Source organism: Chiroxiphia lanceolata, chromosome 15 (assembly GCF_009829145.1).
Source record: "Chiroxiphia lanceolata isolate bChiLan1 chromosome 15, bChiLan1.pri, whole genome shotgun sequence".
Taxonomy (NCBI): Eukaryota; Metazoa; Chordata; class Aves; order Passeriformes; family Pipridae; genus Chiroxiphia; species Chiroxiphia lanceolata.
In genome coordinates this window covers 1125766-1197854 of record NC_045651.1, presented here as the reverse complement: position 1 = coordinate 1197854, position 72089 = coordinate 1125766, and positions in this window count along the sequence as shown.

Here is a 72089-nt window from a genome sequence, read left to right as displayed (position 1 = left end):
AGTACTTTGTAAGTTGAATAGGTAAATGTAAATGGGACCACCTCAGTTAGCACATTCTGATTACTCAGCAAAAGGTATTATTCAATCACAACAAAACCCAATAGAATTTTGTGTCAGATGTGAGAAGAAAACATCCATCAGGACAACTTGCTCCCTGGAGTGTTTATGGCAGAAGTTGTCCTTCTATAGAGGAACTATTCCCAAGATAAATTTAACACAGCAAGTTGAAGCAGCAAACCTGGTTATGCATCAGCTTTTTGCTTGGATCAAATTTGAGGAACAATTTGTAGTTGCTTGATTGATTTTTGACACTGGTGTCATAAGATACGTGGAGCTTTCTCAACAGAGAGACCTGGAGTTCATCCCACGCTACAGAACATCCCTAACTATTTCCTTTTCCCTGCTACTCATAGCTTATTGTCTGAAAAATCATTCTTAAAAGCTTGAAAAATACTCAGTTTTGATTTGAATAAAATATTGACTGTGTTGCAATTTTTTAAAAAAGTTCTTTCTAGGAAGTTCAAGGACAATTAATATCTTTTACAGCTCTAGTTTTAGTTTGACTGCAAAAAGTTATCTTTGATGCATCCAAAACTCTGGGCAGTTCCTGTCAATAGTAGAGGTGAATTTGGAAAATGTAAGGTTCAGTAGTCTTACAGCCAAGTGAATTTGATGAAGTAGGAATTATCCCTGCTTTTCTCCTCTCTGGGAAGCTGAGTTCTCTGCTGAGAGCTTGGAGTTTTCTAGCTATGAAAATTTCCCTAATATAAGGTATTTTCTCATCTTTTTTTCCATTTTTGTTGTGATTCTATCAGGAATAATAAAGGTGTTCTGCTCTTATGCTGAACGACTTTTGACTTCACTCTAGAAACAATCCATTAGGGAGCCACTGAGATATTCTTCTTGTTTTTTAGGAACTGCCTTTGGAGTTGCAAGAGGCCCAGCAGTGGTTTTGTTGACTTCAGTATGAGAACTGGAGCAGCCTGAAGAGTTGACTTGGGAGTTTTCTCTGTCTTTGTGATGGAAAGATGGAAAGAAAGTGTTATGGTTTTATTTCTATTTCATTTTCTGTTGTGGTCTGTGCATGTTCCATGGACCTTGGGTTTGGAATGGAGCATGTATGGATTCTTCAGAAGAAGACTCTGTTATCCAGATAAAAGTGTGCATTTCAGAAGCAAAACACATCTGTGTTGCAGCCCGGCGAGTTCAAAGCCAGTGGGGGAAGTTTATAGGAAGCAGCTGCAGGTTGTCTTTGGTAATTAGGAGCAGAACGTACTTGAGGACTTGACACAACAGGTTTACACAGTGTGATTAGGTAAAGAAAGTTAATGTCTGCTTTTAATAACAAGAGCAAGTAGCAGAGGTGGCAAAGTATTTTTAATGACATCATTTGCCCAGCTGTTTTACACATCTATAATGTGCAATGTCGTTCCAGTTCTGTAACACTTCATCCTTGCTCTTCCACACCTTTAGGATAAGGGATAAAGTTACCTGTCTGGAAGGGAGCAGGCTGGGAAACATTTGTATTTGTGGTTAGTTATCAGCACTGGTCATGCTCAAACATTGGCTGTGGTGTTCTGCATTAGATGTATTTTTTTGCAATGTGCTAATTACTTCACTGTGAATTTGGCACTCAGGCAGAGAGCCCTGTGCTCTGGGCCAAGCTTACATCTAGGAATGAAACATTTGCAGCAGCTGCAAAAATGTTTGTACTTATTTAGAGCATGATAATGTTTTATAGCCATGAATAATGACAAGCCAATAAATCATTCATTAATTTGTAGTGTTAGATGCTTCCCCTTGCGATGTCTGAGCCAATGATGGCACAGAGAGGATGTGTCAGGTGGCTGCTCTGCATTTATCTGCAGGCACAAGAGTTGACTATATATATAAAGTCTGTTCCAACAGCAGTTATATTCAGTGGCATTTCCATCTGAGCTCCTTTTCCCTCCCTTGTAAGGATGGGGAGAGGCTATTTATGAGGGCCTGGAGCAACAAGACAAGGGGAAATGGCTTCAAACTGAAAGAGGGTAGGTTTAGATCAGAGATGAGAAAAAAAATTCTCCCCTATGAGGGTGGGGAGGCCCTGGCACAGGTTGCCCAGAGAAGCTGTGGCTGCTCCATCCCTGGAGGTGTTCAAGGCCAGGCTGGATGGGGCTTGGAGCAACCTGGGCTAGTGGAAGGTGTCCCTGCCCATGGCAGGGGGGTGGAACTGGGTAATCTTTCATGTCCCTTCCAACTCAGGCCATTCTATGATTAGTTTTCTGATTCTATGAATAATTAAGTCTTTCAGGTTGCATATTTCTCTTTTATAAACCTGGGCAGTTTGCTAGTGCAGCGGGAAAATAGGGGAAATTTTGTTTCAAAATAATTTTGGGATCTGTCTTCTCTTGGGATGAATGTATCTTGTGCTCCTCAGCCCAGCAAGGGCTTGAGAATGGCTCTGTCATGTGGGTCCACTCACATATAGCTATAAGGTGTTTGAAAATGGAGATCTGAAGGGATGGAGCAGCTCTGGGAGCAGCAAAGGCTGAGGGAGCTGGGGCTGTTCAGCCTCCAGAGCAGAGCCTGAGAGGGGCCCTCCCCAGGCTGTGTCAGGGGCTGCAGGGAGGGGGCAGAGGCTGGAGCAGGCTCTGCTTGGGGGGCCCAGCAATGGCCCAGGAGGAACGGGCAGGAACTGATGCCCAGGAAGTTGCAGCTGGACAGGAGGAAGAACTTCTTTGCTGGGCAGTGACCCAGTCCTGAAGAGAGAGCAGAGAGGGTGTGGAGTCTCCTGACTGGAGATCTTGCAGAGCTGTGTGGACACAATCCTGTGCCATGTGCTCTGGGATTGAGCAGGGAGGTGGGACCAGGTGAGCCACTGTGGGCCCTTCCAGCCTGAACCACTCTGTGATTCTGGGACACGGCGAGCTTTGTGAACACACCTGAGGTGTACAATTTCACTTCTGTGTGAATTTGCCTTCAGTGTGCAAAAAAATAATGAAAACACCAATTTTGAAACAAAATTGTACCATTCCTGGAAAGAAACAAGATACTGTCTAAGATTTAGATGCAAAATAAAATGGGTGCATGAGAGATGATGATGTGGGTCAGAGAAAGAGGTAAGATGTATTGTATTATAATAGTAACAATCTTCTTGTTGTTTTTCTTTATTACTAGTGCAGGGTTAATGTAGATAATTTAAACCTTGGGGACCAAAAAGATGTCCTCTTGGGAAAGACATCTTCTGTCTTTTAAGGTACTTAAGACAGAATTTTCTAAAATCTTAGGTAATTAGTAAGAGCACTAATAGTGCTCCATTCAGCCAACAGCCCCATTTCATCACAGCTTTGTGTGTTCTGTTATGTCAGTGGGTTTGTATATACACTTATATACATTTTCATTTATTTTTATGAGCAGTCATAGTTGACTTTCCGACAGCTTCATTGTGAAAACACATGGGTATTATTCAGAATCAGAAGGTTTTAACTGTTGAAGTGAACTATAAAATTCCTGCAGGATTGGAAAGTCTGAAAATTTAATTTACTTCCAAAGAATTCGGTTTTACTTTATTTTGCGGAAAAAAAAAAAGGAAAAGGTTCAGGTGGATAGCACAAGTCTTAAGTAAGACAAAATCCAGTTTCAGAGTAGGTAAAGAGTCTCAAAGAGAACAGGAGGACATTTTTTTGTATTGAAAGATGAACTTTGTAGATCTTGAGTTTTGTGTTAACTAAGTCAATGTTCACAATTTTTCCTTTCAAGTTTCTTCAATAACTGATACAATTTTAAAAACACAAAGCAAAGCAAGTAGTGACAATTTGCATTGGTGGGGAGCTGTCACATTAAACTGGCAGAGGATTGCATGTGCTGTACTCATTTTAGAGGTGGAAAATCTGGCCAGTTGAACTGAGAGTCGAGGTTGCACAGTTTGATTCCCAAGTGGTCTTGAATTGTAATGTGAATTTAGAGGAAGCTTCTGGTCTGGAAGTCAAGCATTTGGGCAATCCTTCAAGGATATACTCAGGACAGAAATTCTTGATGTTTAACACCTCTGTGGCATAGGGCTGGTGGGAGGCTGCAGGTAAACCCTGAGATGGGCTCAGCTGGTCAGAGCATGGGGCTAATAATTCCAAGGTTGTGAGTTTGATCCCCATATGGGTCATTCACTTAAGAGTTGGACTTGATGATTCTTGTAGGTCTCATCCAACTCAGAATTGTGTGATTCTGTGTGGTCTGTCTTGCCAGCCCCCAACCTCACCTATGAGCACATTTCCATGAGCTTCACAAATCTATCTCCTTTCCTAAAGGAAATAATTCCCAAGGTAAGTGCTATCCCCGTTCTTGGAAGAGATGAGGATTTCCCACTTAATCTATTTGCGTTTTATTGGAACTACTGATAACTTGATGAAAAATTGCTAAGCCATTTCTCAATAACTTGGATGAATCAGTTAAAGACTGAACATTTTTCTGAAAACATGTCCTATCTGAACTAAAAGATTTGGCCTGGAATGTGAATCATACATGAAATTCCGTAGGCTGTGCTGTGCAGATGGGTAGGTCACAGAATGGTTTGAGTTGGAAGTGACCTTAAAGATCAGTCAGAGGGTGGTTGGGCACTGACCAGGCTCCCCAGGGCAGTGGGCACAGCCCCAAGGCTGCCAGAGCTCCAGGAGGGTTTGGCTGATCCTCTGGGGCACAGGGGGTGACTCTTGGGGATGGGCCTGTGCAGGGCCAGGAGTTGGATTTTGGTGATCCTTGTGGGTCCCTTCCAACTCAGCATATTCTGTGATTCTGTGATTTAGTTCCAGCCCCCTGCCATGGATGACCATAAGTTTTCCTTTTGTACTTTAGAATCTATGAATGCTTCCTGTAGCTCAAAAATAATGCAGTGCTTAACGAATCTGGGTACGAAAAAGCAGGTGAAAAATTCAGCTCTGTGAAGCTCAGATGTGTTTGTGTTGGTGCAGCCCAGCAGAGGAGGGGTTAACACACATGGGAGGGCTTTTCTGCAGCGGGTGAGTGGATCCATCCCGGGATGCAGAGGGATCAGGTCTGCCTGGAATGCAGCACGGTGCAGTTTGCAGAGCAGGGCCGGCTGCCAAGCCATTTAACAGGCGGCTGTTTCTGTTGAAAAGGGAGCTTGAAAAGTTAAAACATTCCGATTTTTAAAAATCAGCTGGAGAACATTATAGTCACGCAGAACTGAAGGCAGACAATTCGTTAAAATTAGCATTGGCTGTAATTAAAAACATGCTGGGGGAAAAAGACCATGAGAAGAAACAGACTCTTGGAAAACTCCTGACATTACTTGATGTCGAAATGGAAACGAAGCTTGCTAATTGATTTAGATAATTGCTGGGTTACCACACTGCTGCAGGAGGTACCAGAGCTGTCCTCCTGTGCCTGGTGGAGCCCCGGGGAGCCCGCTTGGTCCCAGGTTCCCAAGCCCTGGAACAAATGAAGGACCTCTACAAGGACGAGTAAAGACAGCAGCTTCTGCCCTGCCCCGTGCTGGGGAGATCTGCTCCTTCTTTCCAAAATCTGTTCCTAGTCTTTCACTTTTCTGTGTGACAAGTTTACTCCTCATGCCAGTCAGTAATCGACATCACTCAGGAATTTGCTTGGCTCTTTTCACTCCCCTCTAGGACTCTCCTAGAGGTCCTGTGCTGCCTTGGAGGTTTGGCCTGTGCCAGTATGAGGGGTCATACCTGGTCCACATTGAAAACTGCAGGTGTATCGCCAGAGAAGGTGATGTCCAGGGAGAGGAGACTCAGAACTGAGTGCAGCTGTCGCTGTGAGTGCATGTGATGAGCTCTGGTAATGCCGACAGCCTTGAGGCCAACTTTGGGAAGAGCAGAGGGTAAAACTGGGCATTCTAAGTCTGTACCAGTTTATATTGATGGGATGGGTGTAGTAGGACCATCCCAGCCTGTTTTCCATTGCTGCATTGCTCTCTGCAACACTAGGATTAGTATTTGCCAACAAAATGTTATAAGTTTCCACTGAACCTGCTGCTCTCACCCCTTACCATGAGGGTCAATAAAACAAGGTGTAAGGGGGAAGTGGACCCTGTGAATCTTCAGCAATGCCTGTGCTTCAAGGGCTGTGGGGGTTGCAGACAGTCAAGCTGAGGAATCCTGCTTGTGGCTCTTACAGATGGCAGTGCAGATGCATGAGGGCAAGTCAAGGGGCACATCTGGCATCTGTCTGCTCCCTGCTCCAGAATCCTGAGGCTGGTGTAGCTCTAAGTACGGGGATCACAGTTAAATTAGCCTTTTCAGCAGGTGCATATGGAGTGTCATTGCTAAAATAATGGGCTGCCAGCATTTATATCTGCATGAGGAGTTTCTGTGCTGAGTAATGTAGTGTCTCTTTTCCATTTGTTCTGGAAAATATGCTTGGTTTTCACAAAAATTATCTTCAGAAAGACCAATAGTAACTTTTCCTCTAAATAAACATCATTTTGGCTTGAAAACTATCTTGTCTGGCACGTTGCCTTCAGACAAACAAGCAGCTCGAGTGAATCTTCCTCCTTATTGAACTATTGGACCTGATTTGTAGTGCTGCTAATTTTGCCTCCATCCCATCCCATTTCGGAGGATGTTGTATTTCATAGCTATTGCAAATGGTCAGGAAGTGTCTCTTTCCACGCATCATGATTCATTTTTCTGTTGGCTTCTATTGTATAACACAGCACAAATGTGAAAAATCCAGAAGCCCCATTTCATATCGTCCCGCAGAGTCTGGCAGCTTGTGAGTGTTGTTGGGAAGATAACAAATCCCACTTTGTGGCCTTATGTAAGACCTACTGGCTTCAATTACATGTTGCAACTCAATGACTGCCCTATTAAAGTCATAACTCAACTTATATTGGCTTTTACTGCATGTTGTAACATGATGATAGGCCTTCTTCATGTGATGTCTGTTGGCTTTTATAGCAAATCCAAATGTCAGAGCTCACCTTTTTGTGTTCTAATGCAACAAACTCTTTCCACAGCTCTGTCTGATGTTTATTGGCTTCTCTGAGAGATCTTATTCCTAATTAGTGGGCTGAGCTCCTTGTCTCTCTTGGTGCATTTTAAGTGTGTGTAGGGTTTATCCTCCATAATTTTCAATAAAGTATTTATTTGCTTCATTAGCAAACTATAATTTGAGGGCTAAGACTGTTTTTTTCCTTCCAAATCCATTTGGGGCTTTTATACTGTCTAGGGGAAGTTTTTCCACAGTGGAAAACCAGAAAATTCCTTTTCCAGTTAGTATTACTGGCAATTAGAGCAAATCTGAAGGCAAAAGAGAAGGTGACTCCCGTCCCGGTGCTAATATAGGTCTCTGCTGTTCCAGAGGTTGATAGGGGAGTAAATACAAGATTTCACTATCTCCTCTTGAAGCCTTTAAATATTCTTCAGGAGAAAAGGACACACAGATATTTGCTACTTTGATCTGGAACATTAAATAACACTGTTCTCAGCATGTGCAGGTAAGTATCTTGATTTAGGGCCTAATTCTGGTTCCCCTTAAAATGTCTCTCAATTGGGCTCATAGATCTTAAATACTATCAGTATTGTAAAGGAGATGCTACAAATGTGATTTATTATCCTAAATTTCCAATGTCTACATCTTGTCTGGGCCCCTTTGCCTGCATTTGTAGTTGGAAGGGAGAAATGACAATGTCGGTACACAATTATAGCAGTAGAGATTTTGACACAAACCAGATCATTTCTGAATCCTCTTAACAAGCTGGGCTTCCCTCTCTGGCTCTCCGTGGTGCTGTGACACAGTAATCCTTGACCAGGGTGTCTGGCTGGCATGGAATGTGGTCCCTCTAAGGGAGCTATCATTACAACTCTTTATAAATCAATCATCAATTTATACAAATTGATGATTTATAATAACTAGATAGATAACTATTTAAATAACTAGATAGATTTGATAAAAATAATTTAATAACTGATCTCCTTTTGACAATATCATGGGATTTAATTCCCCTAAAAAAGGCAAGTGATGAACTGCTTTGTAAAGGAAAACCTGTTCCAATTGCTCCTCAAGCTTTGGTAGAAGAAAAATTGAAATGCAATGCTTTTTAACAGCATTTCTGCTGCTTTTCTCCAACTTTGGATCTGGGACAGCTCATGTCCCTGTTCTCTTCTGTGGCTTGGGTCCATCAGTTAATTATATTGACACTGACTCACAATGACCTGATCTTCCCATGGGATATATGTTTTCTTTAAGAGCAGGGAAGGTCATGGTCCATGGAGTATGAGATGGGATCCATGGAAGGTGGTGGGGTCAGAAGACTCAAGCTCCTGTGAAGCCAAACTTTGCTATGTCATCACTGCACAGATTCTCAGCGTAGCTGAGGCTGGCACAGGAGTCCCCCTGAGGTGCCCTCGTTCAGCCCCTGTGCCCAGGCTGGGTCACCTGCAGCATGTGGCTCTCAAGTGTGTCAAGTCAGAGCCTGAATTAGCACCAAGGATGGACACTCCACAGAGGCTCCAGCAAGCTTTCCAGTGTTTGACCACCTCAGAGTAAAAATGAGGTTTCTCTTGTCTTTGAGACGATTTCCTGGGTTTCAATTTGTGCCCATTGCTTCTCATCCTGTCACTGGGCACCAGTGAGGAGAGCCTGGCTCTTCTCTACTCCCCCCTCAGATTTTGATACACAACTGATAAGACCTCCTGAGCCTCCTCTGGTCCAAGCCAGACAGTCCCAGTTTGCTCAGACTCTCCAGGTAGGTCAGATGCACCAGTCCTTTCATTGTCTCCGTGGCCCATTGCTGGATTTGGGGTTTACCAACCACTCTTCCTCACCACACGTTCATTTTGGAAAGACCATTGTGTTCCCTTGACCTTGGCTTTGAATTAAATATGATCACACTGGTAGTGTTCATTTCCAGTGGAGTATATAAATATATATAATCTCTGGGATAATGCCTAGCTGGGGTCAGTGCACTTGTATCATGCAAACGTGTCAGTGTAGGACCCTGGTGAAGTGCTGTGTGCACAGAACTATAACATCAAAAAAGACATCACTGCCAAGTGCTGTGGTTCCTGTCAGGTGGGCTGGAACCATGATGATAAATTGGGAAGCGTTAGCATTTTAACATTTAGAGGTTTAAAGAGGGTGATGGCTTCATGGACCTACAGAGGTAGAGCTTGGTGCTCAATGCCATTTTATCTTTATCATCAGTGACAAATTCAATAGTTGTACCATCTCCTTGTCTATGTGAGTTATGGATCACCAGTTACTGTCCACAGATTGACTTGCTAGCTCTGTAGAAGTAAAATCTGTTCACTGTTTGAAAACAAAGGCAAATAATTTCATAGAATCATAGCACTGTTTGGGTTGGAAGGGGTCCAGGCCCCTGCAATGAGCAGGAATGTCTGCAACTCCATCAGGTTGCTTTGAGATTTCCAGGGGGTCCTTCAGTGTTTCCAGGGGGTCCTCCATGACCTCCCTGGGCAACCTGTTCCAGCATTTCACCACTCTCAGAGGGAAGAACTTTTTCCTGATGTCTAGGCTAAATCTACCCTCTTTTAGTTGAAAACCATTAAGCCTTGTCCTATTGCAACAGGCTTATTAAAAAGTTTGTCTCCATCTTTCTCCTAAGCCCCCTTTAGGCACTGGAAAGGCCTCCAAGATCTCCCTGGAGCCTTCTCTTCTCCAGACTGAGCAACCACAACTCTCTCAGCCTTTTCTCATAGGAGAGGTGCTCCAACCCTCTATTGCATTCCAGATTAAGCTGTAAACTGCCCAGAGGGGTTACATTTTTTATTTAAGACTTTTTTTTTTTAAGAGAAATTCTTTTTAATTTAGTGAGAAAAATAAGATATTTTGGAAAAAGCCTTTTACAGGGTTTGGCTGATCCTCTGGGGCACAAGGGGTGACTCTTGGGGATGGGCCTGTGCAGGGCCAGGGGTTGGACTGGATGATCCTTGTGGGTCCCTTCCAATCCAGCATATTCTGTGAATGCCAGTCTGTCTGCCCATGAGAGCACTCACTGCCACTGGAGAGCACACCACCAGTCCCTGCAGCATCAGTGTCACCCTTTCAGAGCAGATGGGAGCCTGTCCTCACAGGGACAGAGCTTGCAGCCATGGTGACAGTGAGAGAGAAGGTCTCACCCACCGAAGCAGTTGTGGTAAGTGGCAAAGAGAATGAGGTATTTTGTTCATCAGCTGGATCTCAGGTCAAACAGGAGCATCAGACTTTGCCCACGCTGGAGGATCTTGCTCTGTGTGTATTTACATGCATTATCCAAGGCAAGGCTGGTACTGGCGTCTCATCTAAACCAGTCCCCCGTTCCTTGCTCCCAGCCTATTTCCCATGGAAGTTGTTATGTCAAGAAGGTGTTTTGCACAAGCTCAATGATCTCTTCTGCTGACATTAGAGTATGTACACCTCTAAGCAGCAAAGGACAACGGAAGCAAGAGCACAGTAAATAACACCATGGTTGTTTTCATCAGTAGCAGAGAATGAAGGGAGCACCTCACTCTCTCTGCTCATCACGCAAAGCAGTTTTTATCTCCCACTCCTGTCCAGAGAAAGTAAAAGTAAAGACATCTTTCAAATTCTCTTTATATTCCTAATTGAGATAAGCTCTTTTTCCTGCTGAAAGAATCAGACTTCAGTATTCCTGGCTGGGTGTGCCAAAACAGCCACCAGCTTAGTGCGCAGCCCAGTAACTCTCTTGAATAACCATCTGCCATCCTCTGCTGAGATGTGCTGAGCTCATGGGGCAGTGGCCTCAGCCTTCTGCTGGTCTGGCCCTGGAGGGAGCTCTACTCCACTGTCCCCTGTCCACTGCTTCCACAGTGAGCAGGGCATGTTATGTGGGCAAAGTGACTGGGAAGTGCCCAGTGGGAAAGGCCCTGGGGGTGCCAGTGCCAGGGGCTGGACATGAGCCCAGGTGAGCCCAGGGGGGCAAGAGGCCAATGGCCCCTGGGCTGTGCCAGCCATGGTGTGGCAGCAGGACCAGGGCAGGGACTGTCCCTGTGCTGGCCCTGCTGAGGCCCCTCCAGGGCTGTGTCCAGTTCTGGGCCCTCACAGCAAGAGAGACATGGAGGGGCTGGAGTGTGTGCAGGGAAGGGAATGGAGCTGGGGAAGGGGCTGGAGCAGCAGGAGCAGCTGAGGGAGCTGGGGGGGCTCAGCCTGGAGAAAAGGAGGCTCAGGGAGGACCTTCTGGCTCTGCAACCCCCTGACAGGAGGGGGGAGCCGGGGGGGGGTCGGGCTCTGCTGCCAGGGAACAAGGGACAGGAGGAGAGGGAACGGCCTCCAGCTGTGCCAGGGGAGGGTCAGGTTGGACAGCAGGAGGAATTTCTTCCTGGAAAGGGTGGTCAGGCACTGGCAGGGGCTGCCCAGGGAGATGTTGGAGTCCCCATCCCTGGAGGTGTCCAAGGAAGGCCTGGCTATGGTACTGAGTGCTCTGGGCTGGGGACAAGGTGGGGATGGGGCACAGGGTGGATCCATGGGCTGGGAGGGCTTTTCCAGCCTCAGTGGTTCTGTGAGCCTGTGACTTCTGCCTGTAGCAGAGGAGGGAGCAGAGGGCATTCCAGGAGCTGTGGTCCAGGACAGGACCGCTGCTCAGCAAATTTTGCCTAAACCTTGTAGAAAATATACTGATGGAAATAAAACAGTAGAATTAAATACTGGGTGCTGCATTCCTGTCTGGGTAATTCATTGTTTAAATGGAGATTTCTGGGGCATTCAAATATTACGTTGCAATGCTGTTTTTTTTTAATGGGACATGATTTGCCTAGAGCTAGATTGTAAGAATACAGAATGGTGACTTAATGAGGTTGCTATCTTTACTTGGTTTGCACTGCATTTACATAGAACTTCTCAGTATTTTATGCTTATTTCCTTTATTTAGTGTGGCAGGTCTGTGATCTTGCAAACAATGGGTAAAGATATGGAAGACAATGTTTAAAGTTCCTGCGTTGGAAAGATGCTGTGTAACCTATTCAAGGTAGAGGGAGGTTGCTGTTTCACCTTTCAGCTATTGTAGGAGGTTTGATGCAAAAACAGGTGAATTAAACTTCAAAAGCTTCCAATCAGATAAAATGAGGAACATATTAAGTGAAGTAGACTTCACCATTTATTAGAAAACGGCCTATGAAGGAAAATTGGCTAAACTTTAAAGAGGTGCTGGAGTTGGCTCGGGGGCAGTGAATACAACTTTACATAAAACCAAACATAAAACTTTAAGCCCAGTGTGGATGAGTGATAAGTTGTTAAAATTAATTGTGAGTGAAAATAGAGCTCTAAAGCGTGCAGGGAGCAGTAGAGTCTGGGGTTGTTGGAAGGGTTTCTAAGGACAAAGCTGCTACACAATGAAGGATCTGAAGAGCAAAATAGAGAGTAGGTAGTTCAGGCCATTAAGCTAAAAAATATTCTTGTAAATATGGACATGAAGTGAAGCAGAGGGACTGCTCCTGTGATACTTTGTTCAAGAAAAAAACCCTCCAATGCTCCCTAGGGATTCAGTTCCATTTAATGGTGTACCACCACATGATGCAGCTCCTACAAGGAATTGTAAAGCTCCTGTATTCCATTACCTATGATACCTATTGCTAGTACTAGTAATTAATAGCAATTATTGTTACATAATATTTATGTAACTTCTACAAGTGTAAGTGTATGATTATATATTTTGTGCTATAACTTTATAGCAATATGTTGTGCTATAGGGTATAGTGCATATAGTTTTATATCTATACGATATGAATATAGGTTATAAAAAGTCCTATGTATAAAATACATCCTGTAGGAGGTTGGTACAGCTGTAATTGTGTACATTATATAACACACTGTTATGACAGGATCTCTGTGCAGTGTAATCCAGCACACACACATACACCACCCCGTGGGACCCAGACGAGTTCGAGAAGGGACCCATGGGAATCTCATGAGGTTTAAGAAGGACAAGTTCTGGTGCTCCACCTGTATCTCTCTCCATCTTTCCTGTCGGCTCCCTCAGGCACTGGAAGGCCACAATTAGGTCACCCCGGAGCCTTCCCTTCTCCAGGCTGAACAATCCCAACTCTCCCAGCCTTTCCCTACAGCAGAGCTGCTCCATCCCTCTGATCATTTTGGTGCCTCCTCTGGACTCTCTCCAGCAGCTCCATGTGGTCCCTGTGCTGTTCCCCAGGGCTGGAGGCAGCTCTGCAGGGGGGTCTCACCTGAGAGGCAGAATCCCCCCTGCCCTGCTGCCCACGCTGGGGGATCAGCCCAGAGCACGGGGGGTTCTGGGCTGGGTCATGTCCAGCTTGTCCCCCACCAGCCCCCCAAGTCCTTCTCCCAAGGCTGCTCCATCTGCTCATCCCCAGCCTGGATTGATCCTCGAGGTTGCCCTGATCCAGGTGCAGCACCAGCCCTTGGTCTTGTTAAACCTCATGAGATTCCCCTGGGCCCTCCCATTCAAATCCCTCTGGATGGTGCCATCCTTCAGGTGTGGCAACAGCATCACTCAGCTTTACAATCCAAGAAAAGACCATTTCATTTTGACAATAATTTGTTCTAATTTTCCTCATAAAATTTGGAACTGGATTGCCAATTTTTGACCTTTGGGTTTTGAGCTGTGTCAGTGGGTTTGGTGGGGCTGAATATGTCTGCCAGCGCTGGCACATGGGAGGTGCTGTAACGAAGCTCCCATCACAGGGCAATGCTGTAGGTCAGGTGTAACTGGAGGTACAGTCAAGAAAAGTAGGTTTATAAGATGCATTTAGTGGTGTGGTAATTTTATGGAACACTTGAAGGACAGAGGTGATAAAATGAACCATCTTCACATCTCAACTCACAGCTTCCTTCTTCTTAACTTAGCAGAGCAGTTAATAACTTTAAGCAGTTGTCGTGGGATGCTACACTTCATCTCAGGCCCATGGTGTGATTCTTGGGGATGGTCCTGTGAAGGGCTAAGAGCTGGACTCGACGATCCTTGTGGGTCCCTTCCAACTCAGCATGTTCTGTGATTCCGTGATTCTATGATTCTGTCTTAACTCTGCAGCTACACAGATCTACAAAACACAGATCTGGCTGGGATTAAAAGGTGCTTTGGCTAAGTTTCTGTGGCATTATAAAGACGAAGAAAATAGAACAGACATCTTAGGTGAGGTTCCAGGAGGAGGAAGTTGTTAAATCAACTGGTAGAAAATATGTCTTTAATAGCATTTTTTTCAATAAACGTAGATAGAAGTTAACTAGAATATCATCATATTAGTTCATTGCACTTTTCCCTACCACTAAATGATACTTTGATAGTCTCTGCTACTTCTGCTATGTATTTTATAATTATTTCAGAACCAAGAATGTGACTTGTTTACGGTAAATACCGTACAAATAAACAGTGGGAGATGCTCAGCAGTGCAGAGTTTCAATGATAGAACTTTTGTACTCTAAAAACAGAGGACGTCTTGAGAAATCTCATTCTTTTGTGAAACAGAAAGGATAAAACAGACCTGCCAATATTTATTCATATTCATCCACAAACTTTGTCTTTTAGCTGGAGCTTTGGCCAAGCCCATGTTCTCAGTAGCACATTAACTACTCAGAGAAGTGCCTGGTTGGTATCCTCAGATGGAAAAGATGTCGATAAATGGCAGAGAAAACACCCTTTAAAACTGAGTTTAAAATAAGGAGTGACGGTCACCATCTGTCTGGGTTATGGTGCACATGCTGGCATTTGGCACTTGGTCCTGTTTCTTGCAGTTAGACAGTAGCGAGAACTGACAACCTTCATTTTACTCAAATTATATTCTTGGGCTTCCAGGCCTTAAACCAGCACCATTAAATACTGTCACTGTGGCTTTTAGTCTAGGAGGAAGCAGAAGAATGGTTCTGATAGCTCAAACCTGCTTTGAATCACAGGAGCAGTTATGTCCAGGCACATTTCATTACAGCCAGCTAAACGATGATGGAAACAGATCCTGGCTGCTTTAGCACCTTTTGGAACAGGGTGGCAAACCCGGAATAAATTCCCCATCCCTTGCTCTGATTCCTTACTCCCTTACTCTGTTCAGCAGAGCAGAATCTGACACGTTCAGCAGATCCTGGGTTTGAAGAGCAGGAGCAGTCCCAGAGGCTAATCCTGTTTCCCACAGAAATGATACCACAGTCTTTTAGATGTTAATGCACCAATCCCAGACAGATACAGTGAAATACTCTGCAATCTCCCTTTGCATTTTACTGTGCAGAGACTACATTGTGGGGTTTTATAATTCACTGTTGAGAAACCCCAGGGCATGTGGTATTTGCAAGCAGGGTCTGGCTCAGCAAACACAACCTGTTCTGATGAAAGAGTCTGTGCTGGACCTTGTGGGAGTGTTTGTTTTAAAGACGGGTGGGCAGAGGCCTTGTGGCTCAGGACAGCAGTGAACCCTCAATAAAGCTCAGGACAGCTTTTAAGCTGTGGGTTTGGCCAGGTCTTTCTGTGTCAGTCAGTTCCTTTGTTTGGACCATAGTTGATTCAAACATAATTTTTGTGAGTGGTTCCATTGATTTTTTGTTTTTTAATCCTTTGGTTAGAAATAATTGGGAGGCAGATGATTTAAATAAGGACTGGTGTGTGTCCTGGCTGGGTTTCCTGTGGCTGAGAAACAGATTCTTCACCACTGAACTACAAGTGTTCTGTCTCCTTGCTCTTTGTGCTGACCAGGATATTGAACATCTTGGAACATGTAAAGTCTTTTCTTCTCTCCTTAGGGACATCTTCAAGATTTTATGACAAAATCTTTATCCCAGCTTTAGCTGTCTGAGTTCTCAGTCCCTTTTTCTTCTAGGTATTTCAGGAATTTGCCTGGGATAAGAAAGAGAACACCAGTGTCTCCTTCAGACCAAGCAAATACATGAATTTAATTGTGAGAATACACAGGCTTGTTCATAATAAGTCCCGTGCAATTTGTTGGTGCACCTTTTCTGACCTTTTTATGAAAGGTGGAGACACCCTGCAACTGGGGGTGGGGAGAAGAAACTTCTGAAAAACGCTGTACTTTGTAAGAAGAGAAAACAACATGTGAAGAAAAGCAAACGCCTCAGTACCGACAGTGCTCCTATGGCTGGAGGCGTGGTCTTGGAGTGGGCATCCCAAATTTGCATTGTTCTTTCCACCACCACTTGCACATGTAGCTTTGGGAGAGCTCCTGAACCTCAGTCACAGAATTTGATGCCCTTCACTACAAACTGCTTCACTCCATGAACAACTCTCATTGCAATTTATTTGTTGAGGATACACTGTTCCACGAGCTTGACCGTGTTTCAAGAACTGTGAGGGCTTCTTAAGTGTTGGAAAACTGTTTAAAATCTTTTGTGCTTAAATTATAAGTCTTCTCACAAAGAAAATTCTGCTAGGTCAGTTTTTTAGGATATGGGCACAGAAAGCTGAGGGCTGATTACACAACCTGGGCAAAGCAGAAGGACGTGATGTGTTCATTGAGCTGTAAGAGCCTGGTTGGTGTGTTTGCTGTGAAAAGCTTGCAGGAGTTTCCTTACAGAGCAGGTCAGCTATAAATGTAAAGAGGAGGATGCAGCAGGAATTCTGTGCCTGGCTGTGCTGGGACTGCAGGGAGACAAGGACCCCAAGCACCGATCCCAGTGACATGGAAAACTTGGTGAGCACAGAATGGAAATGCAAAATGAACCAAGAACACACCCTCTGTTTTAATAACCCTTTAAACAAAAAATAAAAGATATGTTGAAATGGAACAGGCAGTTTTCTTTCTCCCCCTTAAACCATTTTTTAGAAGCCTAAAATGGGAGCAAACCGTCCTCTCAACACATGGGACACTGTGCTGGGGTGGCTGATGTACGAGACAGTTCAGGGAGCAAAGCTACTGGAGGCGATTGAGCTCTTTGTTAACAAGTCACTCGTGCTGAACAAATGTAATTGCTGTCGTCAGTATAATTAATGACTCATTTAGCACATCAAGGGAATTGAATAGATATTATGTTCTTGGCTCTTGGCAAACAGTTGATTTTCTGCCATAGAAAAACCTATTAAAAAAGCTGGATGAAGAGCAGGCAGATACACATTCCATGGCATGGATTCCCTCTTGGCCCACATTCAGGGAAGAGAGGAATTGCTGATGCAGAGACCTCCAAGTGTGAAATCCTGTAAAGCAGTTTTGGGGCAGATGTTAGTGCTGAAGTCCAATTTGTTGCATCTTTTACATATGAACATTTTTTCAGTTCAATTTTTGCCACTAAACCAGGTTTTGCAGCCTGGGGGGTGGAAGTGTTGCCCTGGTCAAAAATCTCAGGGAAAGACAGTGAACAGCCACATCACAGATGTCTCCTATGGCATTTTCAGACCAACTGCTCCAGCACTGGGCTTGTGTATGAAACTATTAAAGTGACTTTCAGTTGGAAAAATCATGAATAGGACAAAAGTGTCACTGATGTAGAGGAGTCCAAAAGAGTGACCCGGTGTTAGCAGAAATAAGGAAGAATAATTTTTGTTTCTTTCCATTAGGAGCCTCAAGAACTGCTGATAAACATATATAAATATAATAAATATAATAAATAAATAAATAAATAAGGAAGGTAATAGATCTACTCAGAGTAACAGCTGGAAAAAATAATTTGAGGTATGCAAATTTTTCTCTAGATAAAAAAGCATCAAACCAGTAAGTTAGGAACAGTTGCTCCAGTTTCCATTTCACTGGGCAGTTCAGGGCATGGAGAGGACCCATTGTCAGTGTGTGGAGCAGAGGGAGGGTGTTGTAAGGGAAGAGTAAACAAAGTCATTAGAACCTGTAGAGTTACTGGATCACAGAATATTCTGAGTTGGAAGGGACCCAGAAAGGTCCAACTCGGAAGTGAATGGCCCCTACAGGGGATTGAACCTGTGAGCTACTCTAAAGGTCTGTAAAAGAGAGACAAAGGAGTGAATTATCATTAAAGTTGGTTAAGTGCCGTCTCATTCCCATTCTCATCTAACTGGAGCCCAGCTACCTCTGGGACAGTTGCCCTTTGCTGCATCCTGGTTATCATATCAAAAAGCTTGTGGCATAAAAATTGGTGGGAATTTAGTGGAATTAGTACTTTCCATGAATGTCCAAATACACATGAAGAGTATCACTGGCATGGAATTTCTACTTCAGAGACTCTTTCAAAATCATAGAACTGTGTGATTGTGTGATTTGCTCTGAGCTGCCTGAACGTGACCTCTCTGTTCCTTCTTTGCCCACCTGGGACATGCTGCATCCCAGACACAGGGTGCTGCTGGCTGGAGGGTTCCAGATTTCCTTGGCTTTGTGGCTGGTTTTCCTTTGGCTGTTCTGTGGTGCTGCCATGCCTGGTTACAGCTGGTTTGGTTTGGGTGGTGGGGCAGCACTGAGACCATTTATCCATGGAACACCAACCAGGCCATCAGCAGGTACAGTCAGACAGGGGAGAGGAGAACGGGTGGTTGCTCTTGGTGATGTTACTCCAGAGGGTACAAGATAACAATATTTTTTATAATTAAGCTTTAAACTGCTGCAGGAATAATTTAATTCTCACATTCCACCCCACAGAAATTAACCATTACCACTGAAAGCCTGTAGTGAGGGTAGAGGTTTGCCCAGAATTCACTTTATTATTGCTATCCAAAGGAACCATAGGACAGCTTCAAAAACAGTAAAATAAAAAATACATTAAACCACTACATCGAAACAGGGAAGGGTTACTGTACCAAAACCAGCACCCCAGACTCCTGATACCCTGATATTATAGCCAGTGCAACCAGACTTTCTCATCTGCTAAAGAGGTGAGCTTGGAAAAACAGCAAACAAATCCCACATGCAGTAAATCATGTGTAGCTTGAGGGAAACTGGCCCTGGGGACTTAGAGATGCAGCCTCAGCCCAGCTGCTGCTGTTTAACTCAGAGGACACCTTGTTAAACACAGAAGGAAAGAATCTCAAGGTAAAGAATTGACCAAGGTGTAGGTGAGATGTTCCAACCTTTGTGCAGCTTGTGAGGATGGGCAACGATGTAAATACTATTTAATCAGGAACCAGAACAGATAAGGGAAACTCAACTACAGTAGACTTATTTGAAAAAGAGGCTGGAAAAGAGGCTGAAAATACTATGGAATTAAGGATTATAATAAAATAAAGTTATATATATATAATTATAATAAAAATAAAATGATTTAACATAACGTGTATTTATGACATATAAGTGTCAGATTCTTGTAAATGAAATTGGAATAATTTCAGCTGATTTTTTTTTTAATTGCATTTTTACCTCTTTTTCTATGACTTGGGAGAGCAGAGAGAATCTTGACTTCTTTCATTCCTGCCAGGTAATTTCAGGGAGACATTCTTGATAAGTAGGCAGCTGGGTGGCAGATCCCATTTTGGGAGCCGTGTGAATGCAGACAGTAGCATTTTGGTAAATAAAAAATGACTTAGAAATTTTGAATGTAATTATTCGTTCCAAGGGATTTTTCTTGTGGTTTTTAGGTTTTTTTTTTTTCTTTTTACTTCAAACAAGAGCAACTAGTGACTTGTTTTGAAATGCCAGGCACCCTGTTTGATATTAACAATTAACACAGTAAACAGGGATTTGATTGTATTCAGGTGGCTGATGACACTTTGATTGGTAAGGGCTTTCAGTGGTGTCTGAATTAGACTGGAACTACACTGGATTTGTCTCGATGCTCTTAATACATCGCTATTTTATTTCCAGGTCTTTGAATCAACCCCTCTGCTGCTGTTCAATCCTTCTGGTTGCTGGAGATGAGGGTGTGATCCTGACTTGTAAGATCAGGCCCAGTGATTTTCAGTCATTCAGGATCTTCTTGCTTTTAAGTCAAATAAGAAGAGATAACCTGTTATTCTGTGGTATTTATCTTCCTCTTTCTTTGTCTAAAGCCAAGGGAGAAGGAGTGAGGTGTCTGCTGATTGGGGTGGCATCCCAGAGCTTCCCACACAGCTTCAGTTTCTTGTTATGTAACAGGAAATTCTAAAATATGGTAAAAATTCACTTTCTAACATTTTGGAATATAAATAAAATTCCCAGGCATTATGGTCTCACATGTGGTTATTGTCTCATACTGAAAGGATCTGTACTAATTTGGCTTCATATTTACTCTGCCCATAGTTTGCATATTGTCTTCATCTTTACGGTGGGGTTTTCCTAGGAAGCAGAAAGACAAACTGAAGTTGCAGAAGCAATGGCAGCTCAGAGGCTCCATACAGTGCAGGTGCACTCGAGGTTTTCGTTGGGGTATGATGGAATTCTGGGTCTCATGTGGGGAGCAAGACATGGGTGGGGGCATTACAGACAAGGTTTTTTTTCTGGCATTGTTGTTTACCTGCTGCCAGGCAGGTCTGCTTTTCTCTTACTCTCTTTTTACTGTTTATGCAAACTGGTATCACAGAATCTCTAGACTGATTTATTTATTGTACAGCTGGAATAGAGGGATCTGTCTGTGGTCTGTGCATAGATGTACCAGGGAAAGGGAGGCTTTGAGGACATTGACCAAGGTTTGGGGTATTTTTGGGGTTATTTTTCTTTTATTTAGGTGTTGGGTTTTTGAGGGGGGGACTGGGATACTGTAGGTTTTTTTCTAACTGCAGTAAATTTTCTCTTTTTGTGTAACTTTCTCTGCTATGTTTCTGCTGATGTCTAACAAATTTCTCATGTCCAGTCCCTTGCTGGTGGAGGCAAGCGCACAACAGCAAATTTATCAGACTTTGCCTTAAAATAAATCAGGTTTTGCGTTTTTTTCATACCTTCTGTTTCTATTAGAGCACATTCAGCTCAATAGCTTTGTAAAAATGGAGCAATAGGTAGCAATTAAGCCCAATTTTATCTTTGTGTTTGTTTTAGCCAGTTATGTGTAATTCAAGGCCGCTTTGCCACAATATTCATGCTGGTTGGTGCAAGAGCTTTCATATCCACAGTGTCTGCTGTGGACGTTCCATTTTAGTTGGTTTTTATCATGAAATGAGAAACCGTCTCCACAGGTTTTTTCCCCACATCTTACTGATCTCTCTCAGTGTCCCTGTTCAAGCTCTGGCTGTTGTCACAGGAAGACTTGATAAGTTGCTAGTCTGCCAAGCAGGGATATCTCCAGGAGATGTTTCTGAAGGGTAAGTTCTGCTATCAGAGAGAAGTAGTGCTTTGGCCCGTGCCCTCTTCTGACCCTCCCTCCTGTGGCAGGAGGAGGATGCTCCGGCTCAGGATGTACCTGTGTGCTGTGGGAGCCCCGCTGTCCCCCTGCCCTTTGGCAGGGCTGTGCAGGGCCCAGGCCCCGCTGTTGTCCCGGGATCCCCAGCGCAGAGCCCAGGCCCCGCTGTTGTCCCGGGATCCTCAGTGCAGAGCCCAGGCCCCGCTGTTGTCCCGGGATCCCCAGTGCAGAGCCCAGGCCCCGCTGTTGTCCCGGGATCCCCAGCGCAGAGCCCAGGCCCCGCTGTTGTCCCAGGATCCCCAGCAGCCGAGCGAAGGGAGCCGCGGGCTGGCGTGGCCGGGATTTGTGATGTGCCGGGTCCAGCTGCACGGGCTGAGCTCACGCCTGGACCGCGGCCAGGGCACAGCCCGCGGCAATCGAAGCAGGTGTCGGGGAAAGGTTTGAAGTGCCAGGGGCCTGAGTGAGAGATTTGTGTCTGCACAGGGTTTGTGTGTGGGTGACAGGCTTTGGGGTGAGTGCTTGGGCTCAGAGCAGTGGGAGGGTTTTACCCGTGGCACGGGCAGCCCGTGGTACTTCGGTGAGAGTGGGGAGAGGAAAGATCTCCGGCCAAGGAACCACATTGTCAGCCGGGCCAGGGAGGGGATTGTCCTGCCCTGGGGCAGCCTCACCTGCTACACTGGGGCAGTTTGGGGGGGGACACAATGGAAGGAAGAGATTGAGCCATTAGAGAGCGTCCAAAGGAGGGACAGGGAGATGGGGAAGGGCCTTGATTTGAAGCCGTGGGAGGACACTGAGGGCACTTGGTGTGTTCAGCTGGAGGAGACTGAGGGGAGACCTCAGTGCAGTTCCAACTGCCTGGGCAGGGGCAGAGGAGGGGCAGGGACTGAGCTCTCTTCCTCCACTGGCATTATTTTGTTTCCTCAGAAAGATTTTGTGTCAAACCATGATTTTAGCTTGCAAATGCAATTCTTACCTTGTGTGTTGAAACTGTCTGACATTTGAAAGGCCTCCACACCTCCCCTTGGGTGAAATGAGCTTATTTGCTTCCTGAATTAGACATAGCCTCCAAATACTCTGTCACTGGGCTGCCCAGAGACCCGGTGAGGCTCTCCTGAAACTGAATTTATCCATACCATATGTGAGACTTTTTACTTCTTAGAAGCATGATTGATTGAAAAACCCCAATAATTAAAAGTTAAAAAAAAGGAAATAATATGCAGATTTCCATTTAACCTGGTTTTGCTCAGTGCAGAGTGTACATGTATGGCAGAACTGGTGCTTGGCATTGCAAAGCATACACAGAAGTGTGAGTAGCGGAGGAAAGTGACTTTCACTTTTAATACTTTGTCATTCCTGTCTTATAGAGCTTTGTGGGAAGAAGGTTTAGGTGGGAGTTTAAGTTGTGAAATAAGATTTCTTCCTTATGACTTAAAAAAAATATCAAAGATTATGTATGTATACATCTCTATATGTATTTGTCTATATATAGGGTGGGGGCGTTTTGCAGATGTGGGTGAGACAACTGATGTGCAAAGCTCCTTTTGAGAAATACGTTTTGGTGTGTGGAGGAAGAGCTGGGAACGTAGGGTTAGTACTGAACTACTCTGAATATCTTCCCTTGTGAGTACTAAAAAGGAAGTCTTGCTCTTCCAGAGAGGAAGGAGCTCCTTGTTATGTCGTGGGCCGTTGAGCCCAGGCTGGTTTTCCACCAGGGCCCCCAGGTCCTTCTCTACAGAGCAGTTCCAGTGTGTCACCCCCAGCCTGCACTGGCCAGGGGGTGATGCAGTCACTAATCCCAGTTGGTATCTTGCTGCAACTGATGGTGCTCCCTGTGAGGTTTGGGTTTCAGCCCCAGCTCAATGAAGGTGTATACTTTATAAAGTACTCTTTTTTCCTATTCAAGAGGTTATGAAGCTACTTCCTCTAAACTCAGTCCACTGTAAGCCTTGTTGTTAACTGAAACTGTTCTAGCTGTACTAGCTACACAAGAGCCTGAGCCTCCCTCATCCCTGGCACAAGTCCTTATCTTGGCTGAAGTCTACAGAAATCCTTTATGTACAGAAAGAATCCATTCTGTTGGCACAGACTGAGCTTTCTGGAGTGCAGGAAGGGTGCAGACCCCATGGCATGATGGTACTGCCTCTGTCAAAAGAGACCACCCTTTCCCTCTTCTGTGTTCTGAAATGGTGGGACCTTTTAGATTGTATTGCACATTTCCTCAGACAGCCTGGCTTGAATTGTTAGTGGCAGATTAAATAGGAACTAACAGCCAGGATGAAACTCAGGAAAGAACTTTTTAGTCCAGAGATGAACAAGGTCTCAAAGGAATCATTTCCTTATGAGCAGTCGGAGGGATTTTGCCAGTCACTCCAAGAACTCTGTTTTAAAAAAAAGTCCAAACATTTACTTTTGCGTTTTCTTTACACAGTTGCATTTACCTGTTTCTCAGTGTGTAGAAATGTTCTCTTACTCAGCTAAGAAGCTGCTTTTCATGGGAAAGCTTTTCAGTCTCAATAGAGGCAGGAACCTGACAAGGGTGTCATGAGCCATACTGCTGCAGATGCCTGCCACTGATATTTTCTGTCCAAGGAGGCTGTAACCTACAGCTTCACCTTGCATTGGGTTAGATTTTCATCCTGTGCTTGTTGACATAAAGCTTTGGGCTGTGTTTTGTGCAACTGGGTTTCCAGTTCTCTCCAAGCTCACTCCAGTGGTTGTGCAGCACAGACACACCTCGGGGACCCCAGGGACTGAGGTCTTGTTTCATATTCAGCTTAGGTGCCTTGGAACTGCTCCTTCTTCCCCGTGGCTGCACAGCTCTGTAAGCTCAAGAAGAGCTTAGCAGTAATGAATCTATCTTTGACATATCTGGATCCAACCCAGGCCCAGTTGGCTGCGTGGTTTTCTGGCAAAGTCTTCTTTCCCATCCTTATCCGTTCTTACAAAGTGAGCTTTCCCCATTCAAATGTTTTGATCTCACTGAAATGTTTCAGTTAAATATTTCTTTTGCAATGCCGTTTTCTGAAAATCAGTATGTTCCCGTGGAAATATTGGATCACGTCTAACATACGTTCTCAACTGGCAAATAAAGTCAGAGAAATATCATCCAGCTCCTCTTCAGAGAGGTCCCATTCAGTGTCCAAGATCTGCAAAGCCTTCTTCCTTCCCAGATAAATCTACTTCTTTTTCAGTGGCCTGACACTTCCTGGGAAGCTCCAGGAGAATGAGGATGGTGCTGTACTGTGCCACATGCTCTTAATCCTATCTGGGGAGCTGCACGGACACAAGCCTGACCTGTTCTCCAGCCAAAGTTGCCCTCTCCTGGGAACGAGAGGGGAGCACCATGAATCCAGGACTCCATCTCCGTTGTTACCTGAGCACCCCGAAAGTTTTGGAGGTTCCTCTGTCCCTCTGACTATGTTCAAGTGAAAGCTAAGCAATTTGTTAAAATACATAAAGGCCTTAAAACATACTTATGCAGATTATCCATGAGGTATTTGCCATTTGAAAGCTGAACCTCTGTGCAATCAGTAGGTTTCCATATAAACTGGGAACTCTGGGATACTGCTGAAAGTCTTCTCATGTGGAAAAGTCGTAATCTCTCTGTGAAGGGGTGTGTGTGAGGACAGAAGCAGCATGGAGAAAAGAAAGGGAAAAGGCATTTGCAGCTGGCTCTATAGAAAAGGTATAAAGCTGAGAAAAGAAGAAAAAAATGGGTCCAGGACAGAAAGGTGGGGAGGAGAGAGGGAGGAGGAGGATCACTGTAGGTTTGTTGCACTTAGCATTAGGAATTGCTACAGAGCACGCAGGTTGTAGTGATTTTCTAATACTGACTAATATGTCAGAAAGGCTATTCTGGATTTAGACCAATATATACAGTTTCTTGTCTAAGCAGAACCATATGCTCAAATGAGAGATCATTTTATTTTACTAGGATGGACAGTAAGTAGAAACATATTCCAGATTTCATGAGGTTTCTTCCCCCCTTGGCAGCCACGGTGCCGCTTGTGCTTAGTCTATGGTTTTTCAACTGCTTGATAACTGTCCGTGGCTTTACAGGACTCCAAATCCTCCTGCATCATGAAGTCCACTGAACTGTGACTAATGACTATGTCAGAAAGCTCGTTCAGCTGGTCACCCCAGCTGGAGCTGGTAATTTTTAGTAATAAAACACATCAAACTGATCTGCACAATATGGCAACATGCTGTACAGTAGAAGATGTAGCTTTTGTGTCTTTCTTTGAGCTAAAACTTAATGTTCTGTGTTCAGAGACTGACCTCATCCAAATCCTTTCTGACAGCCTAGAAAGAAGGAAAAAAAGTCCAAACCCCTTTGTGGAATGTGTAAGCTGGTGTTTAATACATGAGCCCATGCACAGCAGGTTGAGCAATCAAATGTACATAGATATTTATACGGTTTGACATTGGTAAATAGTCCAACCCCCTTCTCTCACAGTCACTGATCGTTCTGGTTTCAGTTCTGTGTATTGCTGTGTCACTGTAGTTTAGTGTCCACCACTAACTCCTGCCTTGGGGCTGAACCATCACTGGGTGTAACAAGACATTTTTGGCCTTATCCAGGCTTGTACTGAACTCTGGTTGTTCACTTGGGGTCTCCCCAAGTAGACCAAGAACTTGGTGCTTGTTGAACTTGCTCAGCTTCCAGGAAATGCTGAAGGAAATCCTGTGCCTCAGGGCTGTTTGCTGCCTTCCTGCTGCCTCCTGTTGACCCTCCAGCAGGAACTGCTGTAACTGGGTGCTTGTACCCAGGGACTCTGTTTAACTTTTTAGCTTTTTTCAGTGTCTGCTGATGTTTTATGAAGGGATGGTCTTTTAGGGTGGACTGGTATAGCTGAAAAAATCTGCACTTTATTGTAGGGCCTTGAAAGCAAATCAGAGGGCTGGGAATCACCAACCACAGGAAGTTCAGCAAGGGGAAATGTTGGATTCTGCCCTCGGGATGGGGCAACCCTGGATGGACGGACAGACTGGGAATGAGAGGCTGGAAAGCAGTGCTAGAAAAGGGCCCTGGGGGTCCCAGTCAGTGGCCAGTTGTCCCTGAGTCAGCAGTGCCCTGGCAGCCAGGAGGGCCAACCCTGTCCTGGGGCATCAGGGAGGGGATTGTCCTGCTCTACTCTGCCCTGGGGTGGCCTCGCCTCAATATTGGGGCAGTTTTGGGCAACAACTTGGCATATTCTATGTTTCTGTGATTATGTGATCTATTACATCTGTTTTAAAGCCCTGAATTCCCCACATATCTTTGATAGTCTCCCACAAGCAAGAATGACAGTATTAAACTGGCTTTTAAAAGGATTTTGTAATTCAAAAAAGAAAAACAAGCTAAATCATGGATATATTTGCTTCAGTCAGGAGGACAAGCAGAACCATCTAGAAGAACAGTCACTGCAACCTTGCACTGAGTAAAGACCAGAGGTTGGCTGCTGGGTACCAACTGCTTTAGCTGTCCCCAGGAGCCTTCTCATCTCTGAATTTATTGGGATTATGTTCTGTGCAGATGTCTGTCTTCCACTGACGTGCACCGGGGATGATTCCCTCTCACCTGGGTGGTGCTGCAAAGGAAATGAAGCAGCCTGGTACTTGCTGACATCTCTTTGCACACCAGCAGGGAGAGCCTGGTATTTTTTTTCTTACCTTAAGGATGGTTGACTGCTGGTATCTGACAGCTGGAATACTCCAGAGGCAATTGCAGTCAATATTTTCCTTTGTCCCATCCTTTAACAGCCTTTCCAATCGTAGCTTTAAATATTGAACTCCTGAATTTGAGGGGAGGAGAATGGTGTTGAGGAGATGAGTTCATGCTGTAACGTTACCACCCACCTGGATTTGGGAAGGAGATGGCAACAGATATAGTTTAGAAAGCTGTAAACTCATTTCAGTATTTAATTTGGCTTGCCTTGCTGCCAGGTTACCTCCACCAGGGTCTCAGTGCATTACCCTTGGTGCCTACAACATTTGTACATACACATATAGCTGTGCACTAATGCAGATATACAACAAACTAACAATCAGTTTCAGCACAGGAAAAACTCACTGATGATGTGTAGACTTCTCAGAGACAAATATTACTGAAGACTTCTTGAGGCTGAAGGGTTAACACACGGAACTGCCAGTGCTGTTGGAGGGGTGTTTGTGGGAGATTCATTACGAGTACCGAACACCCACTTGACAAAAGAAGTTAAGTGGTTTTGGAAAATGTGAGTGTGTTCTGTGGTGTGGATGAGTAATTGTGGCAAACAGTTGTAGTACCCACTCAGGGGTTTACAGCTTTTCATTTGTGAAGTTTATACCTCAGTTCTGTAACTAAGTCAGTAATTTTTAGCTCTATTCACGTAGTGATCCCATACATGAGACCAGTTGCCATTACTGATCTTCAACAGCAACCCACTCCAAGAGAGATCTGAATCTGTGGAAAAAAACCCATCCAAGTGACACATGTTCTGTGGGGCCAAAGAATTCTGTGTATTCAAACTCAGTACTTTGCCTTGTGTTGTGGTGAGGACCTGCCTTTCATTGTGCTGTTGAAACATCATCAAAGCCTGGGAGTCCGAGGGACATTCCAGTGGAAACCTTTGTAAGCTACAGCAAGAAACCAAAATTCAAAGCAGGTCTGTGGACTTGGTATCCTTGGTAATAACAATCCAAGATGTGCCGAAAGCCTGTCCTGAGACAGACGGGAACTGGGGCTGTGCGGCTGTGGGGGGAGCGAGGGCGGCTCCCAGGGTTCATTCAGAGCTAAACACAGGCAAACTGTACTGGAAGTTGTAGGATACTTCAGGAAGTGACTGTTAAATGTTTCGGCAAAACTCCAATTGGTAGTAATACTCTGTTTAAAATGGTTTCAGGGAAGATAAATATTTGTGTGTGTTATCTTGACGTACAGTGATAAACACAGTTGTTCTATACAAATATTGGTTTGACCTCAGATTATTTCACTAGCAGCAGCATGTGAGGCCCATTACATGTCTCTGAAAGCAGCTGCCAGCTGCTGTGAGCATCCAAGGTTTGTTGTATGGGCTGCTGTCAAGAACGTCTGTCTTGCCTTTCGGTTTGGGAGGAGTGAATGCAAACCTTGCTCTCACATCTCCATGGCAGGGAATAAGGATTCCACCTGCTTGAGAGGAAATCTCACTGTGAGCCAGTATAGTCAAGGAGATCAACAGCACTATGAAAATGTAAATGCTGGTAGTTTATATGCCTGTTCCTGCAGGTGCTTAAATGTGTGCACACAGTGATAATGGATGTCCTCTGCCTCTCAGCTCCTCACTCTGCATGGGCAGGACAGAATCACATAATGTGCTGAGCTGGAAGGGACGCACAAGGATCACCCAGTCCAACCCCTGGCCCTGCACAGGCCCAGCCCCAAGAGTCACCCCCTGTGCCCCAGAGGAGCAGCCAAACCCTCCTGGAGCTCTGGCAGCCTTGGGGCTGTGCCCACTGCCCTGGGGAGCCTGGGCAGTGCCCAACCAGCCTCTGGGGGAAGAACCTTTTGCTGAGATCCAACCTGAGCCTGCCCTGACACAGCTCCAGCCATTCCCTGGCTGCTGTCCCTGGTCCCCCCAGAGCAGAGCTCAGTTCCTACCCCTCCTCTGCCCCTGCTCAGGCAGTTGGAACTGCACTGAGGTCTCTCCCCAGTCTCCTCTTCCAAAGGCTGAACCAACTTTGCCATCCCAGTTTCTTCCCTAGTCATGAGGTCCCCTGAGATGCTTTTCCCTGCCCAGCCTGGATTGCCGCCTTGCTCTGTAACCTCATCCTCTGCAATACTCCTGCAGTGACACCTTTATACTTTCTCCCAAGCTATGCTATTCCTTTTTCTTCTTAGCTGGCTTTTTTTGTGCTCTCATTTGCCCTCCTTTGGATGCTTTCTAATGGCTTAATATCCTTCTTATATATTGCAGTGATCAAAACTCCCACAATATTCAGTATGTATCTGTTTTTTTGGGGGCAGTGTCTGCAGCTGTAAGGTCTGACACAGCATTACACAAAGGCAATGTGTTTTTCATGCTGTATAATCTGTGTATTAGTGGTCTCTTGATCATGTAGCCTTTGAGAGCTGTCTGTTGGCACCATGTCTCTGACCACAGCTGCTGTACACCAAAACAGAGCATCTGCCTACTACAGGAAGGTACTGTTACTTCCATCGTGGTGAGCCAGGTTTTTGCATCAGCTCCAGCAGTTTGTACTTCTGTGAAAGCTGGTGAAAATGCTGTTTGAAAAGAAGCCATGTCAAAGCTGATGTGGTGAGGGAAAAATGGTATTGACTTTCATCCTCTCTTTGGGTTTCCACCAGGGTAACTGCTGTGATTTTAGTGGCTGGTGTTTGATTTTAGTGGAGGGTATTTCTGACTGAGTATAGCTGCATAACCCAGTGGGAGCAGTGCCCAGGGCAGTCACTGGGACTTGTCCTCTGCTGATCTTGCTGTCTGGCTATATAACACAATTCTGTTTCTGTTAAAAGAGTCTTAAATGTACAAAATATAGTCACAGGCGTGTCCACATGAAGAATAAACTTACATCATGCATATCAACATACATTTCATGTGCTGCATGTAGTGTGGAGGGTCAGGGTGGGGAGGAGGCAGCGATGGCAACAGCCCATCTGAGATGGCAAATGGGAGCTGCTGCTCCCCAGTGTTATTCCAAAGGGCACTTCCTGGGCAGCTAGGGGACTCTACAGTGTTAGTCCAAAGGCTCTGCATCAGAAACAGTAGGCCATGAGACGGGAGGAATTACCTCTTGTATGATCAATGGCTGCATCTTCCCAGATTTGATGGCAATTTAGAGCAAAACAAATTGTGTTTTGGTGTCTTGCAAGCAGATCTCTGTTTCAACAGATCTGTTAGTGAACTCTGACCAAGAAGAGCGTCTTTGTAATTCTGTATAACAATTTTTGAGACTGGGAATATGAGAAAGCACGTTTATGGAGATCACTGACTTACAGTCTTACTACATATAAAGACTATCCTCCTTTGCTGAGCATCCCTCAGAAAAAAAGTTCTTATTCACACATGGAGCCATTTCAATTATTAATGTTTTGCCCACCCATAAGCTTTGTTACTGGTTTTCAAAGCAAAAAATACAGATCAGTTTTAAATGGAGCAAAGCCTAGTGTTTGACACCAAATGAATGGCAGTGCTGGTAAGAATTCTCAGCTTTCCCCCTTTGAAATATTCATCCCTCCTGCCAAAGCCTTCATGTATTATCAGGTCCTACCATAGCTGTTGTATCACAGTGAGATGTTTACTTAAAAAAAGTAAGTTTAATCAGAAAAACAGTCAAAAAGAACAATCAAAAAGCCCCTTATCAGATACAAAACTACTCACACAAATGTTGACTGAATGCTAACAGGCTTTCTGGTTCCCTTCATGTGCTGCATAGGACAGTACAGCGTGTTGTCATTGGAGAACTATCTCTGAGGGCAAATGATGGATTGATGGGAATTTTTCCACTCCCAAGCTTGTTTATTCCCAGTTTTATATATGGCACCTTGGAACAACAGAAAGCTGGCATGAAGTGAAAGTAGTAGTGAGTATAGATTTCAATCTGGGACTTCTGTACCAGAGTGCCTTTTTAATAAAGGTGTAATAATCGGGAGAGAATATAGTTTTTTCTTACCTGTTTCCTCTTACCCTTTTATGGTTCCTCCTGTTTTTTTCTCATGTCCTGGGTCATCTGCACTGATGATTAAAAAAGCTGGGAGGAGTGGCCAATCCCCAGAGAACTGTGAACCCCTTCAGAAGGACCTCAAGATGTTGGAGAAATGGGCAGAGAGAAATTGGCTGAAATTCAACAAAGGCAAATGCAGGGTCCTGCACCTGGGGAGGAACAAACCCAGCACCAGCACAGGCTGGGGGGGGACCTGCTGGAGAGCAGCTCTGGGAGATGACCCTGGGGGTCCTGGGGGACAACAACTGTCCCTGCCCAGTGTGTCCTGGGGGCCAGGGAGGCCAATGGGATCCTGGGGGCATCAGGAAGAGCCTTGGAGCAGGGCAGGGAGGGGATCCTGCCCCTCTGCCCAGCCCTGGGCAGGCACATCTGCAGGGCTGGGCCCAGCTCGGGCTCCTCAGCACAGCAGGGCCAGGGAGCTCCTGCAGCGGGGCCAGCGCAGGCTGCGGAGATGCCCAAGGGATGGAGCAGCTCTGGGAGCAGCAAAGGCTGAGGGAGCTGGGGCTGTTCAGCCTCCAGAGCAGAGCCTGAGAGGGGCCCTCCCCAGGGGGTGTCAGGGGCTGCAGGGAGGGGGCAGAGGCTGGAGCAGGCTCTGCTCGGGGGGCCCAGCAATGGCCCAGGAGGAACGGGCAGGAACTGATGCCCAGGAAGTTGCAGCTGGACAGGAGGAAGAACTTCTTTGCTGGGCAGTGACCCAGCCCTGGAGAGAGAGCAGAGAGGGTGTGGAGTCTCCTGACTGGAGATCTTGCAGAGCTGTGTGGACACAATCCTGTGCCATGTGCTCTGGGATGGCCCTGCTGGAGCAGGGAGGTGGGACCAAATGAGCCACTGTGGGCCCTTCCAGTCTGACCCTGTCTGGGATTCTCATTGTCTGCTGTTCATACAGTGGGGAAGAGTGTTCAGCCCTCTGCCATTTCTGAGGCAGCTGCTGGAATATCCATGTAGTTGGAACTGTGTTTCACCCCTTTCTTTGTACCTGTATCAATCAGTTTGGTCATAACTGTTTTCTCTTGTTATATCATAAATACTCCAGTGCAGGTACCTGTGTGTAAAACCCCATTCCTTCCTCTTGAGGGTGGAACAACACATTGTGTCTTAATTCATGCTTTTACAGGTAGTTGGGCTGCTTAGATGCTTGAAACCTACTTCCAAATAGAAGATAACCTTTTAAAATTCAGGGGACTGAGGTATGCCAGGAATTTAAATCAGTGAGATTTTATGCAGGAAGTTAGAAAAACGTTGAACTACCTCAGCATTTACCTGGTACAAAATCAAGGCTTCTTTAGGACTTCAGTCACCTTTTCTTTTCTCTCGCCAAACTACAAGTCCTTTGTATGCAAAACATGTTTTATATACATTGAGACTTTTAGCTTCATAGCTTGAAACAAAATCCATGGGCCTATGAATGTATATTTTTGCTCTTAATCCTGATCTGTTTCAAGTGGAGCCTTGAGTCATTTGTTGTAGTGTGCTGTGCACTGTGTGACAGGTAAATAACTGTAGGCTCTCACTTACTGGTGTCTTCCCTCAACTATCTGGAGCAGCTTGGTGACACTGGGTGGCAGCGCCTGTAAGGGACAGCTGAGGACAGAGGGAGTAGAAGCAATAAAACTGTGCAGTGAGAGCACACCAGTTCTTCCCCCAGAGGGTGGCTGGGCACTGAACAGGCTCCCCAGGGCAGTGGTCATGGCCCCAAACCTGACAGAGCTCAAGGAGTGTTTGGACAATCCTATCAGGGACAGGGTGAGTTGTTGGAGTGTCCTGTGCAGGGCCAGGAGTTGGACTTGATCCTTGTGGGTCCTTCCAGCTCAGCGTATTCTGTGAGTCTGTGATGCAGGGCATGAGGGTTACACAAGGCACTCTGCAGAAATAAAAAGAAACGTTCTATTGTGAATTGAATTATAAGGTTCATGGTCTTAGAGATGTGTCAGTGGCTGTGAGAGTGAGAGCAGAGGAGAGACTGCCAGAGCCCAAAGCATCTGGGGAGGGATCCCAGTTCCTCTCCTGCACAGGTCTTATCTCCAGACTGGTTTTACTTCATTTCCATTCAGCTTCAGTGTCTAGGTTGGCATGCTAAGGGAGGTAGGTCATGGCATTATTGTTTGTGGATATGAAATACACTGCAAAGTGCTGTGGGATTTACCAAACTTTAATTTCCAACGAGCCCCAGTCACTGTGGGGTCCCAGCTGACCATGGATGGCAGGATTGGTTCAACTGGCATGAGCATGAGGTACTTCCAGTGTTTTAAAACCGGAGAGCTTCAAAAGCAGAGTGAGATGTGGTGCCCCCCAGGCAAAATACCTCCTCATATAATACCTGAGAGATCAGCCCCCAGGACTTGAAACTGGGGCTGTAACCCACTGTCTGCAGGCAGAGGGGGCCAAATTTGATTGAGTCAGCACTAAGAATTGAGTTGACCCATGGAGAATCACAATCTGCACGGAATTAATTCAGCTTAAGCTTTTTTCCCTTGGATTTTTACACTAATACCAGTAGAACATTGCAGCATTTGAACAGTCATAAAACAGAAACGCTCCAGCTTGAAAAATACTTTAGGCTGCTACTGAGATTAAAGCAAGCCCTGGGTGGCTGTATAACTGTCAGGCAAATCAAAGTGTGGCACGGGGTGCTGCAAGGGAAGATGTACTGGGGCTGTTTAACAAACTCCAAGTGCTGCTCACAAGTTTCCAGCGGGATTGCACAGGACCCTTCAGGAGGGAAGATGGATCACAACCAGATGTCCAGGGGTGATGAAGATGCACCGTCCAGTGAGCTCCTCACCCACATGGATTAGGGCTCTTTGCAGGAATCCACAGGCTTGGCTCTTCAGTTCTGTGATAAAGACAGGAAAAGCACTGAGGTGCAAATGAGAAATATAAACTGAGAGCACTATTGATGGGGAAAAGGCAGTCCCCACGCTGCATGAGTCATGTAATCCACAATGCTTTGCAAGCTTCATTTGAGAGAAGCAGAGGTGCATGGAGGATGGTTTCAATTTCCAAGCAGTGCTTTCTGACCACTCATGCTTTTGAAAAGCAAAATAATATCTTGGCTCAGAAATGACTGCAAAGCAGAGGTATTCTGCTTTTGGCCCATTGCCTGCTCACCCTCTTGAAGTGGAGCTTATGTATTGTGATGGAAACATAACAGCTTCCCCTGCCAAGGAACAGGTCATTCCTACTGGAGCCTGTGAATGAGGAGTTATTGCTGCAAGTAGAAAAGCCGAACCAAATGGAATCAAAGAGAATGAATTCTGGATAAATTTGCACTTTGGAGTTACATCTAAATTTCTTTTAATAGGAAAATTCTTTGGACTTGCTTTGGGTCCCTGTCCTGGTGAAAGCATCCCAAAAGTACTCATTACAAAAGAGATTCAGCCTGATTTTGAGGCCAAATGCACTTCTTCAGAGGTGCTTTGCTGGTGTTTTAACCATGAACCTTTATACTCAGAGCATGTTCTCCCACAACAGTAGATGCTTGATATTCTTTAGTATGTGAGAGATACTGAAAATGAGGATTTCAGGCTTCCTTGCTGGGAGACAGCCAAAATATCAAAACTCTGATACATGTAATAGAAAATTAAATAAATCAATTGATACTGAATATCTCTCAGCCTGTATCTAAAAATACAAGAAGACCAAGTCTGAGATGGCAGAGTGAGGAAGGTGAAGTGTGTAAATATATGGAAACACAGAAAACAGGTAAAGGCAATATATCATCTGGTAAAGCAATTCATCTGTTAAAAAACATCATTGCAGAATCATCACAGAATGGTTTGGGTTGGAAGGGACCTTAAAGATGATCTTTTCCCAATCCCTTGCCATGGGCAGGGATACCTTCCACTAGCCCAGGTTGCTCCAAGCCCTGTCCAACCTGGCCTTGGACACTTCCAGGGATCAAAGGGCAGCCACAGCTTCTCTGGGCAATTCTTTTCTGTGAGGGCCTCACCACCCTCACAGGGAGGAATTTCTTCCCAACATCCCATCTATCCCTGCCCTCTGGCAGTGGGAAGCCATTCACCCTTTTCTTGTCACTACGAGCTCTTGTAAATAATCTCTCTCCATCTTTCCTGTCACCTCCCAAACATAAAGCTTAGCAAAAAAATAGGGATAAGACATGAGTGAAATGTCTTAGAATTTGGAAGTATAAGAAATGCTAAGAATAACTGCAGAAAAATTCAGTGAGGGGAATTTTATTGGTGAAAATGAGAATTTTATCTAACGGGATGATTTTTTCTCTTAAGGAAACAAAGGTCAAGCAATTAAAACTAGCACACTGATTAATACTCTGTCCTGTGCACTGAGGTTTGAGGAGGTCATACTCAGAGCCCCTGCATATTCTGTGTTGTCACAGTGACAGAAGAGCTGTACATTCCCTAGGGAGCTGTGGCATCTTGTATCCATGGAAGAGGAGGCAAGGCTGGAAAGCAAAGACAGGATTTTGTTTTCCCTTTGACAAAGGCTGGCTAGAGCAAGGCAAGCTCGGTTGTAGCTCTGATTTAAGATAACTTTGCCCATGTCCAAAAAATCCATAATGGTCCTCCAGTGACTTTTCTGGGGCTGGGATTTACCATGAAGAGCACAGTGCACAACAACTCCGAGGACATGTTCAGAGACAGGGACAGGCTGCGCACTGCCCAAGGGCTCTCTGCTCAGTCCCTGTGTGCCTGTACTGGAAACACTTCAGCTCTGGAGTTCAGGCATCAGGACAGGAGGATTTCTGTGGTGCTTCAGATATACTGGAATCCAAGGGCCAGTAGTGTGAAAGATGCCTAAGATACCTCAGTGGGCAGGGCTACTGAGGTATAAAACATCCTATAAAACAGGGAGCACTGATACTACCAGGAAAAGTTCATTAGCAAAATGGACTATTGATTTTGTGTTGCACAACTATTTGTATGATTTTGAATGGATTTTCATCTGTGTAAAGAAATTATGTTCTGTGTTAAAGCTGAATTATCAGTGTGAGCTTTGAGGAACTGCTGAGCCTCCATGGTAGCACCCAAGAATTCTCATGGTTGGTTTTATGTACACAATGCTCTGCTTATACATCAAATATACAAGAGATAAATACATAAAAAATACAAGAGATATAAGCAGATTACTGTGTACATAATCCTTTTTCCTGAGGTAAGATTTAGATTGGCTGTTAGGATGAAATTCTTCCTAATTTGAGGGTGATGAGGCCCTGGCACAGGTTGCCCAGAAAAGCTGTGGATGCCCCTGGATCCCTGGAAGTGTCCAAGGCCAGGTTGGACAGGGCTTGGAGCAACCTGGGCTAGTGGAAGGTGTCCCTGCCCATGGAAGGGGGTGGAATGAGATGATCTTTAAGGTCCCTTCCAACCCAAACCATTCTGTGCTTCTGTGATGATTCTCTGACTCTGGCCATGACTGTAGGAGGAACCTTTCTATAAATACTCAGTAACAGCCCTGAATGATGATTTCTGGATGTTTTTTTCAGTAACACTGAGGTGATAAAGCTGGACAATGTCTGAATTACCTCTGCTGAAACCCAAGGAATTATTCTGTAGCTGATGGTGAGACTGAAACCATTAAAGCCGGTTGGTTGGTCAGTTGTATTTTGTGAGAACCACAGAAGTCTGGCCTGTGGGTTTGGATTCTTTGCCAGAGTACTTTGAAGCATTAAGGGGAGGAGAAGGTACTGGAAAATGTGATCCTGGTGAATACATACAGGGCAAGGTTTGCTTTTGTATCCTCAAGAAATGAGGAGCCGTGTGAATGTAACTTTGAGCGGTCCTGTCTAGGTATAAAACAGCTGAAGGAATGCCATGGACTCCACAGAAGGACAATAATCTGGGAAATCTACTTTAAAAAAAAAGCATAAAGTGCCATAAAACTTGCCTTGATTCAAGAGAGAGCTATGGAAATAGAACAAGATTCACAAGTAATTCATCTCAAGCTGTAGACTGGTGTGTATGACTCCACAGCAAGAACATTAATATCTGTTAAATTCTCCACATTAGCTTAAACATTCCGGAGAAAGGATGTAATTCTCAGTTGTATAGGGAAGGAATTCACCCTTCCCCCAGTCCTTCTGCTTCCCGGGGACTCTAGAGAAATGCTAATATCAAGTCAACCTATTTTTGTTCCCCCTTTAGTAATTGGGTCAATATTGGTAGTGACTGAAATACAGTCCCATCAGAGGAGTTTGATGTGAGGGATCAGGAAGGGCTGGTTGCCATTAGGGTGGTGGATGCTGAGTGTCCAACCCAAGCTGGCAGCTCACTCACAGGCTTCACAGACATTTGAATTTCAATTCACATGATGGTTTGTGGAGCATTGTTCACCTCCCACTGAGGCAAAGTTTGTAAGCTTGTAAGCTGCTTGTACTTAAAAATAAGTAGAGATGCAGTACTAAGCTGAGTAATTCTTTAATCTATCCTGACTCCTTTTTTTCACTTTTATTAGCCAGGGTACTGCCAGGATTAATTAGGTTTGGGGAAGATCTTAGCTTGTTTTGACCAAGTGTCCATTGGAACATGAAGCAAGGAAACAGATTGTGTCTGTGGCAAAGAACAGTGAGGAATGGGGAGGAGAAGCACTGAGAGGAGGTTTTGTAGGAGTTACTAAATGAGTAGAATATCAGGTTTCAAACCTGTCCAGTGTACCTGGCCTTGTGTTCAGCCCCTTAGATGGTCAGCGGTGCCATCTTGTGTTAAGTGGGTGGTATTTTTGGGAAAAGATGGATACAGACTCCTGCCAGCCCTTGGGAAAGGGTTCTAGAAGAGCTCTTGAAAACTCCTGGTGTGAAATGAGAAGAACAGTGAAGCCCAGAAGTCAATGAGACAGAAAGGCAGAGGATGACTATATATATAAATATATATATATGTCAACATATATATAAATATTATATACGAAATATTTTATATATATATACATAAAAATATTTGTAGTTGAGACACTGGTGTTCAAGGCAGTTTAACAGATTCTTCATTTAAACTGTGACGTTTTCCATACTGGTACAAATAACAGCAATGCATGTTGTGGATGCATAGGGCTTTCTCTGAAAACAATCATTGTTGTCAAGCACTGGAAGGAGCTGCCCAGGGAGATGGTGGAGTCCCCATCCCTGGAGGTGTTCAAGGAGTGACTGGACATGGCACTCAGTGCCCTGGGCTGGGGGACAGGGTGAGGATCGGGCACAGGGTGGATTTGAAGATCTTGAAGGCTTTTTCCAACCTTAATGAGTCCATATGGTGATGATTTTGCTGATGCATCTTCTTCCAGTGCTTGACAGAGAAGCAGGAAAACACCGATGCCTGCACTTTCCCAGCCCCTTCCCTGGGGATCTGTGTGAGGTTGTGGCTGCCCCAACTCTCCTTGTTGCCAGGACGTTTAACCATCACCACACTGGAGCCTTTCCAGGGCAGCCTGGGCAGTGGAGAGGATCCTGCTTCTTCTGGTTTGTTTTTTTTTCTTTAGATTCCTGAGGACCTTTTCCCGAGCTGGAACTCGCAGGTTTCATTGTAGATGAATTTGCATGTCCTCAGTAATGGGATTTTCTATACCGAGTCCTTCTAGATCACTAACTGGCATTCCTACAGTACTCACACCAGCCTATGGCAAGGGAAATCCTGTGTTTTCTTGCAGAGTTATAAATTCCCTATGACAGTGTAACATTTCTCTGCTTTACGACCTTAATGTTGTTGTCCTTTAAGATTATTTTTTGCATGCTTTCTTTATTGAAAGCTTTATTTCGGGCTGAGAAAGTTGGGACTATTCAGCCTGGAGAAAAGAAGACTGTGTAGAGACTTCATTAGACTGTGTGGAGAGCCTTTCCAGTATTGAAGGGGCTACAAGGAAGATAGTGAGGGGCTCTTCATTAGGAACTGTAGTGACAGGACAAGTGGGAATGGCTTCAAACTTCCAGAAGGCAGGGTTAGATGGGATATTTGGAAGAAATTCTTGACTGTGAGCGTGGTGAGGCCCTGGCACAGGTTGCCCAGAAAAGCCGTGGCTGCCCCTGGATCCCTGGAAGTGTCCAAGGCCAGGTTGGATGGGGTTTAGAGCAACCTGGGCTGGTGGAAGGTGTCCCTGTCCATGGCAGGGGGTGAATGAGATGATCTTTAAGGTCCCTTCCAACCCAAAACATTCCATGATTCTATGATTTGTACACCAGCTCCACAGTTATTTTGCATTCTTGCATATCTGCAGAGCAGTGGCCCTTTGCCCAGCAGGTGCCCTCTCTGAACTCACCCCTCCTGTCCTGTTCTGTGCAGGTTCTGTGAGTATGGATGATTCCCCACCCCACTCCCACGGACTTGGCAGGTCAGTTGGTGTTCTGTGATGGCCTCATCCAGAAGCTGGGGAGGTGGAAAGGGGAATTTTGGGGGTCCAGGAGGAGGCTGGTAAGAGGTGGTGCTCATGTACACCCTACCACATGCTTGCTGCTCAACCCCTATAAAGGGAGACAGAAATGAAGTGATCAACTTACAGGGTCACAGAATCATTAAGGTTGGAAAAGACCCCCAAGACCTCCAAGGTGCCCAATGCCCACCTTGTCCCCCAGCCCAGAGCACTCAGTGCCATGGCCAGGCCTTCCTTGGACACCTCCCAGGGTGGGGACTCCAGCATCTCCCTGGGCAGCCCCTGCCAGTGCCTGACCACCCTTTCCAGGCAGAAATTCCTCCTGAGGTCCAACCTGACCCTCCCCTGGCACAGCTGGAGGCCGTTCCCTCTCCTCCTGTCCCTTGTTCCCTGGCAGCAGAGCCCGACCCCCCCGGCTCCCCTCTCCTGTCAGGGGGTTGCAGAGCCAGAAGGTCCCCCCTGAGCCTCCTTTTCTCCAGGCTGAGCCCCCCCAGCTCCCTCAGCTGCTCCTGCTGCTCCAGCCCCTTCCCCAGCTCCGTTCCCTTCCCTGCACACGCTCCAGCCCCTCCATGTCTCTCTTGCTGTGAGGGCCCAGAACTGGACACAGCCCTGGAGGGGCCTCAGCAGGGCCAGCACAGGGACAGTCCCTGCCCTGGTCCTGCTGCCACACCATGGCTGGCACAGCCCAGGGGCCATTGGCCTCTTGCCCCCTGGGCTCACCTGGGCTCATGTCCAGCCCCTGGCACCGGCACCGCCAGGGCCTTTCCCATTGGGCACTTCCCAGTCCCTCTGTCCCAGCCTGGAACTGCAGGGTTGTTGTGACCCAAATGTAGGGGCTGGCACTTGGCCTTGTTGAACCTCACAACATGGCCTTGGCCCATGGATCCAGCCTGTCCTGAGCCTTTCTGCTTTCCAGAAGATCAATGCTCCTGCCCAAAGCCCATGGGTTTTGTTTTTATTTGTTTGTTTTTTGGTTTTTTTTTGTTTGTTTGGTTTTGGTTTTTTGTTGTTGTTGTTTTTGTTTTTTGGGGGTTTTTTTGTTGTTCTTTTCATTTTCTGCCCTGTGGAAAAGATAATTTTCTACCCAAAAGCTGCCAGAATATCTTTTTGTCCTCCTCTACAACTCCCTACCAGGAGGTTGTAGCCAGGTGGAGGTCGGGCTCTTCTCCCAGGAACCAGCAGTAGGACAAGAGGGCTGAGTCTTCAGCTGTGCCAGAGGAGGTTTAGGTTGGATATTAGGAAGAAATTCTTTACAGAGAGGGTAATCAGACGTTGGAATGGGCTGTCCAGGGAGGGGGTAGATTCTCCACCCCTGAAGGTGTTTAAAGTGAGACTGGATGTGGCATCAGTGCCATGGGCTGGGAAGCACGGCAGGGTTGGATCAAGGATTGGACTTGATGATCTTGGAGGTCTTTTCCAACCCCACTGATTCTATGATTCCATGATTCCAAAGAGTCATTTTCCATGGCTAGTGGAGTAGGTTATTGCTAAACTCGTAGCTGGGCTGTACTCACAGCAGAGAACAAGGACATAGAAAAGAAATGGAGAGCTGTGGTCACAATGAGATTCTCAGTTGCATGTTCAGCACTGTGTTCTCATGGTGTACTTTTAACGATCTTTTTGGTGAGAAAAATAGTAGGTACTGTAGTGCTGTAGATTTTTGGTTTCCTAGCACAAAGGAAGCTAATACACAGGTAAAAATACAGCTGAAGAGGAAATTGCTTTTTCTATTGTGGGAAAATTTTTAGTGAAGTGATTTGAGCATTTTAAGGCATTTTGGGGTTTTAATAACCAAGATCATTTTCAGTGGAACCAGAGAGGGTTTTTTTGCTGTAGCTGTTGAACAAATTAGAAATACTTCTCTAGGCTGACCTGCCGTTAGTGTCAGGAGTCTTTTGACCTCAAAAGGAGATTTCAAAGCTGATGTCAAGTTCCTGTAGTAATGTTCAGCCTGGCAGCTTCCCTAAGGCAAAGCAACTCAGCCAGGCTTCAGCACAAGGGGTTTCTGCACTGAGGTCTGACCTCAGTCGGATCAATTAATGCATAAATGTCTGTGCGGTGAAGCCTGACTTTAGCACATGAAGAACTCTGTGGAATAAACCTTGGGGAACACATCTGACCTTCACACAGCCAACTCTGTCCCTGGGAAATCTGGGAAACACAGGGCCCTGCAGATGACTTGGGGTTTTTTGTTAAGTGGTGTTCTGGCAATGAAAATTTATAACTGCACAGGGAGGGCAGCTTAGGCCATGGAAGAAGTGGAAAAATCACTAAAAGATGCTTGAGGATCTATGGGATTAACATTTCTGAGTGGGGAGGGTTATTCCATATGCAGAAGTTTCTCTAGATACAAATACCAAGTCAGAAAATAAATGTATTGGTAGGACTCGCCTATTTGGAAGAGCAGCAGAACAGAATGCAGACAGTTTGTAAAAGGAAGTAAAGTAATTAACCCAAATAATGTTGTAATAATGGCTGAGTGCTGCTGCTGCCATAGGAATGATGGTCTTCTGAGGATGACTGGGTTTGGAAAAGAAGAAGGGTTTACTGCTAGCCAAGTAACTGTGTCTATTTGTTCTCCCCAAATCACAGACATGAGAAGTTTGATTTCCTATGGCGCATTTAAGAAAATTCAAAGCAAAATTTAAATTTTGGTGTGCATGAAAGTATGTATTTACAGTGTAAGGGATTCCCAAAGAGGGGCTGTTTTGAAGACACACAGAGCTTTTCTTTGTACAAAATCACAGAGCACCTTCCTCCAGCCTCCTTGGCAGGAGCTGCTGGAGGCACAGTTGACCTCTGCTCGTGTACCTGGAGGCACTCAGCAAAATACAAGTAGAGCTAAAGCACAAGGCTTCCAAGTTATGCATAGTTCAGTTCCTACCTCACGCACCCGATGAGCTCTTGGAGAAAGAGTAATTCCAGTTCAGTGCTATTTATCCCTCCCCTCTGGAGCAGCGTGGCAAAGCTCCAGCTCAGCCCTGCTGGTCCCGGAGGGCTCAGCTCTTCCTGGGCCGAGTGCCAGGTCCTGGCTGGGGGCCTGGCTGTGATTAGGGTGTCGCTGCAGCAGCATCTCTTCCCAAACACAAACATACCTCTGGGGAATGCCCCATTCAGCTACAATAGCCACACTGGAGATGGTATTTGAGTAACGTTGGCTGCTGGCCATTCCAGCACATGATTTATTGTTTTCTGTAGAAATCTGCTTTTAAAGCTTCTCCTACAGTGTTACAGGTGATATCATTCAATGCTAAGGACTTGTAAGATCCATTTCAACCCCCGAATCTGTGCAGAGATACAGTCTTGGTCGTGCCAGGACCCCAGGGAATGGCCTGGAGCTGTGTCAGGGCAGGCTCAGGTTGGATTTCAGCAAAAAGGTTCTTCCTGCAGAGGCTGGTTGGGCACTGCCCAGGCTCCCCAGGGCAGTGGGCACAGCCCCAAGGCTGCCAGAGCTCCAGGAGGGTTGGGATGATCCTCTGGGACACAGGATGGTCCTGTGCAGGGCCAGGGATCGGACTGGATGATCCTTGTGGGTCCCTTCCAACTCAATATACTCTGTGATTCTATGAAAATACGTAGCTCGTATCTGTCCATTGTTGGGTTGCAAGCATAGAATTTTAAGTTATTAATGTGTGTTCTTTCATTTTCTTGAGTGTGTCTGGGAAGGGTGATCCAATCCTTTTAATGTTTTATATTCACTGTAGATGATTGCAAGCACTGTGGAAATATAAATGGAAATAAAATAAAATGAAATGAATAAATGAGTAAATGAAATAAAGTAAAAGAAATAAAATAAATTGGAGACCCATGTGTGAACAGTACCCAGGGAAACCACCCTTCCATCAAGTGGGTGGGCAGCAGTAGGACAAGGATGGCATGGCCAAAGAAGCTTTGTCAGTGAGATGAGAAGGGAAGAGAGATGACTTTCCACTCCCAAAGGTCAGAAGTGAATCTCTAACCTGGAAAGAAAGGATGAGAAATTATCTGTCCAAAAAGATGCCTTGGAGCCTTTTGGGATTACTCCTAGGTGATGTAGTTTGGGTGTCCTGCCCTCCTTAGGGTTGGGCTGGGCTGTGCTGGGTTATGCATTAAGACGTCCTGTAGCTCTTGCTGATTATTAATACAGGAAAGATCAAATATACCTGAGAGTGTGAGTTATTGCCACATCAGTGTCTCTCTCGCTTGGGATCTGAGCACAAGTTCTGTTTTCACTGCAGCGTTTGCAGAAGGTGGACGTCTTGGAGCTGCAGAGGTTTGTGTGTGTGGTCACCTCTCCCTCCCTGCAAGGCCCATGGGGGTGGAGATCACCTTGTCACCTGCTGATAGGTGTGCCCAGGGGTGTGCCATGGTTGAGGAGAAACCGAAAGACTTTCGAAGAGAAAGAGGGGAAATTTATGTTGGATATGTGGAAGAAATTGTTCCCTGTGAGGGTGGTGAGGCCCTGGCACAGGTTGCCCAGGGAAGCTGTGGCTGCCCCAACCCTGGAAGTGTCCAAGGCCAGGTTGGACAGGGCTTGGAGCAACCTGGGCTAGTGGAAGGTGTCCCTGCCCATGGCAGGGGGTGGGATGAGATGGTCTTCAAGTTCTCTTTGGTCCCCAGTCATGCAATGATTCCATGGTAACAGTTGAAAAAAATCCATCTCCATCCTAGAAACATGTACACATCTGCATGAGTAGTTATGAAGATTAATGTAATGCACAGGGTCAGAATTCCCACTGACATTTACTCAGTTTGTCCAAACAAGTTAGTGGAAACCTCCTGTGAGTATGAACTGCACTCTGCAGCACTGCACAGGCATTTCACATCTTGATGCCAATTCCCTTGCAGACACATCTGTAAGACTTAGTCCTTAAGTGCTGTAAAATAGAATACTGGGAGCAAAAAATCATAGGCACAGTGTGTAAGTTTTAAGACCTTAATAAAAGAAATATAAGCAAAACTGCAGTTATCCCTATTTCATGTCTGTGCTTGGACCTAAAATCAGTCCTAAGACAGACAGTTTTTCAAGGAAAATGAGAAAGGCATGTAAGCCAGAGCTGAGCAATTTTCTTGCCTTAATGATTAACGTCTAAAGTAATAGTGAGGTGCAGATACTATGTCAGATTTGTAGAAAGGCTATCACCTCTTAAAGCACAGACAGCGACTGCTCACCTGGCATGAAGAACCGTGTCTGGCCATCCCTCAGTTCAAACACTCGTATCTGAACACAGTAGTGCTCTCCAATCCTTTGGATGACGAATGTTATATAAAAACAAGCCATTTTTTGGTCCTATGATCAATGTATACTGATCTCAGTGAGCAGGTTTGGACTCAGCTGCTGTAAGGATATTATTTGAATTTGGAAGCAGCATTATATTTGTTATACTATAAAATAAAGAAAATCACTTTATTTAGTGTTTAACTCCCTTCCAGGCCTTCCCAGCTATGAGAATATTATCATCGCAACAGCATGAGCTGTGTAACACAGACTTTAAATCAGTGTAAAGGTGCTATGGTCTAATGTGCTTATTTCCATATGGGAAAAAATTATATCATCAGAGAAAATCTTCCTACTGGTGTAATTCCAGGCACATTGCTGTTTTCAATAATGTAATGATGATAATTGATGGCTTAGAATTGACAAGGTCAATTCACTTGGCAGCCGTTTATTTGGCAGCCAGCTTGGCAATATGAAGGATTGACACAATATAAGGCAAAGGTATCCTGCCCACAGGTCTGATAACAGCACAGTATTTCAGTGATGTACCCGGGCTGTTTAGTCAACTCCTTTGGCACAACATCTCTTAATTATGTTGTCTAACCAACTGTGTCACATGACAGGGTCAAACCTGAATTGCAATGCCAAATTGTAAAATTTTCTTGCCATGATGAGTTAATCAGGCAATATGCTACTGGTGTTATTCCAGCCTATTTTCTTAGGACATGTGCAGGTTCACAGCGTGAAGGCGAGACGGTCGTTCAGTGTATTAATGTCTGTAAGAAATATAGGTCCCAGTTTAGCAGTTGTTCTTCTAGGGTTGGATGCTGAGCCTCGGACAGGAATGTTCAGGGACCTTTGTCTTGGCATGGGACTGATAACCCAACTTTTTCCATGTTCAGCATTTCCCATGCTCTGCAAACCTTAACCATGCTGATGTAACCACTAACTCTGCAGTGTTAACAAGAAGATAAGGGGGTAACAGCACATTTGTATCCCAATCCTCTACAAACCAGGAGCAGGTCCCACTATTCAAGGGTGGCTCCTGACAGAAGGGAACCTGAGGTGGGAATATCTGTGCAATCAGCAGTGATTAATAACAGTACATCCTGCACACCACGGAAGGATGGCAATGAGTGTGGCCCTAGGTGAGCACTGCCCATTTAATTTACAGAGTTTCTAATACATCTCTGAAATGAAATTATTTTCTGTTCTCTGCCCAAGGAATCAACACACATTTATATCCTTTTTACAATTCTGTGTTCAGGAGGGGAAGTGAAGCCCCTGCTCTTGTAAGCAGAGATTACTTCATCCACAGCATTTTGGCTAGTAAAAATAGATTAATTCTATTTTTGCATGTTAATTTGATTCAGTGCTGAAATCATTGAAGCAGATGCAGCAGCCCCAGTTGCATTCAGTTTAGGATCATGTTCTAATGATGATGAAAGAGAAGAAATGTGTTACCCCATGCTGAATAAAAGGAGGGGCAGTGGAAGGATACTGAACACTGAGTTTGCTCCTTTGATTTGTAGACATATGAAACAGCCTGCCAGTTTCTTCAACTAAGTACACAAATCATTTATATCTTGATTATGTGTTCTCTGAGTTTGCTGTTGTCACTGGAAATGGCTTTATCAGACTCCAGTCCCTATGGTACTTCAGGAAGTTGTAGGAGTGCAAAGCTATCTGAAGGTCATTTGCAATCTCAGCTGCAGAAATGACCAGCTGCTGTCAGCTATTATCACAGTGTTGATGTGTGTCCTACTAGTTGTGCAGTGAAATGTGAGCTGTATTGGAGGGACTCTGAAGCAGAAGAAGAAAAGTGTGGTTTCCGTGCGTAGGCAGAAGGACACTCCCCTGTCAGCTCCAAACCTGACCCTCCGTCACAATGGGATGCAGTGACTCTGCACGGATGGAGACTGCTGACAGTAAGACAGGCACTTGGAAATCTGCCTTCCCCACTGGCAGCTGGCAGATGTCCAGAGGTGTTCTATGAGGGCCACAGAGTAGGCACAGTGAAACAGCCTTGGTTTTATGCCAAGTTCACCACATGGCAGTGAACAAGGGTCCCCAGAGAGGCTGTTGAGACTCCGCTCTTGGGAGACGTTTCAAGACCAGACTGGTTGAAGCCCTGAGCAACCTGGTCTGGTCTCACAGCTGACTGGCTTTGGGTAGGAGGTATGGGTAGAAGACCTCCTGAGATCCCTTTCAACCTGGATTGTCCTGTGATGATCACCTGAGTAGGCTCTGCTTGAAAATGGAGGGCTTGGTTGGAGAGTACTCAGAAGAGGAGGTCATCAGAAGCTCCCCAGACCTTTGAGTCAACACAGTTCCTTGTACTGACCCAGGTGTTCATCCTGGGAACACATCCACGTTGTGGATGAATTCTGCACAAAGGAATGCATCCAGCTTACTCCAGACTTGGTCTTTTGAAGTACCTTATTGGGAAGGTTCTTGCTTCCAGTCATATCCTGGACAGTAATCAGATGGTTTCAGATCCATTCTTAATTGTTCATGATTAATTCACTTCCTGAATATAGTAATTAAAAGCATTGTCTTGCACCGCTTCTTTGCTGGCGTTAAGAATAAGGTGGAATGGCCAGGGATTCTCCTTGAGCAATTCTAATTGAACTTCTGATGGGTCAGGCTGTAGCCAAACTGGTGACACACCCTTTGATCCAAAGTCTGAATTGCGTTGATGAGGAAGTTTTGGTAGGCTTTGAATCAGTTTTGTATTGTTTATTTTTTCAGACCGTAAACAACATCTTAGCAACACCCTAGTGCCAGGAACCCAGAAAGAAGATGGATACTTGGCTTTGTTAAGGTTATGTCATTTCTGAGGCCCTGAATTACACACATCACTGTGTACAAGTGCCCCACCTCATCTGCAAGTGGTGGTGAAAGTGGGGAATCAAAGCTACAATTACTGCCTTAGGAACAGCTGGACCTCATAAGATCTGCAAAAGAAGATTCCTCTTAAATATAACCTTGGGGAGCCATATGTACATAGCTGTGAGGATTTTGGAAGTGATGTGGTGCAATGACAGGGAGATGACTGGTAAATATTAATTGGGACAGTGGCCCATGCCAAGAAATTCCTTGCGCTCATGTTACCTTCTCTCCATGCAAAATATTTACTGAATTAGAGCAAAACACCACCATTAATTTATGTGGTCATTGCACAATGACTTCAAGAGAAGACAAGGCCTGGCAGCCCTCGGGTGTGTTTTTGTGTTGCCTCAGTGAGGTGGTCAAGACATGTCGCCCGCAGCTGAGGAGCTGCTCCAATTCACATCTCCACCTTTTGTTCCCCAATACACTCAAAAACCTCCCCATAAAAACATCCCTATTTTTCATTTTTAAATGTCAAAAATCTGAATTCAGTTGAAAATAACAGTTTTTGAAAAATTGCTAAGCACATCAAATTGAAACATTCACCATCATCTATCACTCATGTAGACTCTGATATTGATCAGTATCAGCATTTTTAGCAACTGTTCTGAATTTGTAGGTTTATTTAAACTTCAAAATTTAAAATATAAGCCTCATGTTAGTAGAAATAGGTGCACATCATAGTCACTAGACGTTTTAAATTTAAGATGCTTGATGCACCGAAGAAAATACTTGATATTGTACCTTCAGGTAAACCCAGAAGATTCCTCCATAAACACAAAAGCCTCAGCTGTGCAATTTATAAAGTCCAGCTCTTTTCCAAGATAGGGCAGCGAGCACGTGTTTGAGGCCCAAAAAATACTGGAATATGTGCTGGGTGCATAGAGAATGGTGATCATGCCTGGGGCCTGGTGGTAGGACCCACCTGGGAGGAATGTCACTCGCAGGGGCTGGTCTAGAGACTGTTCGAGTTCAACCTTAAGGATGGTAGTGGGATCCCTAGATCATGGTTTGTCTGTCGGTCCCTGGCAGTGTAATAATACTGCTGTTTAAAATAAATCAGAACAAATTATTTTGTCAGCTGAAGATGAAATTTAGGATTAGAAGAAATACTCAAAAAACGAAAGACCCTGGAAAAATACCACCATCTCCTCCTTTGTTAATGCTTCATGTCCAGAGGTTTACAGGGAAAACCTGAAGAACAGAAGTGTGTGTGTTACAAATCACAGTCAATCCCAGAATATAATGAAGTGGAAGGGACCCACAAGGATCATCCAGTCCAACCCCTGGCCCTGCACAGGCCCATCCTCAGGAGTCACCCCCTGTGCCCCAGAGGATCAGCCAAACCCTCCTGGAGCTCTGGCAGCCTTGGGGCTGTGCCCACTGCCCTGGGGAGCCTGGGCAGTGCCCAACCAGCCTCTGGGGGAAGAACCTTTTCCCAATATCCAACTGCAAACCTGCACATCAGCATTACTTCACCTCCAGGCAACGTGGTCTTTTTTTACTTTTCTCTCTTAAAATTGTTTCCATTTAAAGCCCTTAAGCAGCTGTATGAATTACAGAGTGATAGAAAATGACCCCCAAATTGTGCCACTCAATGGCTCTTGGCTCAGCAGGGCACTGGGCTCTCCGTGTGGCTGCCCATGTGCCCCACACATACCTGTGCACGGGCTCCCAGCAGGGAATGTTGTGATCCCCTGGCCTGTGCCAACTCACATATCTGAAGGTTTTCATAAGGGGAACCCCTTTGTGTTAGTCATCTGGTTGTCAAACAAGCCCTGGCTGCTATCCTGGACCTGGCACTAGATGAAATATGTGCACTTTAAACATTTCATACTTAGACTGATGGGAATGGGCAGTTCCTCAGTACGTTTTCTCAATGTTTTTAAACAATAAATGTCAACCTAAGGGCAAAGCGAGGCAGATTTCAGATTAAAGGGATGGAGTTTGCTTAACATTTATAAATTCCTTAGTCCCAACCTCCTTCATGTTTCTCAAAACAACGAGCAAGGAAAGGCTACGTCGAACACAGTGGGTACTTTTGTCAACACAACTTTTTCCTTTAATAGTGTGATAGAGAGATTTCAAAAATAGATTTTTTATGATGGATTCGTGACTTGGCATGCCATAGAGAATCTAGTATTCTCCCAAGCAAAGCTAAAGGTTTGTGTGAGAAGACTAACAATGCCAGGGAAAAGAACCTTTCATCCCCAAGATAGCTAAAATATTCCTTTGTTTATTTTTCACCCTTAATTACTTTTCCTGTCTTGGTTTAATCTGTAGTGCTGAAGCTTGTCAGCACCTATAGCCTTTAGTTTAGAATTGATGTCTGGGGAACATGAATAAAAGCAATTTTCACATGGTGTCTCCCTGTCATGACTGCTGCCTGAAGCTCGCTGACTTGGCTTTCAAAAGACCCAATTCTATGCCCAAATAAATGCAATAAAACTTAATGGGAGTCAGTAGTTTTATATTCCTTAACATCAAGGCAGAGGCTTCCTTCTTTGAGCCCGATGTTCTGTCGCTTTCAATAAAATCTTCCAATTTCTGTTGGGTCCCTCACTTTCTGAAGAAAAAATATCTCAGAAAGAATGATTGCCTCGGAACACTTGTCTTGATTTTGACTTAGTAGAATTTTAAGACTACTTGAAATGTAAATTGTTGAGTATACAGCTGAAGGGAGGAATTGTTCTGAGTAATAAAATGAACTTTCTATTTGGAAAAGTAGTTCTCAGAAAAAAACATTGCTCATACTTTTTTTTCCAAGTGAAGTGATTTCTTGAAACATCCCATGTATGCTTTCCATTGTGTAAGCTGGCACTGCCACACTCCAGAGAAGTTTCTCAGAAGGCTTCCAAGAAGCCTTGCTGTACCATCTCTTGGACAGGGCTGTAAATCTGGATTTACTCAGCCGAAGTAGGGCTTTTAAGCTTTCATTTTTTCATGGTTTGGTGGCTTCTTTTGTCCATAGCAGAAGTTTCTTGGTAATTTGCATTGTGGTCTTCTCACCTTCCTGCCACATTCACTGGCTCAGCTGGTTAGAGCATGGTGCTCCCTACACCAAGGTCATGGTTTGATCCCTGCAGTGGCCATTCCTTTAGGAGTCACACTGATGATCCTTGTGGGTCCCTTCCAACTCAGAATATCCTGTGATTTTCTAAAATGACTGCTGTAGGCTTTGGTTATGGAGAGCTCAGCTCGATATCACCAAATAATGCTCAAGGTAGTCACCACTTTTTAGGATTGATGTCCACATCTTTTCCTTGCCTTTTTTCTGTTGTGTCACTGAGAGTGAATCATTCCAGTTTATTGATGCTGATCACAAGCACAAGGAGATTTTTGTCTCATTGCAGACGGCAAACAAGTCAGTCACAAAAACCAGAAAGTGCAACAGGAGATCTCAGGAAATACAGCTCTGCTCTATATGTAGCCTCTAAAAGTTAAATGCATTTTTCAAAAGCCCAAATGAATCAAAAATCATATTCATTATTCATCAGTATATAAACCTATCTGGGCTTAGAAGGTGCAACAGTGGCTCAGCAATGGTTTTATCCTTTCTCCAGTTAATGACATCTTTCAGAGAATCACAGAATCATTTGGGTTGAAGAGGCCTTAAAGCTCATCTCATTCCACACCCCTGCCATGGGCAGGGACACCTTCCACTAGCCCAGGTTGCTCCAAGCCCTGTCCAACCTGGCCTTGGACACTTCCAGGGATCCAGGGGCAGCCACAGCATTGCTGAGGCCAGACCTCGAGTGCTGTGTCCAGTTCTGGGCCCTCACAGCAAGAGAGACATGGAGGGGCTGGAGCGTGTGCAGGGAAGGGAACGGAGCTGGGGAAGGGGCTGGAGCAGCAGGAGCAGCTGAGGGAGCTGGGGGGGCTCAGCCTGGAGAAAAGGAGGCTCAGGGGGGACCTTCTGGCTCTGCAACCCCCTGACAGGAGGGGGGAGCCGGGGGGGGGTCGGGCTCTGCTGCCAGGGAACAAGGGACAGGAGGAGAGGGAATGGCCTCCAGCTGTGCCAGGGGAGGGCCAGGTTGGACAGCAGGAGGAATTTCTTCCTGGAAAGGGTGGTCAGGCACTGGCAGGGGCTGCCCAGGGAGGTGTTGGAGTCCCCACCCTGGGAGGTGTCCAAGGAAGGCCTGGCTGTGGCACTGAGTGCTCTGGGCTGGGGACAAGGTGGAGGTGGTCACAGGTTGGACCTGATGATTTTGGAGGTCTTTTTCAACCTTATAGATTCTACGATTCTGTGAATAAGAGAAGAGTTCAAGATAATCTCTTTTCATGAGAGGGTGTCTTCCCCCTACACCACAGTCTCTTTTCTTCTTTGCCTATTGCAATGTCTGCTAATGGGGAAACCTTAAAACTATGAGAGCAAAGATAGCAGGAGGTACAACAGGGTAAAACTGAATTAAAGGCAAGAGAGTGCAGCAGGGATGTGGATAGTAAAACAGGCTCCGTGCTGAGCACATTGAAAGGAACACAGCTGAAACAACGTCTGAGAGTAACAATATATCTTCCCACGTACGTTTGCCCATTCCTCTGTTATTTTTCCCCAGTATTGTTTGCTGCATGGTCTCCCCACCAGGGTTAGAGATCACAATAATGTTTTGTGCAGGTAGCAGAGTACTCCATGTGTGGGAAGTCGTACATAATTTTACTTACAGAGCGAAGACATGACACTTGTTCTAACACATCAAAGACAATTTGTTTACTAACATCTGTTTTGGAAATGAAATAGTGGTTCTTAAGACTGCAGACTTTACTCTGACCAGAAAGATGAAAGATCTGTGTTTGTGAGGACTGTGCTCACAAAACATGCTAGTGGACTGTCAGGTTGAAAATACTTTACCTGTAATTCTGGTCTAGTTCTCATGTCCAAAGAGCTGGAGAATATATTCCCAGGATGATGGCTGCTGCATGCCTTGCTGACCAGCAGTTCTTTATATCAACAGGATGAGAGAAAAACCAAGTCTATGTGTATTTATTTTCTATGGAGACAGACTGGGAGACCTGGGGTTGTTCGATCTGGAGAAGTGAAGGCTCCAAGGAGAACTTAGAGCCCTTTCCAGGGCCTAAAGGGGCTGCAAGAGAGCTGGAGAGGGACTTTGGGCAAGGGTCTGGAGGGACAGGACAAGGGGCAATGGCTTCACAGTGATGGAGGGCAGGGGTAGATTGGATACAAATAAGAAATGCATCCCTGTGAGGGTGGGGAGGTCCTGGCACAGATTGCCCAGAGAAGCTGTGGCTGCCCCTGGATCCCTGGATGTGTCCAAGGTTGGATGGGGCTTGGAGCAACCTGGGCTAGTGGAAGGTGTCCCTGCCCATGGCAGGGGATTGGGGAAAGATCATCTTTAAGGTCCCTTCCAACACAACCCATTCTGTGATTCTTTGATTTAAATCAAGACTTGAAAAAAAACCTCTATAAAACTCCTAAATTCTTTGGGCTGGAGGATCAGGGGAACATGTCTGTATGCAGCACTTCAGAAATTGCTGTAACTGGGATTGCCTGGCTGATTACCAGTTTCCCTGGAATATTTTCCCATATTTCCCTCCAAATATGAGGACACTGACTCTTATTCTGTGCAAATCTGCTGGGGACTGTTGTCTTTGTGGCTGTAACCCATCTACCTCTAGAAAATATTATACAGATGTCCTTGTTCTGTTAGTTTTTTTGTATTTCCCACTTCTCTCCACTTAAATACCCCTTTAATTCACCCTGGCATCAACTGATGCAAGCAGAGAGAGAGAACATAAGTCCTGGAAATGCTATAATATGCTTGTGCCAGACAATGCATTTTCATAATGTTCATGTAATGTATAACTAGACCTTTTATTTTTTTTAAGACCATTTCTGAATGGTGAGGTGAGGACATTTTGCATTTGAGCAGTCAGAAGCTTTAGAAGCCTGCAGCAAGGGAAGATAACAAAAGCTGTTGCAAAGCTCTTCTTTCACTTCCCAGGCTTTGAGGAGATGCATTCTTGGGTCTGGTTCATGTGGGCTCATTTTTCTGACTTTCACTTTGAATTGGGAATCAAAGGGATTTTAAAATTCTAGGTCAAACTCATTAAAAAACACAGAATCTCACCTGGTTTCAGCTCCCTAAATCACAAGAAACAGTAAATTTCCTGCTCTGGTTTTGATGCAAATCCATAAATCATGGGGTAAGTGTATTGGAAGCTTGGCCCAGAACCTCTCTGTCCAAGAGTCAGTTGTTGCTCCAAAAGTTCATGACTTTTTTGTGAACAAGCTTATGGATGGGGGGAGGTTTGGTGGTACATGGAAAATGTCAGATTTTTGGGGAGATTGCAAAGATAGCACCCAGCTTTTGGATTTGGGATTTTCCTGACAGAAAGCTACATCTCTGAGACTGATACCTGATCAAAGATACACCATTCTAGGGAAAAAAAAAAGCCCAAATCCCTTCCCTGTTTCCTGGTGTACCAGGGCAGCAGAGGGACCCCTCTCCCTGCTCCCCACTGGCTCCTCCCTGGAGGAATGGGGGCTTTCCCGGAATTCCTGCCTGCTTGTGGTTCCTCAGCCAGTTCTGCAAAAATGTATTTTTTATTGAATGTTATTCTAGCCATAAAACTTTTAAGCTGTTCAAATACTTTCCTTTGTACCGTAGACATCTGAGACTATTAGACATTAACAAGTAAATGTACTTTTTTTTGTCTGCTTCAATCTGCTGAGGAGTTTTCTTTGGACTGATCTGCCCTTGCCTCGTACCAGAGGAAACAAGTCTGGGATGTGATATCGTATCTCCTCGGTTGCTGTCTCCCCAGACTGTAGATGTAGGTGTGTTTTACTTTGAATTAAAAAAGAGACTTTGTTTCTTGGCAACTCATTTCCTCCCTCAAGATCCAGAGATGTTTAAAGCCAAGAGGTACCAGACTGATTCTCTTTGATTCCTGTATTAAGCCTCTAAGTCTTGCAGGAATGGAACACATACTTTAGTAAGACTCAACTGAAAGATTTTAGTAGATGGAAATTCACTCTTTTCTATAGTTATTTTAATAATTAATATAATGAGCTCTTTGACTTCTGTCTTGTGCCACTGGAGTTGACTGTGTATGCACTCTCATGTGATTATTTTTGTAATGGCCTCCTCTGTAGTTGGGTCCCTGTCGAATTCTGTCCTAAACTGCAAATAGAGAGTGTTCTTGCCCCAGGTTGTTTATGAGAGACAGAAAAAAACCCATTATTGCAGTTTGAGGAGGTCAGACCCCAGATTTGCTTAATTTGTTCTGGATCTCATAGAAAGACTGACCTGGTAAATTATACACCTGAATTGGTTATTAGGAATATGTGCCTAAATAAGTATATTTACTTATAAATATAAATTTATATGTAAATTTATATTATAAATTTATAAAGCAAATATAATTATGATTTTAGATTAGAAATATATATTATATAATATATTAATACAATATACAATAATATTAATTATATTGTTATATAATATATTATATACTATATAATGTATATATATGATACAATTGTTATTCTTATATAAAAATACAATTCTGATAAGTTATATTGGAATTGTACACCTAAATAAGTGACCTGATTTTCTGATGTGCTGAGCTTCTTTAAAATGGGCTCTTTGCTTGGGATTTCTGTACAACCATCCTTTTCTGGGCTCCTGATGGGATCAGTTTTCCTCCACCACCCTCAGCCATGTGTTCCCATGGAATTCCTCCCCTCAGAGTTGCAGGAGCTCATTCGACACTCAGCGCATTTTCAGGTTGTGGAAGAAAGGTGTGAAGCACCTCTTGATCTGTGCTGAGTAATATTCAAAATTGGTCAATAAAGCAAAATATCTCCCATCATTTCTCTGAGGAGCATGAGTGAATGTTGTGGACCATTCCCCATCATGCAAGAAATCAGATCGGGAGATAAGGGATGGCCCCACAGGGCACTTACCCTGCAGCAAGGCAGCTGAAGTAGTTGTCCTTTCTTCTGCTGGACAGGATGGCTACAGGTGACATTTTGGACCTGTGTTCATTATTTATACAGTTTTTGTGTCTCCAGATATGTGGTACTGTTGCCTCACTATCAAAGGCAGCCCATAACCCAGGGCATGCAGTGTGGATTCTTTGTGTACATTTAGGCTTTATTGTAAGAGGGTTCTAGTCTCCACTGTATAGAGACGACAAAATCTTTCATTCTTATCCCAACAAAAATAGGATATGTGTGCATTTAATGCCTGAGCATTTGAATCTTGTTACACAAATGAGATATGGGAGCAGATAAAATCTAAATATGTTTTTATGTTACACTGAAAGCACCAAACTTCAGAGCCAGTTCTTCTTGAAAACAACATTGTAAACTGCTGACACCCATCATAGAATCCCAGAACAGTCTGTGCTGGATGGGGCCTCAAAGATCATCTTGTTCCGTGCCCCTGCCATGGGTAGGGATACCTCCCACTAGACCAGGTTGCTCCAAGCCCCCTCCAACTTGGCACTGAACACCCTCACAGGGAGGAATTTCCTCCTAATACCTAATCTGAACCTGCCCTCTGTCAGTTTGAATCCATTCCTGTCACTCCATGCCCCTTGTCCAAATTCCCTCTCCAGCTCTCTTGCAGGCCACTCATTGGCATATTGTCCTTCTCCAACAGAGATTCACAACCGCTTTTGTTCAGGAATGAAGCTGGAACTGAGGATGAGGTTTTCTGCTCCCTGCTCTGTCATTGAGCACATCTTTGCTGAGAAGGGATACCTGTGACAAAGTGATGCTCGTGAGACATCCAAACCAGGCATTTTTACAACACTTGCAGTGGCAGCAGGTGTTTTCAGAAGTCACCTTCATGAATTACAGGTACACAGGCAGGAACTGGGGAATTTTGTCTTAATAACCTATCTTGTTTATAACAGTGACACAACAGACATTAAAGATTGAGTGTAAAGAAAATCAGAAGTGAACATTTTAAAAAGGAGTACTGCTCATGGCTATCACAGAGCTGGCTCAAAGTATTTGAACAGGAGGCCTTAAGCTGAGTGTGGGAGTTTGGGTTTACCTCAGAAATTCTGGGAGATCATGAAGGTGGGAGAATTTCAGCAGCTGCTGCACACAGTGCTGAATGGTGACCGTTGCTCTTTTCTCAAATGGGGGGCAGGTTTAACCATGAAGACCAGGTTTTTTTCCAAGAGAGCTGGAAGTAGAGCTCAAAACTTACACCTCAGAGGTCTTTGCAGTGTTAGATTTTCATTCCTAACTTCTTATTCAACTAAAGTTTTTATATGTTGAGCAGGAAATTCAGTATGTTTAACACCCGATTCACTATGTATAATACCTGATAATTTGCATATGACTTTTTTGCCACCTCCCCAGTGGGAAATGTTTGAATTTTTTACCAGCCATTTACTTACTCAACTGGTACCAGAACAGGTAGGAACTATTGCTTGCCCTTCAGACAAGGGTGGGGTTTTGTAAAGTCTGATCACAGCAAGGTCTTTAATTCCAAGCCCAACTATTAACAGTCGATAGCCTGTTACCACATAACTCTGACACAGATCTTGCCACATAACCCTCCCAATTATTTTTCATCCCACAAATGTTAATATTTACTAGGCAGAGTCAACCTCCAAACCGCAGAGAGTAATTTGCATTGTTGGTGGTATGAATTATACATTAGCTAAAGAAAAATGTTAACCTTCCACTAATATGATTATATAAACAGAACTCACACTTGAGCACAGGTCAAATACCTCTGGTTAGTGCCAAGCTGTTTTCCCTGCTCACTCTCCCAGGAGCACAGCTCTGGGTGTCCGAGGCAGGCGCTGGGAGCACACGGGGTGCGGGACCTGCTCCCGCAGCACAAATAACACACAAGTAGGTCTTGATGAGCTGGAGTTGTGTGAAGTCTCTGGGGTTGGAGAGTCACCAACAGTAATCTTCTGTGCACAAGCTCCCCCTTATGGAAATGAAAAATACTAAACAATGCTTTTTTTAAATTCTCCTGGACAGGATGAAGAGTTGGTGAAGATGAAGCCACCTCTCACGCTACAGTTGTGTTTTGACATCCAGCATTTGAAATGCAGGAGATTTAAGGAACTGGCTTATGCTCCTCATGACACACAGGAATGATCGATGACATGTGGATGGGTACTCAACATGATTTGAGCTGCTTTCAAATTTGGAATTTCTTGTGGGATCCTGTCAATGAGGAAGGAAGAGAGGCTCTTCGTGTAGCAAGAGGGACTATGGTGTCACAGTGAGAGTTGTAGCTCTAACCTCCTCTGCCTTATGAAGAGCAAAAACAAGTCATGGGGAACAAATAGTTTAATTTTCAAGTTGTTTTTATACCTGTTTCTGAGGACAGCCTACAATGTGTACTTTGAGTTGGATTCTGATGGAATTTCACCCTTAGTGAATGGCAGTGAGTGGTAGTAAGAATGGCAGTAAGAAGTTTCAAGTTGTTTGGATGAGAGACGCAGCCCAGAGGCTCATATGTTCCATACATGGGGCCAGTAATTTGCTTTCCTCTGTGGTCAGCATGGTCATGTGGTCCTGATGGAATCTATCTGAGGGCAATTTCAGCTCTGTTCACTCAGTGCTTGCACTCTCCATTTGCATCTCTGAATCCCAATAGGAGCCTACCTTTACACTGACTTGCTTGGACTGTTCTTGTGATCAAGACCTTTCCTGGTGCTGAAGGGCCACAGTTTGAGCTAATGCTGATCAGAATCATTATGGTTCAGCCAGGTGCCCTCCTGGCTCATGTGAATTGTTCTGGTGCAAGAACCTGAACCGGAATGTTCTTGCTCTTGTCAAACCAATTTCCAGTTGATTTAAACTATTTAAATGGGGGTTGTTTAAACAGTGACATGGAATCATGGAATGTTTTAGGTTAGGAGGGACCTTAAAGATCATCTTGTTCCACACCCCTACCATGGGCAGGGACATCTTCCACTAGCCCAGGTTACTCCAAGCCCTGTCCAACCTGGCCTTGGACGCTTCCAGGGATCCAGGGGCAGCCACAACTTCTCTGGGCAACCTGTGCCAGGGCCTCACCACCCTCACAGGGAAGAGTTTCTTCCAAATATCCCATCTAACTCTGCCCTCTGGCAGTTTGAAGCCATTCCCCTTGTCCTGGCTCTCTCTATCTTTCAGGTACTGGAAGGCCACAATCAGATCACCCCAAAGCTTCTCTTCTCCAGGCTGAACAATCCCAGCTCTCCCAACCTTTCCTCCCAGCAGAGCTGCTCCATCCCTCTGATCATCTTGATGCCTCCTCTGGACTCTCTCCAACAGCTCCATGTCCCTCTTGTGCTGTTCCCCAGGGCTGGAGGCAGCTCTGCAGGGAGGTCTCATGAGAGTGGAGTAGAGGGACAGAATCACCTCTCACGGCTTGCTGACCAAATTAACCCATGTACACCATAGAAAGTGCTTTGGATGAGGGAATGAAAATAGTATCATCAGTTACTGTTGAAGCTCAGCCTACTGGAAGTCCACAGAAGGAAGAACTGCCCTAGTCCATGGTGCTCAGCTGGGTCATTTGAAGCCAGTTAAACCTTTTTGACTTGCACTAGTAACAAAATTAGGTAAGTACATTTCTGATCCCTTTAGAAATGCTAAGGCCAAGGGCAGCAGCTGGTTGAGCTGCCTGGAGGTGATACACAGACCAATGTAGAACCTGGTTCTCCAAAGGTCCAGATCTGTAGTCAAAGGCAGGGAGAGACCTGGAAGAGACAAAGCCACTGTATGTGCCTTCTAATCCATCTCACTTTGAATTACTTCTTTGAATTAAATGCTTTTATGACAATGGAACATTTATGAACTTGCTTAATGTTTGTCACCTGTTTCCTGTGCTGTGGAGGTGGGAAAACCTCTGGTATTCAGAGCACTTTGCCTGCACAGTTTTGAAGATCAGTTTTCCTGTATTTATTAATTTAGTTGCATTAATTGAAATAGATGTACAAAACATCTTCCAGTTTTGAGATTTTTCTTTTGCTGTCAGTGTAATACATTTTTTACATTTTGTTTCTTGATATTTTAAAATATATTTCTTTAGTTTGGGTCAATTCAAATAAAACTTGTTTTGTAGACCTTATTCTCACTAATACAAAAAAACCTCTTGGATTCCTACAGCTGCAGCAGATGAAATGTCGTAGAATCACAGAATCTGCGTTGGAAGGGACCCATCAGAACCATGGAGTCCAACTCCTGGCCCTGCACAGGACACCCCAATGATGTTCTGGGCAGGTTCTTCTGGGGGAAGAACCTTTTCCTGAGATCCAACCTGAGCCTGCCCTGACACAGCTCCAGCCATTCCCTGGCTGCTGTCCCTGCTCACACAGAGCAGAGATGGAGCTGCCCCTTGGGAGGAGCTGCAGACCCCGGTGAGGTCTGACCTCAGTCTCCTCCTCTCCAGCTGAACACACCAAGTGCCCTCAGCTGCTCCTCATGTGGCCCCTCCAGGCCCTTCACCATCCTTGTGTCCCTCCTTTGGACACTCTCCAACAGCTTTAGACCTTTCTTCCATTGTGTCCCCCCAAACTGCCCCAATGTTGAGGTGAGGCCGCCCCAGGGCAGAGCAGAGCAGGACAATCCCCTCCCTGATGCCCCAGGACAGGGATGTCCCTCCTGGCTGCCAGGGCACTGCTGACTCAGGGCCAACTGGTCACTGATCAGGACTCCCAGGGCCCGTCCCACAGCGTAGGGAAAGATGGTGTAACCCAACTAGAGCCAGAATACAGCTAATACATATCTGGTTTCAGTTCAGGTTTTGGTGGATAATTACTCTTCCCTAGTTCTGCAGAAGTTTAAATGATTGTCAGTGTTACAGCCCAGTGTGTGATGGAAAGACAGAGGCTCCTGCCTTGGTGTAATTGTTCCCTTCTCCAAGTAGAGTCTGAAAAACACCTTAGTGGTGTAACTATGGCCAGCAATGGTTGCCTGGGTAGGACATGGGAGCTCTGTGCCAGGAGAGGTTCTGTAGAGCAGGATGTGTGATGCTGAGGTGCCCAGCCGTGCCCGGTGCTCAGCTCCAGCAGCATTCAAGTCAGGCTCATTATGCCTGACATCCTTCCCTCAGCACTAATCATTTTTCCATTTCAACAACGGCTGTTTACAGCAGCTGCTGCCTTATGTTTGGTTTGATCCTGGTCCAGATTTTGCAAGTGATTAAAATGCCGCAAATAAAGATATTTTAACTAGGATTTACATGTTGACTTGCCTTTTACAGCTACAAAAGTTCTTCCCACTGCTGTTTTTCCTTGTCTGCCCCAGCGTGGCTGGCTGGCTCACCATTTCAGGGGTGACCTGGTAGCCCTCCAACCCCACCAGTGCAGCTTCAGCCAGCCTTTGTTCTCCTCCTCCAGGAGCACCAGGGAGGTGTGGGGAATGGCTGGATTCTGGAAGAAATCCTGGTGCCCTTGTACATGCATGATAGGGAGATTGTCTTACACACATTCACTTGTATGTTCCCTTGGTTTACCACATACTCGACTGATTTCTATTGGAATATTATAATTGCATTCATATGATCTAATAGCAATGGCACTTACAACAATTTCCAGATAGAGCCCGTGCCATCACCAAGAGCTTTGGGGCAGCTTCTATTCCCAGTTGCACCCAGACACTGGAGTTAGAGAACAAGAAGAGTTTCCTGCTGTTTTTTTTATAATCCCTTGGCTTAGTAACTACCAGGTTTGCAGAAACAGTGACGGAGGTGTGTATGATTCTCATCCTGTGCCCCCTCACGATGCAAAAAGCTCAGGTCATGTGCTTGCAGACCCTGGTTTGCAGGGTGGAAGCTGGGAGGGTACCAGGAGTATCCCATCGCACACGTTTGGAAGGGTTTGACAGATGCCAGGGGCTTGTTGGCAGGAGGGAGGAGAGCAGCAGAGGGTGCTCTGACTGCACCAGCAGCGCCGGGAGCTTGGGGAGAGGGTGTTGGGCAAAGCGAGGAGGAGCGGGAGCTCCCCCGCATCACCGCGAGCCACCTTCCCTCCCTCACCGCTCCCTCCTCAGCCCCTCCCTCCGCACGTGGAAACTCTCCCTTCTGGACTGGAAAAAAAAGAAAAGAAAAAAAGAAGGAAAAAAAAAAAAAAGAGTTTGGGCAGGTGCCAGCCCGCAGCGAGGGGCTCATGGGTTGGCATCTGGCCGTGACACTCGAGCAAGCGGTTACCTTGGAGGAGGCTGCACAGTGTGACTCAGGCATTTTTAACTACTGATACAGAATAAAGCTAAGCTCATGGTGGGTTTTGTTCAGCTTTTCATTCATGCTTGCAACCATAGGGTCATGCCATTGACTTGGCTTGAATGACCCTCAATATGTAGGCACTCCTATAGAAATAAACAGTGTGCTTATGCTTGCTGAAGGCAAGGTGGAATGAATAAAAATGCGAGGAGAGAGAAAACGCTTTACAAATGAAGGTTCAAAATACTGTTTAATGAGCATGTTTTTGATGTAACAGTTATTGGAAATTCCCACAGAAGGTTGCATGGTTTGCCAGACAAAGCACAGGATTAAGATTGGGTTTCTGTGGCAGATTATCTGCTCTTTTTCTATCACCTCACATCTCTTGCCTCTCTTCCCTTTTGTCTGTCACACTCAGTTAGCTTGTAAACCCTTTAATTCTGCTCTGCATATGTCTGCAGCCTGGCTTGATGGAGACCTGACTTGCATTATGTCTTGAACTGCTTATACAGTACTAATTACGTTAATAATAATTGACTTGACTGGGCTTTGGATCAACCTCTGAAGGAATACATTTGCATCTCATTACTTACCCTGATGGAGTTCTGCCTGTGTCTGCAGATGATGGAGAGCCTGGATGGGGCTCGTCCAGACACAGGGAGGACCCTGTGTGGTGGTGAGTGATGCAGTTCCAGCCTGTGGTAGAGCTGGAGCAGTGAGATCCCAGTTTCCAGCAGATTTGTCCGTGATGCTGTTGGATGTTGCTGTCTGGAAGCTGTGCTTCCGGCTGAAGCTTTTGTGGCCAATGTGAAATTTGTGAGGCATTTGTCCATGAAGGGATCTAGGCAGGTTAAACAGGTTCTTCTCCCCTTTCTCACAGTAGAGGCTTCATCTCTTGAGTTCTAGGAATTACGGCTAAAAGTGTAGACTGGCTTCAACAGGGGTTTTAGGCTTGTACGCCAGGATTTGGTAGCTGTGGTCAGTCTGTGTTGGTCTAGCTGTCAGTTAATCTAAATTACAATGACTTCACCAATTCAGGTGAGTGATTTGTTGATTCAGTGAGTGTTTTGTTGACATGCAATTGTTGGGTCAGATACTCACACCTGAATTTCTTCCGTCTCCCTGAAATACCTCAGTCTCTGAGTTACTTTCTGGGATTGTGTAGCACTGCTGAGTAACCAACGGAGAAGAAAATACATGTCTCAGGAGACACTCTAAGTCCCAGGGGACATAGACTCTGTGGGAATTAAGGTACTGCAGAATACATACACAACAAAAAGTCTTGCAGCCAATAATATAATCTATTAATGTCAGAATTTTGCTGGAGGTCTACAGTGTTTGCTTTGCAGCGTGCATACAAACACTGCTCTTTGATATCCACATTGCTCCAGGGGGAGAACATGATGGAAAACAACCTTTGATTTCAACATTCTGAAGGAAAATATGTATGTCTCTAGTTCCCAGGACAGAACGAACACAGGGAGGTCGAGGCGTATTAGAAAAAATAGATAAGCAGAAATAAGAGAAGAAAGAAAGAAATGTGAAGACAGAAATATTTAGCAATTTTTCTTTCGTTCAGTTATACCTAGGAACTACCTCAAAACCTCAGGGAAGGCCTGAGAGAGCATTAGAGAGGTTTAACCCACAGCAGAAGGAAATAATGAGTGACATTATTTTCCTGGGTAACGTTGGGGTCCCCGTGTATGAGTGTGAAGAACAGACACACAGAGGAACAGGTGACAGCAGGGAGAAACAGCCATCAACAGGATAGAAAGGAAACAAGAACATAAATGAGACTTGTTTTTGTCTAACGAACCATGACTAAGAGTGTTATTTCCTTTCAGCATTAAAGATTTGAATTTCTACAAAGTTCCTTCTCTCATTCAAGTAAGGACACAGCAATTAGGGTCTGTTCTGGAAACACTGATCAAAACCTCTATTAGAGGCCTTTTCCTGGTTTTCCTGGATGCTTTCTGAAGGAATAGTCTAATCAGTGCTTCAGGGACCCAGGAGAGTGGAAAATTTGTGCAATGTAATACCTACTGTATGTTTAATATAATGAGATACTGAGCTGTATTAAACCTTTGAACATGTGTGTGTGGCTGTTACTAACAAAAGGAAGGGTGACAAAGCCCATGAAAATGTCCCAGCACTGGTTGGTTATGTTGGTGTCTGGAGCTGGGAAGTTAAATTCACAAATTATCCCTCTTGGGGTAATTTAAAAAGCGTTTCTTGGTCTGGCCATCATCTCTATATGTTGATTTTCAAATTGCCATTAAGCTAATAAAATACATTGACATCCTGCCTGTTCCATATCCAGCAGAAGATATATTAGGCCTGTATTTCATTAGCTAATGATATAATGACCTTATCATATGACAGTTGCTGGACACTAACATTTAGCCCCACTTATCTCTGGTACATTCTCCTGAGGATCTGGATGTACTTTCAAATACAGTCAATTTAATCTCGATGCCCTTTTGTGTGTTAAAATTGTGTTACCACCCTTGTTACACACATCAAAGAACTGTAAAATAGGTAGCATTCCCATAACCCACAAAATTTGTTGCAAACCATTTTAAAAATGCAGATTTTAATATCACTGTGACAGAATTTCTAGTGTGGTGCCAGATTACTGCTGGAGCATAAAATCACAGAATGGTTTGGGTTGGAAGGGACCTGAAATATCATCCAGTTCCTACTCCCTGCCATGGGCAGGGACACCTTCCACTAGCCCAGGTTGCTCCAAGCCCTGACCAGCCTGGCCTTGGACACTTCCAGGGATCCAGGGGCAGCCACAACTTCTCTGGTCAACCTGTGCCAGGGCCTCCCCACCCTGACAGGAAAGAAGTGATGACTCCTGCCAGGGCAAAGAAGATGTCCCATTTGAAAAATTCAAATACAACAGAAAATATGTAGCAGTGTAGGTTTACTGTGCCAAGCTTGAGGTGTTTTAATGCAGGGAATGAACTAGACTGGATTTCTAGATTATTTCTGTCTTCCAGTTTTGAGTGCTTCTTCCTCTGCCCTGTTTATCTCGCTCATGTAGACCAGAATCTTCTTGGTCAGTGGCTATCTGTGGTTGTACGTTTCTTTAGGACTGATGTGGAAACTTCTTCTGTTTGTGCTATCCAAGGAATTTGCTTCCTTTCCCATTAAAAATTTCATTTTTTTCACTCACAGAGTGCCCTCACTGAGATCTAAATCTACAGAAAGTGAGATCTAAAAGTCATTCATTAAGCAAACTCTATTCAGATGAGTTAAACTACACCATTGGCAATTATAAACTGTGCAAAATATTTACTGATTACACTAAGTAAAAAAAAAATTTGTTAATAGGCTTTTAAGCTTGAAATAGTTGAAAGAGGACAAAGTGATTTAACCATGTAAAGGTTTCTAAAGGTAAAAGAGTTTGTCCTGGTCAGTTTTAGTTTTAGAGTTCTGGGATTTCCTGGTTTAAAAAGAAAATTCACAGTCACCTGTAAGTAAGGCACCAGCTGCTCCCTTGGCATTGTAATGCAATTTCTTGCATGGAAGACCCCAAGCTCTGAAGACGGCACCATTATAACCCAGATCTCCAGCAGACTGTCCCCACAGTGAGACCCGTAACACACTGTCTGTTTGGGTCTAAATAATACTTTTCCCACACTAATAGAGTTTCAGCTTCCAGACAGAAATCCTAGTGCTAAGAATAACAAGGTGTGGAAGCCAGTGACTCAGTGGTGCTGCCCTGCCTGTGATGAGCACCAACACAGGCACTCCTCCCATTGGGGAGGAGTTTGCTCCTTATCACAGTTTGCTCCTTATCACAAACCGTGGGCCAGGAAGACAATGGTTATACTCTGGCTCCTACTCTGGTTAGGCTGTAGTTTATGACCTCTTGTTCCCAAATTTCATAAAGTACAGCAGAGTGACAGCAGAACACAAGTAGTGTGTGCTGCAAGCCAATCTCCCCTGGACTAGTGCTGCAAGGCTGCATGTTGCCAGTAGAGTACCTGTAATCTGTGGTGTATGTCTGGGGTTTGATGAGAAAATGTAATTCTATAGCCTCTGTGTGCTGATAGAATTCTCCTGCCTGTGTGGTACGATGTGAGACCACAGCCAGTATTTTATGCAGCCCTCTAGCAGCGAGTGAGTGAGTGAGTCATTTCCTACCGTCCTTTCGAATTAGACTCTGTGCATTGTGGGCATCTCCTTGCACATGGGCACTCAGATGCAAGGACATGGTTCAGTGGTAAGAGCAGAAAGGCTTTAATCCCCCTCCAGATAGAACTGAAAGGTGATATTTTGACAGTGTATTTTCTCTCCCTTTTATGAATCAGGCTTTGTGGCTGCACTCACCTCGCCCATGGACATGCCTTTGAGGCCAAATTTGTCAATTGTTTGCTGCAGGAGTGCCCTAGAGAACATCTCCATAGCACTCCATCTGTTACATCCTCAGGGGGAATATGAGAGCATCCTGCCCTTAACGTGACCTCTGGCCACCTCTGTGTGTGATGTGCCAGCCCTGCTCGTGGGGGCACTCCAGGCAAGGGGATCAGTACCTGACCCAAGAGGCCACCCAGCAGCACCTGAGCTGGGCGGGTGCCTCTGCAGCAGCACCTCTCATGAAGGGATGGCTTCTTAAAATGTTCCCAGCAGATTTACATCTGCTGCAATCTCTCTCACGTACTTCTGAGACCTGCCACAAGGACCCCTGAGAAAATTATACATGTCTTCTTCTGGAGGAGGTAATGGATAGTCATGCTGTCATCATTCTCATAGAATCACAGAATGCTCTGGGTTGGAAGGGAACATAAAGATCATACAGTTCTAACCCCCCCTGCCGTGGGCAGGGACACCTTCCACTAGCCCAGGTTGCTCCAAGTCCCGTCCAACCTGGCCTTGGACACTTCCAGGGATCCAGGGGCAGCCACAGCTTCTCTGGGCAACCTATGCCAGGGCCTCCCCACTCTCACAGGGAGTAATTTCTTCCTAAAAAGAAGGAATGAGAAGACAGCTGCAGAGAAGAGTGACCGGGGAAAGGTATGGGAATGGAAACAAATCTGTGTGACAGGGAAGAAGGCTGAGTCTTGTTTTAGGATAGAAACACTTCCATCTAGCATCAACCACCTCCAGCCTGTTGTGATGCACAAGTGTGTCCGCTTTGCAGAGCAGGGCTGTGCATCTCTTCATCTGTTTGGTGGTAAACACAGAGATCTTCAGCCCCAAGAGAACACAAGGCAGAGCAGGAGGATGCCTAACTGGGACCACTGCCCAGCAGTGGGACACTGCCTTTGGAGGCCCTAATACCAAACTCTACTTGGTCCCAGATCAACAGCTGTGCTCTGCCAGCTGTGGAGCTTCAGCAAGCAAAGACGGAATGTGAGCATTTTCCTGACAAACAAATATCTCCCACCTGACAGCCACTGAGTGCCCACCTGTGCTTGCTGCTCATCCTGACACAGAACCATAAGTTGTAAATGATCCTTGATTCTCCTGAGGGAGTGCCCTGCTCTCACCAGCAGAGCTGAGAGAGAAAACAATAAATACATTTTGGGGTTTGAGGGCATCAGGCTCTGTGTGGGACAGACAGGGGTCTGGTGTACCATCAGGCTCTGTGTGGGACAGACAGGGGTCTGGTGTACCATGGACTGGCACAGTGCTGTGGTGAGGTCAGTGGGGCTGGAGCACCCCCAAGATTATCCTGCTTCACAGGGGATGAAGATGGTGAGGGGCCTTGATTTGAAGGTGTGGGAGGACACTGAGGGCACTTGGTGTGTTCAGCTGGAGCAGAGGAGACTGAGAGGAGACCTCAATGCAGTTCCAACTGCCTGAGGAGGGGCAGGGACTGAGCTCTGCTCTGGGGGGACCAGGGACAGCAGCCAGGGAATGGCTGGAGCTGTGTCAGGGGAGGCTCAGGTTGAATCTCAGCAAAAGGTTCTTCCTGCAGAGGCTGGTTGGGCACTGCCCAGGCTCCCCAGGGCAGTGGGCACAGCCCTAAGGCTGCCAGAGCTGCAGGAGGGTTTGGTTGATCCTCTGGGGCACAGGGGGTGACTCTTGGGGCTGGGCCTGTGCAGGGCCAGGGGTTGGACTGGATGATCCTTGTGGGTCCCTCCCAACTCAGCACATTCTGTGATTCTGTGACTTTGGGCCATCATGCTGCTCTGCTGCTGCTGTTGGGTTGTGCTGAAGGAGCAGATGGGGCTCTGTTGGGGCTGTGGTGCCACAATAGCCCTGAGCTGCAGTTCACTCGAGCAGAGCCCCAGGCAGAATGTATTTGATTATTCAGCATTATTTACCCTTGCCAGCAATCTGTGTAAGAGTTCACTGGTCATCATGGAAATGTGTGACTTTCAGGTACAGAACAATGCCAAATTTGTTCTTACACTGTAAGTCGATTTCCATGTCCAAACCCTTCGCCACTCATGCGACAATATATAAGGCTGGAGCTGGTGGAAATCGTGTGCAGTTATGAGATTGTGATAGATTTATGCCATGTGAACAATGGGAGCCTGTTGTTTCGATGATATGATATATGCTGGAAATTTTTAGACTATATATTTAACTAGAAAAAGTTTCAAGGCTCTGATATATGCAATAGAAGACTCATTATGCTGTACAGATTTGTTCTCTCACTACTCTGATACGATTGCACCTCTACATCATCTCCTGCCGTCTGTCAGTGCCTACTGGAGAGCACGGAGCTTGGGACTAATCCAGTACGTGAGGGAAAACATCTAGGAGGCAGTATGGGATTTTCTGCTGATTGACTGGAATGCAGCGTGAGACTGTGTGTGCTATGCTGGGGGGACAAGTTTGGAAAAGGCCTTTAGCTCAGCCTGGGAGCTGGGACAGGTTTGTACAACACAGCTTTCGCAGAGTCACAGAATATGCTGGGTTGGAAAGGACCTGCAAGGATCATCAAGTCCAGCTCCTAGACCTGCACAGGCCCATCCTCAAGAGTCACCCCCTGTGCCCCAGAGGAGCAGCCAAACCCTCCTGGAGCTCTGGCAGCCTTGGGGCTGTGCCCACTGCCCTGGGGAGCCTGGGCAGTGCCCAACCAGCCTCTGGGGGAAGAACCTTTTGCTGAGATCCAACCTGAGCCTGCCCTGACACAGCTCCAGCCATTCCCTGGCTGCTGTCCCTGGTCCCCCCAGAGCAGAGCTCAGTCCCTGCCCCTCCTCTGCCCCTGCTCAGGCAGTTGGAACTGCACTGAGGTCTCTCCTCAGTCTCTTCCAGCTGAACACACCAAGTGCCCTCAGTGTCCTCCCACACATTCAAATCAAGGCCCTTCCCCATCTCTGTGTCCCTCCTTTGGATGCTCTCTATTGGTGTTCATTCCTACTTGGACTTAAATGTTTCAAAATTTTACTTTATATAAATTTCTTACTACATCCAACCTTTCCTTTGAGTTCTAAGAAACGTTATACTGCTTTACCTGTAACAACAAACTTGCTTAGTGCAGAATCTATGCTCTTGCTCCTAAATCCCATTCCAACTGCAGTCCAACTAAGGTAGATCAGGAGGTGAGGACCTTGCAGAAAAGCTGGATTGCACTTTTTATTGTTATTGGAAGGCTGAGAAGCTCAGCTCCTGCATGACTGAAGTGAGTTGTAAGTGAGCAAGTGCCAGAGCCCAAAACAGAGGAAAGGGGGAGGACTTTGTCTTGCTCCAGAGGATTTGGGAATCTCAGGTCTGTTGTGTGACCCCCACCATCCCCACTGAGGTTAGAACATGGAGCTGAGTGGGGGGTTTGTAGAGCAAACACTGTTTCCTGTCACACTCCAAACAGCTGTAACAGAGTAACCCCCAATGCAGGTTGGTGTCCTGGGGCCGATGGGATGGGGGGGGTGTCTGTGATGATCCCTTTAGGGAGGGTCATTGCAGCATCTTCCCACCTCGTGCAGGCACAACTGCCCTTGTAGGCACATCCAAACTCCTGCCAGGGGCTGAGGAGTTGCACAGGAGAAAGAGAGGAGAAGCTACTTGAGACCCTGGGGGTCATCTGTGTAGCAGGGGGGATTCTGATGTGGGCAAAATGCTCTGCCATTCTAGATCCCCTTTTTAACATTCTTACGTATCAAAAGACTTAAAAATTATGACAAGATAGTCTAAGTTTTAAATTTGCTTCCAAACACATTACAGTATTTTCTAATCCTACTTTAGCTCAGGAAATCTCCAGGATCTAAAATTTGGTTTTTTAAACACTACATTTTTGTGTGTATTTCATTTACTTTATGATTTGCCATCTGAATTTGAAAAATTCCAAACTACAAAGCTTAACTGCAATTAGTCAAAGGGCATTTTTCCTGCTGTGTATGTGTAGGAGAGAAGCTTTTATAATTTACTTTCCTATAGGTATTTGCTGCCTTTAATATTTGATTATATGACTTTATTTCTCTCATTGTTTAAGCTCCTTATAAGTTGGATAAACGGGAAAAGAAAACCTCACCACTCAGCATATTTATTTCAAGATTATACATATAGATAAAGGCAGTTTCTAAGTTGGTGACAATTTCAAGTGTAACACTTCAACCATTCTGTGTCTCAGTCTGCCTACCTGTAGAAGTATAGCAGCTATTAACTAACTCAGGATCTCCTCCTGAGACTTCACAAACCTGTGGCTAAAGTATTCCAGTATCCTTGGAAAGAAGCAACAATATTCGTTTTTCTTTTTAGAAAAGTTCTAGAGAGGCCTGACAGTGTCCTAGAACAAGAAGAAATCTTGGCAGATGCCTCCCTGTGGCACAGAATACCAGAATATGCTGAATTGGAAGGGACCCACAAGGATCATCCAGTCCAACCCCTGGCCCTGCACAGGCCCAGCCCCAAGAGTCACCCCCTGTGCCCCAGAGGAGCAGCCAAACCCTCCTGGAGCTCTGGCAGCCTTGGGGCTGTGCCCACTGCCCTGGGGAGCCTGGTCAGTGCCCAACCAGCCTCTGGGGGAAGAACCTTTTGTTGAGATCCAACCTAAACCTTCAGGCCATTCTTTGGGTGCTGTCCCTGGTCACAGCTCAGAGCAAAACTCGTTTCCTTTTCCTGGTCAGTATAAAGGGCAGTCGGGACCAGGACTACAGGTTCTCCCAGGCTGATCAATGGCCATGATGTCATGCTCCAGCTGGGACATATTTTAAAGGGGATTGTACAAGTCACCTCTGTCATGTTCCAGGATTCCTGTAATCGTGCCCTAGGCCAGTGCTGAGCACGTTTTAGGCAGCAGTGAGCTAAGCCTGGCTCTGTGGGGCGACCGCTGTCCCGCGTCTGACAGGGCTGTGGCTCCTATCTCCTTGTCTTGGCAGCAGTGGGACCTGGAAAGCTGCTCTGCTGCCTGTGTAGTGGTATATACAATTTTCTTGTTCACAAACAACTGGACAGGGTCTGCCACCACAGCTACAACATATCTGGGGAATGGCAAGATACCCTGGTGATACATGGTTGAGAGACCACCGAACATTACTCAGGCACTCTGAAAAGGAGTGTTATTAATAAGTTTCATTGGAAAATGCTTATATTTTAAGTGTCACTTTTCAAAAAGGAATTTTCCAGATTTGGTGGAATTTTTAGTTGCATGTTTTCTCATTTGATTGGGAAAAACACGAAAAAACCCAACCAAACAAAAAGACTCCAGGTCTAAAAATTGCTTATTTCACTGTGAACAGAATGCATCTATTTGTAGTGACAAAAAATGTTGACCTGAAGGTTCCTGAACTTTGAAATGGTGAGAAAACCTCCCCAAAATTCCTGTAAGAAAAAAAAAGGAATTTGATAGGCTGACTGGTCTATAGGAGTCTCTGTTTTGCCAGAGTGGTAACAGGGGCTCACACAAGGCTCATCCACATCATAAGTGAGGCCATAAACACTTGGGTTTGCATCCTTTTTTCATTGGGGTAGAGCTGGGGCGGGCAGGAGGGATGGCTGCAGATGGTAAAGCAGAGCCATCATTTGCAAGGGGAGGAGACAGACCCAGCTCTTGTCCAACAAAAATTGACTGATAGCAGTGAAACTAAGAGCACACAAACTGCAATTTTTTAACATCCCTACTCTGAAGTGCCTAGAGTTGTCAAATTCCATGTTGTGGATGAGCAGCCCTCCACTGACCTGCAGGTAAAGGGCTAGATGGCTCCTGCAACTCTTGTGATGTCTCCCAGAGTAGTTCTGTGACACTTGGCACCAAGGATTATGCTCCTTGTACTGACAGGAGTTTGGAACAGCCTTGCTCTGTCAGCATGGTCCTGACTTGTTCTAATGTGAGGGAGGGAGGAATCCAACTTGAAAAGAAGGTTTGGGGCTGGACCAGGAGTGTGAAGCTGGGGTGAGAGCTGAGGTCTCTGTGTAGGTCTCATCAAGAGAAAACAGCACACAGGCACATGGGTTGTATTTTCAGCAGTGAAATAATGTGTGCTTTACCTGACGAGTCTGGGTACAGTCTGAGCAGGACAGCTGCCAACATGGATTGCCCATTTAATTGCATGACGCTGTTTAATTTCATTTTATTTATTACCCCATGTAACACCTATAACCACAATACCTGGGCCATGACAGAATAATCATTCTAACAAAACACAGGTTTTATAGCCTTTGAGACTTGGACTGGCAGCTTCACAAGACACATGTTGAGCGAAGGAGACACTGTTCTGACCCAGCCTGGTGCTCTCCATGATGGACAAGCTACATGCCCCCCTTCATTCCATCTGCCAGAGCATTGCTTACTGTCTGCTCAGGCAACAGGTGCAGAGTTCCAGGTCTGAAGCAGCTCCCTCGGG